A 71,844-nucleotide genomic window follows, 5' to 3' on the forward strand; every position below is an offset into this window, starting at 1 on the left:
ATGTTTTTAAAAAAATCAGTCCTTGGTGGGGGACCAGACAAAGAGCGATTCAAAAGACCTCTACGAGTGTACAATCAAGGGAACAGTTCACCCCTCCCAGGATAGGGTTACTGGGGCCCTGCCCAGGAGCCAGGCACAAGGAGGGGGCCCGAGGGCGAGCGTCTGGTGGCTGGGCCTTAGTTTATGGAGCCCAGCCGGGAACAGCCTGAAAAAGCGACATGGGCCCATCCACCTTTAGGATGATAGTGGCAGTTTACATGAGCTTCCTTCTGTAATCTCCATGCATGTTTTTAAAAAATAAGCCAGAATATTTGACCTTTTATGCCAGCAGGGAAAATCTAATTTTTCTGATCAATTTGCCTTCCAAAGTTTGTACAAATAGATGTCCATATATCAGGGGTGTCAAACTCAAATACACAGTGGGCCAAAATTCAAAACTGGAACAAAGTCGTGGGCTAACATTAATATTTATTGAAAAAAAAAATCTTCCTCCAGATATAAGAATTAATGTATTCTTATGGACTCAAACAAGTTTTTGCTGAAAAACTGAATATGGAACAAGCAAAGCTTAATACTAAACAATATATATATTAGCTGTATAATACCACAAGGCCAGCTCTAATAGTAATTTGGTATGGCTTCGCGGGCCAAATGTAATTAGGCTGCGGGCCAAATATGGCCCGCGGGCCAGAGTTTGACACCTATGCCATATATGATATACAGAATGCGTCATGTCATTTACTCGAAATGTAGTTGTGATGGAGCAGTCCCATTGTTAAATCTATATATTTTACACCATAGAGTAAATACTTTCTTTTACTAAAAACAAAGCTACTATAACTAAAAACAGCTAAATACAACTAAAACTGAAAAGGTAAATTAAATGGTATTAGGCCTGGTAGCACTTTTCTGCTCTACCTAAGCACAGTAGGCTCTGAGTAAAATGGTTTGCTTTTTTGTCAGAATAGATGGCGTTAGTGAATGGTGTTATTTTTTTCAGATGTCAGAGATATCACAGCAAAACAACAGTTGGGCCAAGTTTTAATTAGATGAGGTGTAAAGAAAATAAAAGTCACACATTTTTATTGCGCATGCGATTCTTTTGGTCCTGGTAGAGCTCACGCTGAGAGGTTTCCATGTTTTACACAATCCTTTTATTACCCATTTTTTTTTCTTATTTATTTATTTTTTTGTCTGTCCCATTTGGTTCTTTAGCTGTCAGAATTGTTGTCTGAAGACCAACAAGGATACCAAATGGATTTATTTTGCCAAATGGATCATCATGGCATTGCCGTATTGGTCCATTTGATCAACCTTTGTTGTTATTATTTATTTTATTTTCAGTTGTTACAGATGGGACAGACATGACTGGGGGAGGGGAAAGAAAGAGAGGAAGGAAAAGAAAAACAGAAGGGAAAAGGGACAGTGAGAAAGGGCACTTACAAAGACAAAGAGAAAAATCTCCTGGATCACCTGTTGAGAGAAAAAGAAGAGAAAACAAGCAAAAAAAAAACCAAAGCAACATACTAAACACAACACCATCACGTTAATCTAGCTAAGTGTAAACAGCAGTAAATACTAAATATTGAATGTTGTTGTGCAGCACGCAGGACAGACAGCGCACAATGTGCTTTGAAGTAGCAGCTAAGAAAGGTGTAGTTTATGTCTACGAACAGTGAACACCCGTGTGCACACCTGTGTGGATCAGCGCGCTTGTATACAAAAGGTTTCCCCATGTAACGGTCTGCTAGAGGGTGTGGAGGGCCATAGCCCCTTCCCCCAGGGCATGAAGCAGGCATGGAGGAGATCCAGGCTCCAGACATCCAGAGGCCCCAGAGTGCGAGAGCCCAAGGAGAACCACCGGAGGGGCATCCGTGCCACCCTCCTGGGAAGGGCTGAGGAGATCCCCAGACGAGGGGGTCACCCAGTAGCCACGGAGCAGAAGCCAGAGGGGGCTGCACTGGCATGCCCGCCGGCTCTGCCGGCAGCCAGCTGTACCAGAGTGAACCGAGCTGCAGGCCCCGAGGCCGGAGGCCCGAGGGCCCCCTTTGCCCCGGAAGAGGCCTGACCGAGCGACAGGCACCAGGCCCCGCCAAGTAGCCACCGGGAGTGAGCTGGTGCATACCTGAGCGCCCAGCCCCGGACACCAAGAACCACCAATGCACCAACCCCTGAGGGCATCAATTACCGGCAGGGAGTGTGGTGAGGGGAGATAGGCCTCCACACTTTGGAGGGCCTGGGTGTTCCCAGGGAGGTGGAGTCTCAGACCCGACCTGACATATAGACACAGACAAACAGGCACACAGACACAAACATGCATTCCCACCCTCATGCACACATATACAAACACTCAGCACTCACCCAACGTAGGGATAGACATACATGGACATGTACACACAATCACACTCCCCAAACATACACTATACCCCGGGTCCAGGTACCCTCGCCCCCAGAGGGGGAAATGGCACCCAGACGCAAGAGATGTGACCCTTTCCCCCGGGGTGGAGGCAAGCAGACCGCCCCAGGCTCCGCAGCAGCAGGGAGGCCAATCGGACAGCCAACACCTCCTCCCAGCCCCCAGCCCCGATGGCTAGTAGAGAACGGGGTGTGTGAAGACCCCATACCTCCCTCCTCCCGCTCATGTGTAGTGTTGCTGCGTGTTGTTCTAAAGTGCATTTAAAACAAGGGAGGGCATGGTGCTGCTGCCAGAGAGCAGCAGGTGTTAGCACGGCCCCTCCCGAGAACCCTCAATGTCTACATGGATTTAAAATTGAGAGGTGGGCACCGGCGCCAGAGGTAGGGTTGAATACACAGACCGTCCACTGGACGCCGTTAACGTGGTCACCCTCAAGGCCCTACATATATGTGTGTGTTATGAGAGTGTGAATAATGTGGATGTCTAAGTTGTGGAATAAAATTGAGGCACAGGTGGCCAGAAGGGGACAGGGGGGGGGGGGGGATGCCTCCCCTGCACCCTGGTGACACACCCGCACCCCAAGGCCCTACCTGTGTGGATGGGTGTGGTGGAGCGGGAAGAGGGAGGCAGCCGGGGATGGGGAGGAAAAGAAGGGAGGGGCAAGATGCCCCTCCTTAGGGCCAGCTCCCCCGCTGACCCCAGTAGGCACCCCCGTCCTCTGGTACCCACCAAGGCAAGGGAGCCCAGGCCCATCCAGACCGGGGCCTATGGCAGCAGCACCGCTAAGCCCCACAGGACCCGGGGAAGCCCACCCTACCCCACCGCAGAGGAAACTGTACCCACCCCAACATTCAATCATCTCCCAGACTACACAAGACAACAGACACCCAGGTTAGGAGAGGTAGAGAATAAACCTATGTATCTCCCCCACCTGCAGAGTGGACTTCTGCAAGGATGGAACAACCTCCCTGCCAGTTGAAGAGCCCCCCAGTTAGGCCGATGCACCAGAGGATCCACTCAGTGGCAGCCAGGCTACCAGGCCAGTAACCTACGTCCGCCAGCACAGACCATCCCCCAGCCCCGCTGCACGCAGCCACGAGGAGAACACCCTCTAAGAGCGACCAGAGCCACTAACCAGGTTATGACCACAACCCCCCGGGTTGAGCCCTCCAGGGATAACGTCTCTAATTACCTCTAATTATTCTTACAGATGCATCTGGAGATCAGCACACTGCATTCCTATGCAGTCCTATGCTAAAGGCTGATCTAAAGAATTCCACACAACAGTTACAGTTATAACCTCTGGTCTCCTCCCCCTGCAGTAAACACCCCCACAATGGAAATACACTAGTACAGTGGCCAAGGGTGCTGACACCCTGACCCCCATCTCCTTTTAAGGTAGTGTCCGTTTGCCCTTTGTCTGCCCCTCACTCTCAGTAACTCTTGCTTCCTGCCCTGGGGGTGGGGGGTGATTGTCCCCTTGCCCTGCACCCCCAGTTCTTTGTTCCCATTCCAGGCCCATTTTCTATTTTGTATTCTTACACCCATTAACCGCAATATTATAATGTTGCAAGCAATCCCAAACTAGAATCTCTTTAACTCTGATGTATATTAAGGAATCTATTCTATACAACACACAGGCTTTTTAAAGACTCTAAGATATTTTAATGAAATAAAGTAAAGAAAGCCAAACACAGATTAAATGGTACAACAGCCATAACTGAACTTAACCAAGGGAGCATAATGAGCCACAGACGGGAAGCTGAAGGTTCAATCAAAGTGACTTTATAATGCACTGGGACTGGCCTTCTCAGGTGTGCCGCGTCTATAATTGGGTCAGCTCCACCTACTGGACTGGCTGTCAGCACCTCTGCCGGATTGGTTTTGCATCACCGACATCAATATCACGCTCAAAGGTCTTTTGGATCTGAACAAAGATAAATAGATTTTAATTAATGCACACAATTCTGCATGTTTGTCAACAGGCAAGTCACCCAACAGCACATGGATTGCCATGATTTATACATTGCGAAGCCCAAACAACCTTTGATTAAGTGGCTGGCACAACACAGAAGAGCTAACTTGTCAGGCCAGGACTCTGCAGTCCATTCACACCTACAGGCCAGTGGACACTCTTTCAATAATACAATATAATATTAGACCATAACTCAGATTGGTTAGGTGGGTGGGCAGGGGTGGGCTGTGAGGGGATAGTGTTTGTTAACAGTCTCGATGGCCCAGGTGAATAAGCTATTTGAGGCGCCGACCAGAAGGATGCTGGTCAAAAGGTGGTGGATGGGGTGCAAGGGGTCACCTGTGGTGGCCCTGTCTTTCCTGAGACAAGAGGATCTGGCCATGGTCTCCAATAGTGGCAGAGGGCAGCCAATGATTTTTTGGGGGGTGTTAATTACCCTCTGTGCAGTCTAATCGTCCATCGGGAATCATCCAATCATTGGGCTTCTTTCTCTCTATTATAGTATATGCTGTTTTTACCTTATAATATTAAAAAATGCCTTGAGATGACTCTTGTGTGAACAGCTTTTATGACTTCAGCTGAACTGAATTTTAAACCGCAGGTTGCTTCAAATATTAAGTCTAAACATGTGACCTGTCTTTGGAGATCCATTGTGGTCATATTAAAAAAGAGATAGTAGCACTTCACAAAACTCCTTCTGTAATTTCCATTCATGTTTTTAAAAAAATCAGTCCTTGGTGGGGGACCAGACAAAGAGCGATTCAAAAGACCTCTACGAGTGTACAATCAAGGGAACAGTTCACCCCTCCCAGGATAGGGTTACTGGGGCCCTGCCCAGGAGCCAGGCACAAGGAGGGGGCCCGAGGGCGAGCGTCTGGTGGCTGGGCCTTAGTTTATGGAGCCCAGCCGGGAACAGCCTGAAAAAGCGACATGGGCCCATCCACCTTTAGGATGATAGTGGCAGTTTACATGAGCTTCCTTCTGTAATCTCCATGCATGTTTTAAAAAAATAAGCCAGAATATTTGACCTTTTATGCCAGCAGGCAAAATTTAATTTTTCTGATCAATTTGCCTTCCAAAGTTTGTATAAATAGATGTCCATATATGATATACAGAATGCGTTATGTCATTTACTCGAAATGTAGTTGTGATGGAGCAGTCCCATTGTTAAATCTATATATTTTACACCATAGAGTAAATACTTTCTTTTACTAAAAACAAAGCTACTATAACTAAAAACAGCTAAATACAACTAAAACTGAAAAGATAAATTAAATGGTACTAGGCCTGGTAGCACTTTTCTGCTCTACCTAAGCACAGTAGGCTCTGAGTAAAATGGTTTGCTTTTTTGTCAGAATAGATGGCGTTAGTGAATGGTGTTATTTTTTTCAGATGTCAGAGATATCACAGCAAAACAACAGTTGGGCCAAGTTTTAATTAGATGAGGTGTAAAGAAAATAAAAGTCACACATTTTTATTGCGCATGCGATTCTTTTGGTCCTGGTAGAGGACTGGCACAACACAGAAGAGCTAACTTGTCAGGCCAGGACTCTGCAGTCTATTCACACCTACAGGCCAGTAGACACTCTTTCAATAATATAATATAATATTAGACCATAACTCAGATTGGTTAGGTGGGTGGGCATTATATAATATAATATAATATAATATAATATAATATAATATAATATAATATAATATAATATAATATGTAGGTTTCTTGCCCTTTGGTTTTTGTCTGTCACAACAGTTATTGCGTTCTTCAGGGATTGGCAATTTTACATGTTGGCCAATAGGAAGGATGTAATCTCTGTGGATTGTTTTCAGACGACCACTCCTTCTTTAGTTGGTAGACAGAGAGATTGGGCATTTTTCCAACAACTTGGTAAGGTATTGGACTCCATCTTGTTTGTAACTTGTGCTTCCCTTTGAGACCCCAGTTCTTCAATAGGACTCTGTCTCCTATTTCTAGAGACTGGAAACCAACTCTCTTGTCATAGCCCTTTTTGTTCTTCTGATGGACTTTGTCTGCCGTCTCGGATGCTAGCTTGTAGGCTTGACGGAGATTTTCTTTAAGCTTTGACACATAGCGTGAGTGACTTTCCTCAGCTTTGTCAATTGTGGTCCCAAAGCACAAGTCCACTGGCAGTCTGGCTTCACAACCAAACATTAGGAAGTATGGTGAAAAACCAGTTGCATCACATTTTGTACTGTTATAAGCATGGACCAAATAAAAGACATGCTGGCTCCACTGATGTTTTTTCTCTGTGCTTAGAGTACCCAACATTGAAAGCAGCGTTCAATTGAACCGCTCTGGCTGAGGGTCTCCTTGCAGATGGTACGGAGTAGTCCGTGACTTCCTTATCCCCATGTTCTTCAACAAGTCTTTGATAAGACGACTCTCAAAGTCTCGCCCCTGGTCTGAATGGATACGAGCTGGAAGACCATAGTGGACGAAAAACTTATCCACTAAGGTTTTGGCCACTGGGCATAGCGTGTGAAGTGATCGGTGACCACTAAAACATTTCTCATGCCCTTGGAATCTGTCTCCATTGAGAGAAAGTCAATGCACACCAGATCCATAGGTCCACTGCTGGAGATCTGGTGAAGTGGTGCGGCTCTCTGGGCAGGAGTCTTGCGTGTGATGCATTCACCACAACTTTTGATATGTTGCTCAGTGTCTTGCAACATTCTTGGCCAGTAGAACCTTCGACGGAGTAAATCCAGAGTTCTCTCTATGCCGAGGTGTCCTGAGTCATTGTGTACTGATCTCAACACAATGTCATGATACACCTTTGGCAGGACTAGCTGATGGACCTCCTCCCCTGAGTGACATTTGGTGATGCGGTAGAGCAGACCGTCACTCAGCAGAGTCAGCTTATCCTTCTCTCTTTTTAGGAGCGACAGCTCCGGACTGTTGCCTGTCCATAAATTCTGTTGGACAGCTTTGACCGCTGGACCAATGACTGGATCCTCTTTCTGTGCCTTAGCGAGATCAGCTTTTGAGACGTGTTCCAGTTACTGTAACTCCATTGTAAGAGGAAATGCACAGATGTCAGGGATGCATTCCGGGGAAGCCCCGGTTTGGTCGACACATCTGGTGGGACACTCTGGGCTTTCTGACACTCGTATTCTTTTGCAGATGGATTTAACAGCTGCCTCCGGTATAGTCTTCCATTCAGTGTCAGTGTCAAAGTTTCTGGAGAGGATGTCTGTATCTATGTTATGCTTGCCTGGTCTGTAATGGACATCAAAGTCATATGTGGACAAAGCAGCTAACCATCTGTGTCCAATGGCATTGAGCTTTGCCGTAGACAGAACATAAGTCAAGCGGTTATTATCTGTACGCACTGTAAAGCGCGCTCTATACAGATAGTCATGAAAGCGATCCACCACAGCCCACTTTAATGACAGGAACTCCAGCTGATGTATGGGGTACCTCTTCTCAGCCTGACTTAACTTCCTGCTGGCAAATGCAACCGGCCATAGGTTCCCTTCTTGTAGCTGGTGTAGGACAGCCCCCAGTCCTTTGAAGCTTGCGTCCACGTGGAGCTCATCGGGCTTGGTAGGATCAGCGAAGGCTAATACCGGGCATGGGTTAAGCAGTGGATGATCTGCTGAAAGGCTTTGCTGCAGGAGTCATCCCACCGATCTCCAAAGGGTTCTGACTCTTTCAAGTAGGACTTGTTGAGGTCTGGACTCTTTTTCTTGGTCTTTTGTGTTGGAGCATAGCCTTTGGTCAGTTCAGTGAGAGGTCTCACAATGGCAGCATAGTTAGCAATGAATCGCCTATAGTATCCGCAGAAACCTAAGAACGATCTCAGAGACTTTAGGTCATGGGGCTGAGGCCAGACGGTAACAGCCTCAATCTTCTGCGGATCGGGAGAAACACCTTGGGCAGACACAATATGCCCGAGGTACTTCACCTGTGGCTGACAAAACTGGCATTTGTCCAGGGAGATCTTTAGTCCTGCTTCTCCAAGACGGTCTAGGACTTTAATGAGCCGCTCTTCGTGTTCCTCCAGCGACTTTCTGAAGACAATCAGGTCGTCCAAGTAAACCAGGACTTGGAGGAGGTTCATGTCTCCAACTGTTTTTTCCATTAGACGCTGGAAAGTTGCAGGCGCTCCTGTTATTCCCTGCGGCATTCTCTCAAATTGGAAGAAGCCTAGGGGGCAGATGAACGCCGTCTTCTCTTTATCTTCCTCTGCCATTGGAGTCTGGTAGTATCCACTACGCAGATCTAGCACTGTGAACCATTTGCTCCCAGACAAAGAATCCAGTGCTTCGTCAATGCAGGGGGTCGTGTGCTGGTCTGGCACGGTCCGGCTGTTAAGGAGCCTGTAGTCTATGCACATCCGTATGGTTCCATTTTTCTTTCTAACTATTACAATCGGTGAGGCATAGGGGCTACGGGACTCTTTAATAATGCCGGCACAGAGTAACTCTTGCAGATGTTTTCTTACATCCTCTATATCTGTAGGTGCCAGTCGACGTGATCTTTGCTGAAAAGGTCTTGTGTCAGCCAGGCGGATGGTGTGCTCCATCTCTTTTGCAAGGCCAACATCCCATTCATGGACTGAGAAGACGTGGGAGCGCTCCGCTAGTTTCTGTTTAAGCTGGTCCTTCCACTCTTCAGGCACAGGAGAGTCACCAAAGTCGATCTGGCTGCTGTCAAATGCTGTCGTCTCTGGTTTTTTGCTTGGCATGGAGATGACGCTTTCGGTGCGATAAAGGTGACCCATGACAGTTCCAACAGGGATAATGGTTTCCCTGGCGGACTGGTTCTGCACCAGGATCCTGAAGCTGTTAACTTGTACCGCATTGGCGGGCACAACCATGGGTTGTAGCAGGACATCACCCGGCAGAGGAGCTAAGGGAGAAGAGTCAAACATCAAGATCTCTTTGCCAACTGTCTGCTGAAAATGAACTTTGCAGGTTATTTGCAAGTCTTTTCCGGGAGGTAAGGACAAGGGACTTGAACCTTGCCAAGTTACACAGCCAACCTGGTCATCTTGAGAGCCTAGGGGAATGGAGTCCGTGAGTGTGGGTAGCGACACCCTGTGAATTTGGATGCCCAGACTTTTGGTTATGTCACGCCCCTCTTTCCTGCATTCCTGTACCAAATTGCAGACGTGGCTGGTGTTAGTGCCAACAATGACAGGAATCTGCTCTTCTTTTGGGCTTGGACAGATCAGGGCAAGGACTGGTACAGTGTGTTTGGTGCCAGTCACTTCAGCCGGGTACTCAACATCTACCACGACATAGCCAAGGTAGGGGTAACTGACAGTGGACTCACTTAAACCCCAAATGTTGAGACCAGTGACCGGATGCACTGGGATGGAAGGCACGTGGGCTTTGTACCAGGACTCGAATATTATGGTGACCTGTGATCCACTGTCAAATAAGGCATCACAGGGCTGTCCATTCACTTTAAGTGGCACAATACTTGGCGGCCCAATCAGTCCTTCTGGAATTCCAGCTGGGGTGGAAGAAGTCAGAAGACCCTGCTTGACATGGCAGTCGGTGTCAGTGGCATTACTTGTTGAAGTACCTGAACTTTCTTTCAGTGTCTTGACCGTTTAGATGAGCTTTCGTATAACTTTGCTCTGAATTTCAGGATTTTGACACTTTGCGACAAAATGTCCCTTTTCCCCACAACGGTAACAGAACTGCTCACCCAAAGGCGTTCTGTTCTGATAAAGGGTCCTTGTCTTTGAGGTAGCCTCTACTGCTGCCACAGTAGCCAGTTTTACCGAAGAGTCTGGAGCAGTATCTCGTTGGGCTACTTTCTGTTGCAGTCTTTTCACTTGTCTTTTCAAAGCAGCCAGTTCTCTGGTGTCACTGTGCTCACTTGACTGCACTGAGGACGAATCTTTATCTATGACATCAGGGGACTTAGTCATGCAGGTGGCTAACTTGGCCCTAAGCTCTTTAACCTCAGCTTTGAGACTTTGTATTTCTGTATTGCCAGTCCCTGAAGGTTTTGTCTGTACATGCTGGACTGAGGTATTTAGTTTTCTCCTGGATGCCTCATACTCTTTCTCTGTGCGAATCTCACTTAAGAGTTGGAGGAAAGTTGGGGGTTTGGACTTTCTCTCTCTCAGGCGCAGATTAATTAGCATGAGATTGGAAGCGACAGCCCCTCTCAGAAGTTGTTCTAGGCAAGCTTTGTCTTTGCTAGAAGCTGGAAATCCTCCTCTCTGGACAACTTTAGTAAGGGCCCTTTCCAGATGCCTCAGAAAATCAGACAGTTTTTCACTTGGTTGTTGCTGCATTAAGCAGAAAGCGAAATAGAGATCATCCCCAGACTCAGCACTGCCAAATGCGCTTTCCAACGCCTCCAAGTATTCAACAGGGCCTACCTCAGGGTCTGACTCATGGACCAATTTGGCAATCTCCAACGCTGGCCCTTTTAAACTTTCCATCAGCCTGCGCCTTTTCTCCTTGTCTGTACAGTCACTTTCCTCTACCATGAGCCATGCCTGCTCAAGCCAATGGTCAAAGGGGTCTTCACTAGGGGGAACTGGCAAGTTCCCTGAAAACAGCCTCAAACGCCGATAACCACCTTCAGCTTGTGGTTTACGTGCCTTCTCCAAAAAAATCACCAACCGCTTGCAAGACACACTCAGTGGAGTTTATGGAAGGATCAGAGCTGGACTGCGGAGGAGCAACGCTGAGAAATAAGCTTTGTATGTCTTCCATAGTCCTACCCTCAGTGTCTAAGACTCTTCAACTTCACAGCAAAATCGTCACGAGCTGCACATTCATTAAGAGTCACTATCGGCCATTTCTCACCACTGTGCTGGTCCAGCACTTCCTTGGGTGCATTATCTTTAGGTATACTTTGTTTGCACCCGCAGAGAACCATTAGGCAGCTCAAGGGTGTGTGGAACAAGCGCCCTCTAACCCGGACTCGCCCTAGACACTTAATAGTCTCCAAGGTTTCTTCTATCTGGGCTATTTCCACTTCTTCTGGAACCAGAACCAAGAGTGCTTTAGCTTCCTCCAAACCTTCACCCCGACACCACCTCTTCAGCTCTGCAGCAAGCCCGGTGTGGTCTGCCATACTCTTTGTAGCCAAATATACTAAGAAATGTAAACTAGCTACTGTAGGTTAACTTTTAACTTTTTTTTTTTAGTGTGTTGCCCCTTTAACGCTTCTATGAGACCCAAAAAGATCCCAGCGGTGCCTCCATTTTATGTAGCTCTTATTTACTCAATACCATTAAATAAATGGGCTTTGGGTTCTTTTTCTAGTGTACTCTCGTACGATATTCTTAAATTAACTTCTCTTTTGTTTTTGGGATCAGTGAAGCTTATCTCTTAAAAGTAGCACTACATGCGAAAATGAAAACTAGTGTCTACAGTGCAGTAAATCATGTCATACACATTGTAAAGTAGAGCAATGTAACCCTCCTTTAATTTACCAAAATAATGAAAATAATAAAATGGCAGGTTTCAGTATTCAGGCAAAGCAAAACACACAGAAATTTACCAGCTGTACACAGAATCTCCTCATATACAGTGTAAACCACCAGTGATAAAACAATTATAGTCCCAAACTAAACCTAAAGCCGGCAGAAATACACCCTATGTTGCAGGTCTGTATTGCTCCAGTATAAATCCAAAATGACCTCCAAACCGGAAGTTCTTCACTCAAAGAGCAAAATAAATAAATAAACTCAGTACCTTGTGAAACTGCAACTCCCACCAGATTAATAGAGGCAACAAGTTGTCTTCAGCTCCTTCAGAAACACTCCGCTCTGAATGCAGTAGCCCAAAGGTGAGGAAGGTCCGTGATCTCCACGTGCTCCACAAGCCACCTGTTTTAGCTTCCCACGTTGCCAGAGGTACTCAGAGTGACACGGGCACTCAGAGTGACTATCTGGGGTCTGTCCGTTGCTATCCAATTCGGTAACGATCCTCTGCAGCTTTTTACGTCCCACAACTTTAGCGAAACGGCAGTCTACAGGAGTCCTTATTAGCCAACGGCTGGGTTAGCCTCACTTTAACTCAATGCGTGCACGGCAGCAAGAAACAAAACACACAGTCCAGCAGACTCACGCTGAAACTTTACGTGTTATGTCACTAGCTTACCGACACTGTGACTTATCTTTCTGAAAAGCCAAAACACACTTACTAGTACAGTACTACATAAAACAAGCTAACTTCTCCGGATGCTCCGTGTAACTCACGCACCACCGCCCTCTCTTTTTTTTTCTTTTTTTCCCCCCTTCTCCACCCTGTGTTACCTTCACAGACCATATCCCTGTAGGAAATGACAGTTCTCACAAGCAATTCACAATAAAAGAAAGATGACTTAGTTTAAACAATGCATACATGTTTTTAATCATTTGACATGAACTTTGATCTTTTTAATACACAATAAAATTGAACAAATGAATTTAACTCTGGTATTTATATTCTCAGACTTATCTTTTACTATTTATGCATCTTTTTAACCCGGGTTACATAATATAATATAATATAATATAATACAATATAATATTAGACCATAACTCAGATTGGTTAGGTGGGTGGGCAGGGGTGGGCTGTGAGGGGATAGTGTTTGTTAACAGTCTCGATGGCCCAGGTGAATAAGCTATTTGAGGCGCCGACCAGAAGGATGCTGGTCAAAAAGGTGGTGGATGGGGTGCAAGGGGTCACCTGTGGTGGCCCTGTCTTTCCTGAGACAAGAGGATCTGGCCATGGTCTCCAATGGTGGCAGAGGGCAGCCAATGATTTTTTGGGGGGGTGTTAATTACCCTCTGTGCAGTCTTCCTGTTCTCAGTAGTGGCCCCTGAGTAGCAAACACCCAGACAGTAGGAGAACACGCTCTCCACTGAGGAGCAGCAGAAGGCCAGCAGCAGCTTCCAGTCCAGGTTATTCTTCCTCGGGACATGGAGGCATGTAGCCGCTGCTGGACCTTCTTTACCAGGGGATTGATGTTGTGGGTCTAGGTGAGATCAAAGGAGACGTGGATGCCCAGAAACCTGAAGATGGAGACAGATTCTGCCTGTTCGCCATTTATAATGAGAGGGCAATGTACCTGTCTGTGCCTCCTGAGCAGCAGTGGGACAAGTTCTCTACCTCAGCCCTGTACGCTGTCTCATCACCATCATGAGCCCAACCATGGTGGTGTCATTGGCATACTTGACGATGATGTTGGTTGGGTGGGTTGGTGTGCAGTCATATGTGTACAATGCATACAGTAGGGCAGGGGTAGGCAACTCTGGGCCTCGAGTGCCGGTGTCCTGCAGGTTTTAGATGCGTCCTTGATTCAACACAGCTGATTCAAATTACTAAATTACCTCCTCAACATGTCTTGAAGTTTTCCAGAGTTCTGATAATGAATTAATCATTTGATTAAGGTGTGTTGACCCAGGGTGATATGTAAAACCTGCAGGACACTGGCCCTCGAGGCCTGGAGTTGCCTAACCCTGCAATAGGGGGTTGAGAACACAGCCCTGCTGGGATCCGGTTCTGAATGACAGTTTGGGGGGGGGATCGGACTGATTGAGGCCATGAGGAAATCTTTGATCCAGAGGCAGGTGGCAGGGAGGGATTTGAAGGTGGCGAAGATGTCTGAGATCATGGTGTTGAATGCTGAGCTGTAGTCCACGAAGAGAATCGCCACATTGCTCTTCCTGTTCTCCAGATGGGTCAGTGCTCTGTGAAGGGTGACGGTGCTTGAAACACTTAATGACTACAGACATGAGGGCTATAGGTGAGTAGTCACTAAGGCTGTCTATACCAGTCTTTTGGGGGATGGGAATGATGGTGGAGGCCTTCAGACAGGTGGGAACGGTGGCACCAGTCACTCTCAGTCTCCTCCTCCTTGCTATAGACGTGGGCTTCAAGGGACTTCCACTGATTTATTACCATCAGTTTCTTCTGCAATCATCACTTTTTGCTCATAATGTGTGTGAATACTTCATTCATTAGCTTGTATCTAAACTTTGCCATAGTTTTGTGGGATTTTTTCCCATTTGGTATGGGTTTTGTTTTTTGTTTTTTTTTTAATTCTTTTTAAATTTCCAGCAGGGAAAATCTAATTTTGTTTATGCAGTTGGCAATCATCACTTTGTGTATTTAGCCTTGAAATATGGTTTTATGGAGCAGTCACATTATTAATTTTAAATATTTAACATTTTAAGAAAGAAATACCTTTTTGGTACTTTAACTGAAGACAGTTAAGAAAATTAATCATATAATTTTCAATTCGTTGACTCACCCTTGCAATGGATATCCCATAATTGAGAAACAAGATCAGCAAAGAGTCCAATTTATGTCTACAGCACCATCCACTGGGCATCCATTAAAATATGAAGATGATACTGTCTGTGTGTGAGGTAGGAAGGAGGTAAAATTCACACATTGTTATCTCGGATGTTCTTAAGTTAATATTTGGGAGATTAGCGATCAGGTCTCCACCCCTACATTAAAACTATAAAATAGGTCAGAAGCTGCTGATCAGAGCTTGCAGTCAACAGTGAAGGTAAGAATGCAAAGTCCTGCCTTGCATTATTTTTTAAGTTGGGCACATTCTCATTTTAGTGCACTTGTTCTGATTCTTTATTTGTGCTTGATTTGTCCTTGATGTTATTAATACTGATTTGGGATGCTCTCTTATTTGTTGTTTCTCCTGTTGCTGCCAGTGACTGATAATAAGGGTTGTGACACTTTTGTGACTTCTGTAATGCAAATGTGAACCTGTGAAATCTGACAATCATTACTTTAGTGTACTGATTAATCTTTGTTTATCTCCATCATTTTTTTCTTCTCTTATTGTTTGAATCTTTCATATAGATGGCAAAGCTTTGGCACGTCCTGCTGCTGTGTTGGGCATGGAGTCCCTTGTGCCTTCCTTCCAGTGTGAGCTTCACTGGTACACCACAGGAGTGTGAAAAAGCTCCCTTTGTCCCTGGTTACAACTTGGGTGGCGAAGGCTTTGACATTGTGACGATGGAGAGAAAAGGCGCCTATGTGATCGACAGTGAAACATGGGATACTGGAAATGGCACTTGTAAGATGTACCAGAACAGCTACATGAATGGAGAGAAGCAGAAGGTCCCCGCTGCTGTGGTGGACTGGAGAACCCTGCCCAAATGCAATCTGAAAGTCTCCAGTGTGATCTATGAGTCGGTTGAAAGTCTTGTCAATGATTCTACAGCATCGGTGTTAAACAACTGGAAAGCTGACCTTAATTTCCCTTCGACAAAGCCTGGGGTTGCATTAGCAGGTTCCCACGCCAAAGCATCTACCTTTGGCATCAATAAGTCAAAACAAGACCGTTACACCTTCTTTCACCATTTTGCCAACTGTCAATACTATGGGTGAGTGTTTGAATGAATATTTGTCTTCCTGTTTTATTTGTTTGATTCACTGAGATTTTTTTGTCTTTCTTTTAAATATTTAGTTTAGAGCACACGTGTGAAACTGATTTTAGTTAATGGGTCATGTACAGCCTAATTAAATATTAAGTGAGTCTGAATAGTAAACCACTGTTTAATATGTCACATAATCGTTCCCTTCTCTTTCACATAAAAAAAGTTTTTTTTGCACATAAAAACATTCTGAAAATGTTTAAATTAACAGTTTGGACAACCACTGTCATTATCTATATTTAAGATCTTGGAACACAATGATTGTTGTTTCTCTTACATTTAACACTTTGTAAATGTAAGCAGTCTGGCCTGACACTTTCTGCTATAGGAATCTTTGCATGGGGTCGTGTGATGCTGCATTTATTACTTCTAGGGTGGACTATTGTACGTAATTACTATTACACTGTCATAAAAACTCTCCAAAAAGCTTTTAGATGATCCAAAATCCTGCAACGAGAGTACTGACAGCGGCTAGAAAGAGTGCACATTTATCTTGTAGTGGCTTCTCTTCATTGTCTTCCTGATAAATCCAGAATAGAATTTAAAATCCTTCCCCTCACATAGTACACTTCATAGTACTGTATCGCCCCAGTAGAGCACTTCGCTCTCAGACTGCAGGGCTATTTCTGATTCCTAGGATATTTAAAAGTAGAATGGGATGCAAAGTCTTTAGCTTTCAGGCCCCTCTTTTGTGGAATCAGCTCCCAGCTTGGATTTGGGAGATAGACAGCCTCATTATGTTAAGATTAGGCTTAAAACTTCATTTTTGATAAAGCATATAATTAGGGCTGGACCAGGTGACCCTGAATCCTCCCTTAGTTATTCTGCAATAGACGTAGGCTGCTGGGGGATTCCCATCCCTTCACCACCAACCACTCATGGCAGATGGCTGCCCCTCCCTGAGCCTGGTTCTGCCGGAGATTTTTTCCTGTTAAAAGGGTTTTTTCCTTCCCCTGGTCACCAAAGTGCTTGCTCAAAGGGGTTTCTTTGATTGTTGGGGTTTTCTCTGATATGTTTTCTAGTGTTTTCTGGCAGTCAAAAGGTTTACTTAAAGAAAAATACCATCAATAAAGCACACTGTGATGAGTGTTCATTACTTATCCTGCTTTTTGTGTTCCACAGTTACAGACTGGCAACAAATCTTCAGTTGAGTCATGAATTCAGTTCCGCTGTGGATTCCCTTCCTCCTTACAACGTTGATAATGTGGAAGCATATAATAATGTGATTGACACTTATGGCACACATTACATCACACAAGTGTATCTTGGAGGGGATATGAAAGCAATCACTGCTGTCAGGACCTGCAAGGCAACCATGAATGACCTGTCAGCTACAGAAATCAATGATTGTTTGTCAGTCGAGGCTTTGAGTGGTGTCAAGCATCCCGACAATATTAACTCACTGATAACGCACTGTAACTTAAAAAAGAAGAAGCTATCTATCCCAAGTTTCAGTGGTGAATTTAGTGAGCGACACACAGAGGTCATTGGTGGAAGTAGTAACAGTACTGATATCCTCTTTCAAGCGAAAGACCCTTCTGTCTATAAAAGTTGGCTTAGTTCACTGCAAAGTACACCTGATGTGGTGCGTTACAGCTTAAAGCCCCTTCACACCTTACTGCCAACAAATCATCCAGCTAGGGTGGGACTGAAGAGAGGAATAGAGGACTACATTCAGAAAAATGCAATGTTGAAACAATGTTCAGAAACCTGTAAGATTGGGCACAGATTGAATGCTAGAGATCCCTGTGCTTGTGTCTGCAACAATAACAAGAATATTAAGGTAAATTGCTGTCCTGCTTGGAAAGGTCTTGCAACATTAAAGGTGTTCAGTCTTTATGCAACGGATCTGTATGGTGACTGGTGGCCAGATAAGACAGATGGTTCTGTGGAGGTGACATATGGTGACCAGATAATGCACACTGGTATCATACATGGTAATAACAATCCTAGATGGTCAGACACAATTGAATTTGGAACCATCACCATTGACATGAAAAACAAACTTAGATTTGTTGTTTATGACGAGGACAGTTACTTGAACAATGATCTGTTAGGCGAGTGTTCATTTGATCTGCGAGCAGGGAATGTGAGCGATAGCTGTATGCTGAATCATGGGACTTTCTACTTTTCCTATGAAGTGGAGTGTGCACCAAATCTTGGTGGGTACTCGTGTCAGGAGTACATCCCTTCTCCTATGAGCTCCTCTTTGGCTGACGTTTTCTACTCCAGAAACGGAGTCCTTCTTGGAACGTCAGGGGAGAAGTATGGCGAGTCAGTCAGTGTAAGAGCAGCTGTTGATGTGAAATGAGTTGATGACTAAATAACATCCTGATTTTGTGCTGAATATCTTTTGCTTGTACTGTGTAGCATTTTTCTTGCAAAATTAAAAAATTATGTGTTTTTGAGAAAGTAGAATTGGTCAAATTACAATCTGTAATTTCTAATCTTTATAGTATGTAATTTTTTTTTTTTCTTGGCTGTTCCAAATACTCGCAATAAAGCATCCGCAAAGACAACACATGTGTCTTACTTTGTAATATTCAGAATGTGTCACTTTATGGATCTGGTGAAACTTGGCAATCAACGCTTTTATCTTAACTTTTGATGTCTGTCATGTATGTGAACCAGGGCACCTCTAAATTCAACTCTTCCTAATTATTGAAGTACACGTGAATAATTGGACAACTTTAACAGCAACAATTGTATCATTAATGACATCTGAAGGAAAAGCATATTGAAGAGAGGTGTCACAAAGGAAATGAAGCCTGAAATAAACATATTTGACATATTTCCCCTTAAAGTACACATGAATTATATAAATAACTTATAAATAACATACTGTATCAAGATGACATTTAAACAAATGTACGTATCAAGCAGAGATGGGGGTGTGGGGTCTTTGAGGATGGAGGCAGCTCTCCTCTGGACTCTGCGATGGTAGATGGTCTGCAGAGAGGGCAGTGAGGTCCTGGTGATCTTCTCCGCAGTTGTTATCACTCTCTGCAGGCGTTTGCGGTCCATAGCAGTAGTGCTGCCGTACCATGCAGTGATGCAGCTGGTCAGTGTGCTCTTCACAACGCAGCTGTAGAACCTGCAGAGGATCTTGGCCGACATACTAAATTTCCTCAGCCTCCTCAGGAAATACAGCCGCTGCTGAGAAGTATAAACTTATTTCACTAAAACTATTATTTATTTACATAGTACCAACTTACAGATGAAGTCCCTGCAAGATTATAGAGAAAACACCTATGAGCAGCACTTGGTGATAGTGGAGAGTGAAGAAGTCCACTTCAGCATGGGGAGAGCTCCAGCAGAACAAGATTCAGGGACGTGTTCGAGTGAGGAAAAAGCTAAGAGAAAGAAAAGATGAAAAAAGAAAAATGACACACAGCAAATGTGACAAACCACAATCAATAGCTACAGAGATAAAGGCATGGCGAGAAAAGCCCCAGAGGGTTGCCAGTTTGGGTTCAAACCATCCTTTGTCATTCAGCTCACCCTCAAACATATCTTAGTCATGTTGCTATAGACTCGGGCTGCTGGAGGACTTCCATTGATCTATTAGCATTAAATTCTTCTGCATTCACCACTTTTTGTCCTGCTGTGTTTACATGCCACTACAGCACGCCATTAACTTGTATCTAAACTTTGCCATAGTTTGTGTTTTCCTTTCTTTTCCATTGGTTGTTTGTGCTTTCTATTCCCTGGCCTTCTGCACCATTCATAGCAGATCTTCCTGTTAAAAGGATGTAAACACCAGTAAAGCCCTGAGTGTTGCCAGCATTAAAATTTGTAACATCACTTAGCATTGCAAGTCATGTGGTTTATTTACAATTCTTGTTCCACTGCCCTGTGTTCTCCACCTGTTCTCCCACTCATCGAGGTCCTGGCATAACTGAAATAGAGAGACCACAATTACTGGTTTCCAGCTGCCCTGCCAGCCTTCTTGGCACGGTCCCTCAAGCTTGCAAACCACACCTCCGTCACAAAGGGATTTCTTCTTTCTTACTATCGCCAAGTGTTTGACTCATAGGGAATCATCTGATCACTGTGATTCTCTCTATCTAATATGGTATGTGTGTAATTTTTTTAACCTTATAATATAAAAAAACCCTTAAGATGACTCATGTCAATTAGTTGTATGGCTTCAGTCAAATTGATTCATATATTAAGTGCACATATTACTTGTGTTTGGTGACCCATTGTGGTCATATTATAAAAGAAAATGTGGCAGTTCAAATGAGCTCCTTCTATGATTTTAATAATGTTTTTAGAAAATGAACCAGAATATTTTACCATCACATGGCAGCAGGAAAAATAAATTATGGCAGATGCACTAGGCTTGTAATGCATCTGCCATAATTGAGAAATAAGATCAGCATAAAGTGCAAATTTATATCAACAGTGCCACCTGCTGGACACTCATTAAAGTAACAAGATGAGAAGATGATTTTCCCTTTACGTACACTGCATTGACAAAAATACTCACTCGTCTGCCTTCACACACATATGAACTTGGGTGACATCCTGTTCTTAATCCATAGGGTTTAATATGATGTCATCCTTTCCACCTCTAACAGATTCAACTTTTCTGGAGAGATTTAGGAGGAATTTATGTATTTATGGGAATTTTTTCACCATTCTAAACTAAAAATACTCCCGATAGAACTCAGGTCAGCTGATAAGTTGCTTCTAGTTGTCCCTAGAAGCAGGCTAAAAAACAGAGGAGATCGGGTCTTTGCGATTGCTGCGCCCAAACTTTGGAACAGTCTGCCTCTTGAAATTGGGATCTCTCCAACCCTTGACATTTTTCAAACCCGTTTGAAAACACATTTTTACTCTCTAGCTTTTAATTGTGACTGAGTTTTGTTTTGTTCTTTGTGTGTGTTTGATCTACTTTTTACTTGTTTACTATGTACAGCACTTTGGTCAACCTGCGTTGTTTTTAAATGTGCTTATAAAGAAATTGATTGATTGATTCTTCAAGAAGTGCATTTGTGAGGTCACACACTGATGTTACAGAAGGCCTGGCTTGCAGTCTCCACTCTAATTCCTCTCAAAGGTGTTCTGTTGGGTTGAGGTCAGGACTCTTTGCAGGTCAGTCAGTTTCTTCCAAACCAACCATCATCCATGTCTTTATGGACCTTGTTTGGTCCACTGGTGCTCAATCATGTTGGAACAGGAAAGGGCCAACCCCAAACTGTTCCCACAAAGTTGGGAGCATGAATTTGTCCAAAATGTCTTGGTATGCTGGAGCATTAAGAGTTTCTTTCACTGGAACCAATGAACTAAGCCAACCTGTAAATAAACACAATTTGGTCAAATTATTTTACATTTACTCATATTTGAAAAACAAAAACAAAACTCATAGGAGTCTTTAATCTCCTAAAACCTCAAGTCAAAACAAGATACAAAACAAGTACATCCTCACATAGTGACAGTGGGTTTTTTAACAGCATAACAAAATTTAGTCCCCATTGTTTAAAAGTATTAAACATTCTATTAAACAAAACAATATATAAGATTCAGAAAAGTAAAGTTGTAAATTTCCCAACATCAGGATACAGGATCTAAAAGGTTAAAACCTTTTAGTTGGTTATTTCCATTTACATATTCTTCATACTCATATCAGCCTGGAGCATGCAAGAGCCTTGTAAAGGAATTTCTTTCACTTATGTACTAATCACATTATTTTATTGTATAATGCCATGTCTGACACCCATACTGTAAGAGGAAGTTGGGGGGGAGCAGACCACTCCACAGGAAGAGTCTTTTGTCTCTTCAAGGACTCTGGGAGGTAGCAAGGGAGTGTGAACCTTAAGGTGTGAAACAGCTGTGTACTGCCTTTTGTTTCTGGAGAAGGTATTTAAACTGAGAGCCATGCTACTCTCAGGGAGACTCTGCTGACCTGCCCCGCGTCATGCAGGCTCTCCATCAAGCTTGGTTGTCTGTCTTTGTGTGTCTGGATTAAAGAATGTTAGCTACCGCTCACCGCTCGTCTGCAGGCTTTATTTAAGTGGAAAAACTTCCACAACAGCCTATAGCAATGAGTTTTTCTATTACAGCAGAGAAATATTGTAATAATACTAATATTATTGAAGTTTTCACAAAATGTTTGTAAAGACTTTACTTTTTAGACAATTCTTATTAAGTCACTAGTTACATAAGTTTCTTAATCTTATTTTCAAGAAGTAAAAAGCCAAAGAGCTGAAAAAAGACACGTACATGTAACTCAGTAAAGAGTATTTTTCCTTCTTATATTTTTTGATAAGTATGAAGTGGCTTGAAAGTAAAATACTCAAGTGTAATACCTTTGAACTGTTCTGGAGTAATTCTGCTTAGTGACGTTCCACCACTTCCCAGGACAACATGCTTAACATTTTTGAAACTTGGCATCATTTGACCTGCGATTTTATTTCATTGTTTTCAATTATATGCCCCTCGTTAATGCACATTCTAGAAGCATTGTTTCCTGTCTTGAAATTTTGCACATGGAAAAACAAGCAAACAAATAAACAAGTGTGTTCCTGATGTGGGACTCCTGTGAAGTCCACACTGTCTGATGAGTATCGAACACTGTCATTTTTGCATAAACAAGAAAACAGAGATGAAAACTTTTGCAAAAGACTTTAACTGTGCAACACATTTGCAAAGCATCGACTAAATGCAGGACTAATTTTCAACTGAACGGCGCTCTGTGAACATAAACAGCGTGTTTAAGAACTTGTAAGGGAGAGGTGTGAAGTGTTGGTGTGAATTCTTGCTCTTGCATCTGTTTATTTAATATTCAATGTTATAATAACATCTGCTCAGCCCAGTTACCTCTGGACAGAAGTCCTGAGTGTCTCTCCGTTCAAAGGGTCCGAGTCTCTGATTCGAGGGCTATTACTACAATACGTTAACAGAAACTTATTTAAGCCGATTACGGCACTAACTACCTCCATCTGAATGCCTAACCCACTGTGAGCTAGCTGACGCACCCCACAAAACACCAATGTTTCTTTTATCCGGGATATATAAAAATATGCTTTCCTATTGTACTTCATAAACATGACAAGCAGGTTTATATTTCAAAATATCCTGGTAGGCATGTTTGGAATTTCCTTGTGCCTGAATGCGTCTGTATTTTTTATCAAACATTTGGTACAGTAAGAAAAGGAATGATAACACTCATCTGTGTGTAAGCTATTAATATTCTTTCAAAATTACATTGTAAGAAATTGGATCAAATTGCAACAGAGTTCTGGCAGCTGGGCTTGCCAGCAATAAACTCTGTTTTCATGGTTTGCACAACAGCTTTGCAAGAGCAAAGCTTTTAACTGGGTTATGGTGCTGTGTTGTCAAGAAAATATAAGTTTTACAGTATAGTGCTGTTAGCCATTGAATTTCAATGAGTCTTTGCATTAACCAAAGGGGGAAAAACCCTTTACAATACAGCACTGTTCAGAATTCAAAATAGTACAATTACAATTAGATTTACAACTTAACATTCACTTTTGCTTCCAGGATGATAAATTGCTTGAATTCTTGTTTCTAGATATAAAGTAGATATAAAGAATTCATGTTATAAAACATTTAGGTTAAATGTAATAAATATTTTAAAGAATATATAACCAAAAAATATTGACAGCAACTTAAAAGGAGGAGGTCAAACATGAAGATCAAATACACAAAACATAATCATCAACATCATCATAATTCGCTTTACACTTTACGCTTGACACATAATGTTCCAACCTCTCATTCTGGTCTCTGTTTGACCCTCTGGCTATTTATTTATTTGTCTTTAACAAGTCGCCTTCTTTCTTCTTCTAGTTCTTAGCAGAAGTTTAATTAATTATCGTCAACGCCTAATGGAGGGTGTGGGGTGTGTAAAAATGTGTGAACAAAACCGATTCAATATAAAACTTGTTAGAAATTTGTTGGCACCTAGTTTTAAATACCCTTTTAAGACTCCACCTCCTGGACACCAATATCTTAAGCTTTCCATTTTGAGGCATCAAACAGAACTTCCTGTTAATGCTGATGGTAAGACACCCAAAACCTTCATTCTGTGAAACTCTGGAATTTTCCAGTTTTCATGGCTTTGAATTTCCCAAGATTTTAACTTGTATTGCCTTTTATTATATTTCCTTCTATTGTTCTTTATTTCCTTCATATAGATGGCAAGGCTGTGGCACCTCCTGCTCCTGTGTTGGGCATGGAGCCCTCTGTGCCTTTCATCAAGTGTGAGCTTCATTGGCACACCAGAGGAGTGTAAAAAGGCTCACTTTGTCTCTATGATTCTGTTGAAACTCTTGTCAATGACTCGACATCATCTGTATCCAACAACTGGAAAATTGGCCTTGACATCCCAGTAGATCCTTCAGTAACGGTTGGGGTTGGCTTTGGTGGTTCTCACTCAAGAGATTCTACCTTTGCCATGAAAAAGTCAAAACAAGACCACTACACCTTACGCCATTCTATGGGTGAGTATGTCGGTGGATATTTACCCCTTATTTGAGTAATTTGCTGATAACTTTTTATTTATTTATTTTTTAATGTATTTTCTTTTAGTTTAGCATCAAGCGTGATTCAAAATCAAATGGTTTCTGTGTCACTGAAGTATTTATTGCATTTACTGCAGTGACGTTAAACACTCCCCCTCCCGCTCTCTTACTTTTGCTGACAAAATCATACTTCCTGTACAGCTCTCTCTCTCTCTGTACTACTTCAAAAAACTGTTCTGTTCACTGTTGTCGGCCGCTGTTTTTTTTCTTCTCAAATATGACCTCAGACAAAAAAGCCTAATTTCTGCTTTTCAATACCGAAGAAATTTAAACTTATACAAATTCTGTCAAATTCTATTTTGTCAAAACTGATGTAAATTAAGCGTAACTGTAAACACAGGCGATTGTGGCTCAAGAGTTAGGAGTTCGCCTTGTAATCGGAAGGTTGCCTGTTTGAGGCCCGTCTCGGTCTGTGGCTACAATGTAGCTTGCCGTCACCAGTGTGTGTGGATGAGCTTTGGGGTCCTTAGGGACTAGTAAAGCGCTATATAAATACTGGCCATCTTCATAATTAAGTTAAACTTATTTATATGCTTTTCTGTTCCACATCTACAGACTGGCAACAAGTCCTCCTTTGAGTCAGGAATTAAAGTCGGCAGTGGATATTCCCCCTTATTCCTCTAAAACTGTGCCATTATATCACAATCTGATTGACACTTATGGAACACATTACATCACACAAGTGTCTCTTGGAGGTGAAATTAAAGCAACCACTGCTGTCAGGACCTGCATGGCTACAATGAATGGACTAACAGAAACTGATGTTAGTGACTGTTTGTCAGTTGAAGCTTCAGCTACTTTTGCAAATTCTGCCAGTATTAAAGCCGAGTATGAACACTGTCAGAGAAAGAAAAAGAAGTTAGGGTCTAATCAAAGTTTCAGTAGTTCATTCAATGAGCGACGCACAGAAGCCATTGGTGGAGATATTGATGGAGGTGATATCCTCTTTGTAGGCCAATCTGACCCCTCGGTCTATAAAAACTGGCTCATTTCTCTTAAAAGTATCCCTGATGTGGTCCAATACAACTTAAAACCCCTACACACCATACTGCCATTAAATCATCCTGCCAGGGCGGGACTGAAGCGAGAAGTGGAGCAGTACATTAAGAAAAATGCAGTGCTGAAGAAATGTTCAGAAACCTGTAAGATTGGGCACCGATCAAACGTAAGAGATCCTTCTGCTTGTGTCTGCAACAGTAACCAGAATGTCAAGTCAAACTGCTGTCCTGCTGGGAAAGGTCTGGCAACCTTAAAGGTGTTCAAACTTTATGCAAAGGGTCTGTATGGTGACAGGTGGACTCAGACAGATGGTTCAGTGGAGGTGACATATGGTGATCAGAAAAAGCGCACTGATATTATAAGTAATGATGACAACCCTAAATGGAGAGAAACATTTGAGTTTGGAACCATCACCATCAACATGAAAAACAAACTTAAATTTGCTGTGTATGATGAGGACACTTACTGGAACAGTGATCTGTTAGGCGAGTGTTCATTTGATCTGCAAGCAGGGAAGGTGAGCGACAGCTGCATGCTGAATCATGGGACTTTCTTCTTTTCCTACATTGTAGAGTGTGCACCAAGTCTTAGTGGGAACCAGTGTCAGGAGTATATCCCCTCGGCCATGAGTCCGTCTTTGGCCGAGGTTTTCCACACCAGAAATGGGGTTCTTCTTGGAAAGATGGGGAATAAGTATGACAGGCCAGTAAACGTGTGAGTTTAATGCTAGATGTCACTGATGTAAGATGAGTCAATGAGAGAATAAGGATTTGACCATATGCTGAATATCTATGTGCTTGTACTTCATGGCATTCTGTCTTTGACTTTTATATGCAAAAATATATATTTTTTAATTCAGCCATGCTTGTGGGCAATGTAATCCACTTTCTATGCTTCGTCTCCATATTAGTTCAAAAATCTAGCAATAAAGCATGAGCAAAGACAATGCGTGTGTTTTATTTGAGTAATTAAAAAAATTGTCATGGTCCAGGGTGTTTTTGACTGCCTGTTTTTGGACTTTTGGACCGTCATTTTTTATTATTGTGTAGTTCTTGGTTTCTTAGTCTTGAGCTTTGCTTCCTAATTTAATCTTTTATTCATTTAGTCTTTTACTTTTTGTGCTCTGTCTTCGTCACTGGCCTCCTGGTTGCTTTCCAGATCTCAATTGCCTGCACCGCCAGCATGAGGTGGTCCTGCAGAGCTCCTTCGTCTGCACGGCTGGCCACACTGTTGGCCTCCTGAACTACTCCGTCTCCTTTGGCCACTTGGCTGGCCTACTGAACTGCTAGTTTTTTGTTTTGGACTCTTATGCCCCTGTTTTTCTTTATGTTCCAAGTTTATTTTTGTAGTCCTTGTCTCACGTGTATTTTGTTCAGGTTTGCTTCCCCCGTTTTGTTATGTGTCCTTTGTTCCTCCTGTGTTCCTGCCTGTTACCCATCCCCTCATTTTCCTGTGTGTGTATATAAGTTACCTTTGCTTGTTGTTGCGTCATCCACGTTGCTGTGTGTTTCCTTGTGCTCCTCATTTCCCTTGTTACTCCTAGTTCCCAGTTCCTAGTGTTCGGTTTTGTTTTGTTTTATTTAGTGTTTAATTGTTCTTTGTACAGCTACCTTGTTTAGTTGACCTCATTGTGTTTGAGTCCCGCATTTGGGTACTACTTCTACAAATATACTGTGCTCTTTTTGTGTTGTTGGTGTATCACTTGCAATGAAGTTTTGATTAGAGAGTGCTAAAGCGTGTCATGTATATAAAAAGATTAGAATATTGAATTTAATCTAACACCAACAACTTAGGCATTTGATCAAAACAACCCATCATTAACTCCAATACTAGGAGACTCATAGATCACCTCATGGTCATTAAGAGGTTAAACAGTAACTTAAAATGAGATCTACAAGGGTTTCACCAGTTTGGAACTAATAAAGAACTAATAAGAGAGGACTATAAGCTACTGGCATACATGAAACCACTAACTGAAGTAATCGTATATTCAAAATATACAAAATTTCATAGTGATATTTAAACTAAATTTACATGATAAGTAGAATTATGTGTTGAGGAGTAAGCGAATTCCGATATAAAGACAAAGACATCTAAACAACCTCCCCGAGCAAGATCCTTTTTACATAAAAAAAATAAAAACTAATGCTCTTACAAACTTTTTATTGCAAGTTTATATTGGTAACTGTTTATTCAGTGCATCAAGAGGTTATCACAGACTACAGTGGCTCTATGTGTTTTATGTGTGAGGTGAAACTAACTAGTGCACATTGTTGCTGTGGGTGTTAGAGCAGTTAAAAATAAAATCTGTGAAAACAGCACAAGGAAGTCTCCACTTCTACATCAGTACTATAGCATACTTCAGACGATGGAAGGTACTGATCTGAGCTGGCTGCTAACTGTCAGGGTAAGACGACAGAGTTATTTCTTCTTTAAAAACATTCCTTGACTTGAGCATTTTTTGTACGTTAATAGTCTCACATGTATTTTCAGTAAGTAATGCCTGAAAAGGTTTAGGGCTGCAGTGTGAGATGTGTAAGAATGTTTAACTTTTGTTTTTTTTATCCATGTCATTTCATATCTTCTCATTCTTAAATGGTTCCATACAGATGGCAAAGCTGTGGCAGCTCCTGCTTCTGTGCAGGGCTGTCTGGTTAGAATGTAAACTGCATCTGTCATGTTCATATCATTTCATATCTCTTTAAGTTTCAGACATTGTATTTTATATTCAGACTATGCTGCTTCTTCTGTATTACACTTTCACGTACTGCAAATTTGTAACTGTGTAGCTCATATAAGTTACAACTGTCCACTTCATTTGTGTCTTGCAGAGTACGGTACATAAACTCAGGACATGGCTGATCAATACAAGCATCATTCCATACTTTCTGTGCTGGAGTTTACTGCAGACTAACCATACAGTTTGAGTTTGTATTGATATTTTGTATCTTTGTCTGTGTGTACTTATTCTCTATGTCAGAGTACAGTATCCTGCCATTTGCATTATGTGTAAACCTGGAGCTTTATAATGTATCTCTTTGCATACATTTACATGGCTGAGATGACAATAAAGTTCACTTTGACTTTTACTTCATGGGTGACATACAACCCGGTTTGAATTTAAGTGGGATCGAACAGTTGAATTATAACAAAAAACTATTTAAAAAGGTGTAAAAAAGTACTATTGCTGAAAACATTTAATAAATTATACTTTATAAAGTAAATGAATATATTTGAGTTCTTCCTGTTTCTTTTTGAATAATGTGTTTGTCAGTAAGAAGGATGTAAAGCTGATGATGAGATTCACTCATGATGTGATCTTATAATGACTTGCAAGATAATTCTTCCTGGTTTCAAGACACTGAGAAGCGAAAATTGTTGCCCTCCTTCTCTGAAACTGTCAACTTTACAAAGCCAGCAGTTGGCCTGTGGGTCAAATGTTTGAAACTTATTTTGGAAATATGAAATTAATCCATTCACAGGTGAACCGGTTGTGTTTGTGAGGTTTCAATTAGCCTTTGTAAAGGGGCCAAACATTAATACAGAGCACAACAGCAGTCTGCATGGCTTTATACGAAGGTAAATAACAATCATAAAATCATTTAGAAACACAATTTATCTACATGGTCACAGAATACAGTCAGAACATTCAGTGCAAAATGTAACTTATACATTTAAGTATATTTTGTGTTAAAAGGTTAGATGGATACAGAACATGATCCTACAGAGCTGTCTATTCAGCCAGGTCAGCCTGGCACAGAAAGGACTTCTGTGGCCTTTGTTGCTCAGCTTTAACAATATGAGTCCTTCCCATCAACTCAGTTGCACCACACTGTTATCTGTGTAGGCTAAACCTATTTGATGCAGAGGGCCTCACAATATGCGATTTTCACGGCACATCGAAACATTAGTAGTTGAAAGGTGAACTTACTGTAACATCAACAGAAAAAAGTAAATGAAAAATAATAACGATAAAAAAATGTTCCAAAAGCTATGTACATGTTAAACTAAGATTTAGTTTTTAAAAAAAATATATATTATATTTTAAAAATTGCGAGTGAATGCTCGTTTTCCCACTATGTTCATCTTGTAGGAAAGTTATCCAAATGACATAACACACACATCTGAGAATATCCAGCAAACCAATCTCTGGTTATCTGAATATTTTATGTTATATTATATAGTAGAGAAACAGGGAGATGTTTCATGACTTGCTGCAACCAGAGACGTGTTTAATGGTGGAGACACGGAGAGGTCCGTCAGTTTATTCCTGCTTGTTATATTATGGTTAACGTGACTCTCAGCCCGTTACGGACAGTCGGCTGCTGGCTGTTGAGTTTACCCTGGTTTATATTTTAGTGGTAGTAAAGTCTAAACGAGTTTATGTTTAAATACACGTATCATGTCAGAGGCTAAATAAAAAAAAAGAAGAAGACAAAAAAAGTGTGTGATAGATAATCAGACCATCTTAACGCAGTCAGGTTGCTATTTTAGCGCAGTCCTACGAACAAAGTACAGAAGACTATTTAAATAACAGTTTAAAACATGACGTAAATCTAATTTAAAAGCCTCTTGTCAGGCACTGTCCAACTTTAAAGACCCGCAAAGTTCAGACAGGAAACCTTGGTTGTACTTTACACTTACGTGAGGCGATGATTAATAATTATTTTTAAAAGATGAGACTTAGATCAGATGTTTTCTGTCTATATATTTTGGCTAAATGCTTTTTCACTAATCACTGTTAAAGAACTTGACTTTTGATTGTTCCCCACTATTGTTGCAGACCTAACCCTAGCTAATAATTACATAAATATGCAGTCACGTGCATGCAGTAATGTAATTCTTAATGGCTTTGAAAATGTTTTATTGCTTCTATATCCAAATATACAATAAAACACTCATGCAAATGTGCATGTCCAAGAGGCGCCGCGGACACACGCAGCGGCTGCTCCCCATCCTGACAAAACAGTGTTTCTGTCTTTGTTTTGCTCTTTTTCTTGTTTTTCACAACACTCATACAGTAGTGAGCTCCTCAAAATCAAGAGAAGCAAATCCACTAACTTTTTAATCACGGAAGAGCTATGAACCACACTGAGAAACTGTGGACTGCTTTGGAGGCATCTACCACCAGCAACCCCTGCTACTACACCTCGCCCACAGTGGAAAAGTCGGGGGCATCTACCATCAGCAACCCCTGTCACAAGATCTTGCCTACAGTGGAAATGTCTCAGGTGGTGCGAGAGGAGACAGAGCGGGGAGGCATCCGGAGCAGGCTAGCGGCTAATCCACACAAACCCGCTATTCCCACCATCGTACTGTCCAACGTGCACTCCCTGGACAACAAGCTGGATCATGTACGCTTACTTCAGTCCACCTTGAAGTCAGTGAGAGAGTGTTGTGTCACCGTCTTTGTGGAAACTTGGCTTAATAATAACATCACCGACACCGCCATTCAACTTGACCGGCTAACATGCTTTCGAGCAGACAGAGCTCACTCTGTGTTTACATCAACGATGGCTGGTGCCCTGATTCTGTTGTGGCTTGCAAACACTGTTCACCTCTGCTGGAGCTTATGATCATCAAATGCAGACCGTTCTACCTACTGAGGGAAATTTCAGCCATAGTGTTTGTTGCTGACTCTATCCCTCCCTGCTTCAATAACAACAACAGGAGTGAGGCACTGAATAAACTGTATCAGCATGTCAGGGAGCAGCAGATGGCCCACCCAGATGCTTTTCTTGTCCTAGCGGGTGATTTCAATCATGCAGATCCAAAGACTGTGCTTCCCAAACTGCACAAACACTGAATTTCCCACACGAGGAAACAACATTTTGGACAATGTTTTCACCACCCTGAGAGGAGATTACAAAGCCCTCCCCCTCCCCGACCTTGGTGCCTCTGATCACATCACTGTTATGCTAATGCAAGCATACAGACCCCTGGTCAAAGTCACCAAACCAGTTTGTAAGCAGGTACGTGTGTGGCCAGAAGTGTTCTCAAAGGCACTGCAAGACTGCTTTTCCACCACAGATGGGGAGATCTTTAAACAGGCCGCCACACACAGCAACACCACAGGCCTGCAGGAAACTGTCATTGGCTACATCTCAAAATGCATCGATGACATCACAGAGACCAGGAACATCACTGTCCGGGCCAACCCGCTCCTGAGGGTGAGAAACGCAGCCTTCAGAGCTGGGGGGGAGGTGAGCCTAAGAACAGCAAGGGCAAAACTGTCATGTGGCATAAGAGAGGCAAAAAGGCAGTACTCCAGGAGGATTTCTCAAAGCTTCAGTGACAGCAGAGACACTCGGAGGCTGTGGCAAGGGATACAGACCATCAAAGGCTACAAGCCCACTCCGCAGACTGTGGACAGAAGACTCCACCCTCCCCCCAACGATCGGGTGGTGACACTATCCCATGACAGTGTGTACCGAAGAAGTCATCTCCCTCCTACTTTAATGACGACTGTCCGGTCGCACTCACCTCCATCATTATGAAGTGCTTTGAAAGGTTAGTCATGCTTCAAATAAAGACATCTCTTCCCCCAACCTGGATCCATTTCAGTTCGCATACCTGTCAAACCACTCAACCGACTCAACTGCCCTTCACTCAGCCCTCACACATCTGGACACTAGAGACTCATACGTTAGAATGCTGTTCATAGACTTCAGTTCAGCATTCAACACCATCATTCCCCAGCAACTTATTCACGAACTGGATCTGCTGGGGATCAGCACCTCGCTGTGTAACTGGCTGCTGGATTTCCTGACAGGAAGACACCTCCAGCACAAGAACACTGAATACAGGGGCTCCCCAAGGATGTGTCTTGAGCCCCCTGCTCTTCACTCTGCTGACCCACGACTGCACACCATCACACAACTCCAACCTTTTCATCAAGTATGCAGATGACACAACTGTGGTAGGTCACATCAGCAACAACAATGAGACCTGCTACAGGAGTGAAGTTAACCATCTGGCAGCAACAACAACCTGTCCCTGAATGTGGAGAAGACTAAGGAGATCCTCATAGACTTCGGGAGAACTCACACCCTGCACACCCCACTAACCATCAATGGTGCTGCTGTGGAGAGGGTAAGCAGCACCACGTTCCTGGGTGCGCACATCTCAGAAGATCTCTCCTGGTCAAAAAATACTGCATCACTGGTCAGTAAAGTCCAACAGCAACTCTACTTCCTCCACAAACTGATGAGAGCAAGAGCCTCAACCCCTACAACCTTCTACAGAGGCACCATTGAGAGCATCCTAACCAGCTGCATCACTGTGTGGTGTGGCTCCTGCACTGGGTCCTGCTGAAAAAAGATACAACGGGTAGTGAGAGCAGCGGAGAGGATCGTGGGTACTTCTCTTCCCTCCCTCCAGGAGATCTACTGCACCCGCCTCATCCGTAAAGCCCTCTGCATCACAGGTGACTCCACTCATACGTCCAACAGCTTCTTCAGTTTGCTGCCATTAGGAAGGAGACTGAAGAGCCTCCGGGCCAGAACAAGCAGACTGAAAGACAGCTTCGTCCATCAGTCAGGATGCTGAATGGAGATCATGTGTGCTCTCGCACAGACCTGCATTCACCTCTTTCCTCTGAAGCCCCCCCACCCCCCTAAACATACAAACTCTGACCCACCACCATTGCCCTTTCACTGACTGCCCCACTCCCACTGCACACGAACTTGCCCACAATCACTATGATTGCGCTGGACACTGCTGTTTAAATAATTGTTAAGTATTGTATTGTGCATAAGACTTTTATTTTATTTTATTTTATTTTTTTACTTTTTTATCTTTATATTTTTAGTGTACACTCAGGGCCATGGGAGCATTGCAATTTCAAATTCCTGTGTATGACTATACATATGGTCTTTGACAATAAAGCTGACTTTGACTTTGACTATATGTGTGTGTGGGTATATACATGATAAAAAAATCATCAAGGCTCCAGTGTGAGTTAGAATTCTTTCAAAATGATGTGAAGGACCTTTAAAGCCATATATGAAACAATTACTGCAAGAATTTGCTGCTAAATGTGGTTTTACAAGGGGTGTACATATTTTTTTTTTCCACAGGATTTTGTACACTCCTCACCACATTTTCATTCTCAAATGACTGTATGTATATTTTTACTTCACTTACTATAATGTATTAACAAGCCATAAAAAGACAGCTTCCCCATGTGTGAAATAGGTGTGAAAGAAGTAAAACACATCATTGTGGGATTGTGGGTGTTAAAATCGTAAGGTACAAAAGAAAAAAAAAGGTATAAAAGAGCGTGGTGCAACTAAAACTTCACTCTTTTATCTTCACTACACTCTAGGTAAGGATAATAGAAGGTACTGACCAAAGCTTTCTGCCAGCTGTCAAGGTAAGACCATCAAGTCCTTTGTTCCATATGATTTTCTTTTTGTCCTTTGGTTAATACTTTAGTGTAGTGGCTCTGAAAATATTGGTCATGCTCCAGTGGAGGTGCATGAAATCACTGCATGACCAGTGGAAACTAGATAAGATGGTTAATGTAACAAAACTATGCAAAACACGAGTTATTTCAAAATTCAACTGCTTACAGTTTATTTTGTAATCGTGAAATATTATATGTTCTTAGTTGTTTAAAAGTAGAGTAACATGTTTAGCCAAATATTCTAATTAAATTGCTGGCTGTCTGAGTGATGTTCAAAAAATGATGTGGGCTTTAAAGATAAATGAAAAACGTTTTAAGTTTTGTTATTAGAGACAGCATCCATCCCATTTGGAGGGAGCAACTCTTATTTCTAGAAATGTGGCTTATCCGGGGGAACACCAAAGTGTTCCGAGGCCAGCCGAGAGATATAATCTCTCCAGCATGTCCTAGGTTTGTCCTCTTCTAAGTCCCTGTCAGTAAATTATTTACTAGTTAATCATCATATTTATTTACTCTGCCTTTCACCCTCCATTTTCTTCGGTGCCATGTGCCAAAACAGTGCAGAGAAACTACTTAAACTCTACTCCCACGGAGGTCAATTATATTGTTAATATTGTTGCATCCTCACTGTGTATCACTCTGGATACTGTAGCTCCTCAGAATTTGAAAGCCTTGAATCAGAAGTACTTGACTTGCTGGTGTAATTCTCGTATTTGCACCTTAAAGCAGATAACCCATAAGATGGAGAGGACATAGTGTTTGACTAATTTAGAAGATCTACATTTACGCTTTATAAAATAAAACCCTCTGTAAATCTAGAACACCTTACTATTCATCACTGGTTAAAGAAAATAAGAACAATCCCAGGTTTCTCCTCAGCACTGTAGCCAGGCTGACAAACAGTAAATGCTCTATCAAGCCACATAAATTTCTTCACACATAAAGTTTTAGCTATTAGAGAAAAAATGATCTTGCTGACAGAAATTATACCACTTGTTGAGCAACTCTGGAGAGTAATGGCAGGAACTAGAAAGAGAAAGTAGATTTTTATCATATTAGCTTCTCTTCATTGACTTCTTGTTAAAACCAGAATCAAATTCAAAATTATTTTCTTCACGTACGAGATGTTGAATAGTCTGACCCGATCTAATCATAAAGACCTTACAGTGCCATATCAATGCAATAGAGCACTTTGCTCAGCTTTCAGGCCCCTGTTCTGTGGAACCAGGTCCCAGTTTGGATTTGGAAGACACCCTCATAATGTTATGATTAGGCCTAATTCTTTCCCTTTTTATAAACCTTATAGTGAGGGCTGAATGCTCCCTTAGTTACGCTACAATAGGCCTAGGTTGCTAGGGGCTTCCTATGATCCATTGTGTGTTTCTTCTTCACTCACTTTTTTCACTTATTATGTGTTTATACAACACTCATTAGTTATTAATCTCTGGCTCTTTTCCGTATTGAGTCTTTTGTCTTGCCTTCTGCTTGGTTTTCCTGAGGAAGCTGCCTGGATAGAGTGAGGAGGAGGTGGGAAACATGTTGACAGCTCGCTAGCTATAAATTCACCAAAGTGTTACCTGCACATACTTCACATAAGCAAATCAAATGCAATCAGAAATGATAAGAACTTTGTGTGAGGTATATTGGATATTTTGGGTATTTAAGTTTACACTGGGGGGCAACATGATAACATGGTGGTTAACACTGTTGCTTTACAGCAATAAGGTCCCGAGTTTAATTCCACCGTTAGTCCAGGGTCTTTCTGTGTAGAGTTTGCATGTTCTCCCCATGTTTGCGTGGGTTCTCTCTGGGTACTCTGGCTTCCTCCCATAGTCCAAAGACATGCAGTTAGTGGGGATAAGTTAATTGGTAGCTCTAAATTACTTATGGGTTTGAATATGAGTGTGAATGGTTGTCTGTGTCTATGTGTTAGCCCTGTGACAGACTGGCGACCTGTCCAGGGTGTACCCTGCCTCTCACCCTAAGAAAGCTGGAATGGAATTTAGCACTGTTTAACTTCCCTTTTGTTCATGTAATTTAATCTCCTCTCATTGTTAAATGGTTCCATTCAGATGGCAAAGCTGTGGCACCTCCTGCTCCTGTGTTGGGCATGGAGTCCCCTGTGTCTTCCATCCAGTTTGAGCTTCACTGGTACACCACAGGAGTGTGAAAAGGCTCACTTTGTTCCTGGTTACAACTTGGGTGGTGAAGGCTTTGACATTGTGACGATGGAGAGAAAAGGTGCCTATGTGATCGACACTGAAACATGGAAGATTGGAAATGGTACCTGTAGGATGTACCGTAATGACTACATGAATAGAGAGAAGCAGAAGGTCCCTGTTGCTGTGGTGGACTGGAGAACCCTGCCCAAGTGCAGTTTGAAGGTCTCCAGTGTGGTCTATGATTCTGTTGAAACTCTTGTTAATGACTCGACATCATCTGTATCCAACAACTGGAAAATTGGCCTTGACATCCCGGTAGATCCTTCAGTAACGGTTGGGGTTGGCTTTGGAGGTTCTCACTCAAGAGATTCTACCTTTGCCATGAAAAAGTCAAAACAAGACCGCTACACCTTCTTACGCCATTCGATCAACTGTCATTACTATGGGTGAGTATGTCAGTGGATATTTTTCTTATTTGATTAATTTGCTGATAATCTTTTATTTTTTTTATTTTTTTATGTATTTGTTTTTTTTAATTTAGCATCAATCGTAATTCAAAATCAAATGGTTTCTTTGTCACTGAAGTATTTATTGCATTTACTGCAGTGATGCTAAACACTTTTCCCCCCATAGGGTCACCCAGAACACATACATACAGATCTGGAGTGTGCTGGAATATCATATCATTTTATAAGTTGTGTATTAACATGCTGTATGATGTGAAAAGAGTGCGTTTAAAAAAATCGATTTTCCCGATTCAAGATTTTAGTTTGAATAATGCAATATTGATTCATTAAATCCTGAATTTTGCCAGAGATGCAAGAATCTCAGATTAATGCTCACAATACTATTTCAGCAACCACCAAACAGCTAAAACAGAAAATGAGAGCAGGTAAACAGATTCCCCCCAAAAATGTAAACACAAAGCGCAGCTCATTCACATATGCGGACATGCCTTTGGGTGCTGAAAGTCAACATCTCATAGACTCTGAAGCTGCAGGTTTCATCACTCTCTGACCAAAAATTCACTGAACCAGCGGCAAAAGATGATCAAAACTAAGCTTCATGCTTGATAAACATCGTCATAAATTCCCTCTTACTTTTGTTGATAAAATCATACTTCCTGTGCAGCTCTCTCTCTCTCTGTACTACTTCAAAAACTGTTCTGTTCACTGTTGTCGGCCGCTGTTTTTTTTCTTTTCAAATATGACCTCAGACAAGAAAGCCTAATTTCTGCTTTTCAATACCGAAGAAATTTAAACTTTTACAAATTCTGCCAAATTGCAAAATGCTTAGCTCTGTAACTTTGCTCTGCTTCACTTGAGCAGCATCAGGTAATATTCATATGCTGATTCATGATTTTCTTCCATTTTTGATCTACTGCAGAATATTTGTAAGGTTATCTGCTCTAAAAAGCCAAGCCAGGAAAAACTCTTTGTTTTATCCTTACTTACTTTGACACAAAGGCATCTGCTGTCTCACAAGTGCCAGCTTTGTTTTTATACATAGATATAAAAATATGGATAATTACTGATAAATGAATCAGAATATTCTGGAATGTCTGAGTCAAAATTGAATTGAATTGAACTGGAATCGAATCAGTTATACAGATCGAAATTAATAACCAGCCCTAGTGAAAAGCATTCAACATGTTACAAAACAGCTGATAATGTTTCAGTTTTTCATTCAATGGCTTAACCGTTATTATTTGGTATAAAAGGTCATGAGTAATGTGTTTGTCAACAGGATTTAAAATTGATGAGGAGGAGTTTCTTGTTCAGCTAAAATTATTATTTTCATCACTTGCAAGACAGTGCTTCCTGGTGCAAAATAATGTGAAAAGTCTAAAGCTTATTCTTAGCAGTTTTCCATTTTGAAAACCGTGGACCGTGAGTAAAATGTTTGACATCTCTCTGTTGCTGATAGTTGGAATCAGTTTGAATTAAAGAAAACAACATAAAAAATAATGTAAATTACGTGGAACTGGACACACAATTAAGTTAAACTTATTTATATGCTTTTCTGTTCCACAGCTACAGACTGGCAACAAGTCCTCCATTGAGTCAGGAATTCCAGTCGACTGTGGACTCCATTCCCCCTTATTCCTCTAAAACTGCATCATTATATCACAATCTGATTGACACTTATGGAACACATTACATCACACAAGTGTCTCTTGGAGGTGAAATTAAAGCAACCACTGCTGTCAGGACCTGCATGGCTACAATGAATGGACTAACAGATACTGATGTTAGTGACTGTTTGTCAGTTGAAGCTTCAGCTACTTTTGCAAATTCTGCCAGTATTAAAGCAGAGTATGAACACTGTCAGAGAAAGAAAAAGAAGTTAGGGTCTAATCAAAGTTTCAGTAGTTCATTCAATGAGCGACGCACAGAAGGCATTGGTGGAGATATTGATGGAGGTGATATCCTCTTTGTAGGCCAATCTGACCCCTCGGTCTATAAAAACTGGCTCATTTCTCTTAAAACTACCCCTGATGTGGTCCAATACAACTTAAAACCCCTACACACCATACTGCCATTAAATCATCCTGCCAGGGCGGGACTGAAGCGAGAAGTGGAGCAGTACATTAAGAAAAATGCAGTGCTGAAGAAATGTTCAGAAAGCTGTAAGATTGGGCACCGATCAAACGTAAGAGATCCTTGTGCTTGTGTCTGCAACAGTAACCAGAATGTCAAGTCAAACTGCTGTCCTGCTGGGAAAGGTCTGGCAACCTTAAAGGTGTTCAAACTTTATGCAAAGGGTCTGTATGGTGACAGGTGGACTCAGACAGATGGTTCAGTGGAGGTGACATATGGTGATCAGAAAAAGCGCACTGATATTATAAGTAATGATGACAACCCTAAATGGAGAGAAACATTTGAATTTGCCACCATCACCATCAACATGAAAGACAAACTTACATTTGCTGTGTATGATGAGGACACTTACTGGAACAGTGATCTGTTAGGCAAGTGTTCATTTGATCTGCAAGCAGGGAAGGTGAGCGACAGCTGCATGCTGAATCATGGGACTTTCTTCTTTTCCTACATCGTAGAGTGTGCACCAAGTCTTGGTGGGAACCAGTGCCAGGAGTATATCCCCTCGCCCATGAGTCCGTCTTTGGCTGAGGTTTTCCACACCAGAAATGGGGTTCTTCTTGGAGAGATTGGGAATAAGTATGAGAAGCCAGTCAATGAGTGACTTTAAAGCCACATGTCATTGTTAGGTAATGAGTCGGTATGGATTTGACGACATACTGAATATCTATGTGCTTGTACTTCAAGGCATTCTGTCTTTAACTTTTACGTGAAAACATATTTTTTTTTAACTCAAAACTGTAATGCACTTCCTATGCTTCTTTTTCCATATTCTTTCAACTATGTAGCAATAAACCATGAGCAAAGACAACGCCTGTGTTTCTTTTAAGTTTTCAAAAAAATACTGTGTTATTTTTTTTGTTTTGATATAACATGGCAATGAAGGGTGTTCTATCCAGTTTTGCATAGAGAGTGCAAAAGTGTGTCATCTATATAAAAAGATTAGAATATTGAATTGAATCTAACATTCACCTTAAACACAAGTAAATGTTTCTGCCAGAAGCAGAAACATCCAATTTAGCATCTAATCAAAACAGCCCATTATAAACTCTAATACTAGGAGACTCATAGATAACCTCGTGGCAATCAGGAGGTTAAACAGAAACAGTAATGAGCCTACCAGGGTTTCACCAGTTTGGAATTATTAAAGTTTAAAAGGAAAGGACTATGAAGTATTTTTTCTTATACTTTATTCATCTGCTGTGGGAAATTACTCTCGGCATTTAACCCATACACTCAGGGAAGCAGTGGGCAGCCACCAATTCAGCACCCGAGGAGAAGTGTGTCGGGAGGGTACCTTGCTCAGTGGTACCTCAGGTTAGCCGTTCGGTGGATTTGAACTCCCAATCTTCTAATCATGGGGCAAAAATTATCAATGATCATGATCAAAAATGTATCACAGAGTTAGTGAATTCCAATATAAAGACAAACAAAGACATCAAAACAAGCCCCCTGAATAAGATCCTTTTTATATAAAAATAAAACTAATGGACTTACAAACTTTTTATTGCAAGTTTATGTTTGTAACTGTTTATTCAGTTTAATACTGTTTATTCAGTTTCTGTAATGCATCAAGAGGTTACCACAAGCTACAGTTGTCACAGTTGTGTTTTAGGTGTGAGGGAAATTAACTAGTGCACATTGTTGCTGTGGGTGTTAGAGCAGTTAAAAATAAAACCTGTGGAAAGAGCACAATGGAGTCTTTACTTTTACATCAGTACTATAGCATACTTCAGATTATAGAATATACTGATCTGAGCTGGCTGCTACCTGTCAGGGTAAGATTACAGAATTATTTCTTTTTTAAAGACATTCCTTGACTTGAGCATTTTTCTTTTTTTTACTTGAATGAACTTACGAATCATGGACTTTAAAGTCTTATTTAGCTGTTCCACCAGACAGTCAATCTCAGGGTGGTAGATGCTGGTCAAAACAAACTTAATTTAGCTTGTGAGAAATAAACAATTTGTCCTGGTCTTTGCAGAAATAGCGTGCAGCAGCACTGCTTTGGAATATTGTGTTGCGTAATCCACTAGAACTAATCCAAAGCAATATCCATGTACAGTCCGGTAAAATGGCGTGATGAGGTCCAAGCCAATGCGCTCAAATGGGACCTCCATTAAGTGAAGTGGGCCCAAAGGCACTTTAGGAAAGGCCAACTTGTTCATCAGCTGACACTCCGGGTAGGACACTCATCATCGGCACACATCTGCCCCGCAAATGAAATTGGGCCATTACTCGCTCCAGATTATTATTATTATTATTATTATTATTATTTTTTGGATAAGATTTTTTTGTTTACAAGATTTTAATTTCCAAATTACATAAAATCACACAGGACAAAGGAAAAAATAATATAAAAAACAACATCCGTGCACAGAGAAAGAATAAATCAAACAAACATAAAAACAAACACCACTTAGTCAGTCCAAATCAAAAGTTCAAGAGAGTCCGAAGAAAATGATCTTTTGTGTGAAGTTAGACAGGGCAACTGAGAGTTCACAGAGTTCAAAGGATGTGGGGAACAAGTTCAGCAAGGAATCAGGGTCCGGCAGAGGTGTAGTTTCACATAAACACAAAGTCCAGTCAAATGGGTTACAGATTAGGCTGAATCCCTGTTTATATGATGGAGAAAAGCGCCCCAGATTTCAACCAATTTAAAGTGAGACAGACGATAGCTAACCTCTTCAATATACAAACATGCAATCATCTCACATAGCTGAGTAAATGAAGCAAAACAGTTGTCGATATAGAGGTCCTTCATAGTGTGAAGACCTAAATCTGACCAATGCTTATACACAGGGTCTGCCAAGCCAGGTGAAAAAGAAAGGTTGTGAGTTATGGGGGAAAATGGATAGGTCTAGAAGGCACAAAGCACCCCTAACTTGCTTTAAGATCCTAACTGCATGACCTAGGACAAAATCTTTACTAAGAAGTTTGGTGGGTATGTTAAGTGTAGAAAACAGAAGAGTGTCAAGTGAGGTACCAAAAATGGATTTAGCATTGTGCAACTCCATAAAAGACCAGGAAGGACCGCTTCCCTTCTGAACAGGAAGAACAGCTGAAACATTATTCCAGAAAACCCTTGTTCTGATGTTGCAAACCCAACAATAGTTCCTGAAAATTGGGAGGCCTAATCCGTCCTCAGAGGTGTGTTTCTGCAAATGTGCCTCCACAATTGTATAGGGTTTATTTGCGCAGATGAAAGGCGTAATGATAGAGTCAATAGTTTTAAAAAATGATGACATGAGAAAGATGGGTGTGTTTTGGAAAAGATAAATAAACTTAGGAAGTACCACGATTTTAATTATATTGACATGTCCAGTTAAAGAAAGTGGAAGAAGTTTCCATTTACCTATCTTACCTAATCGTGCGATCGTGGCTCAAGAGTTGGCAGTTTGTCTTGTAATCGGAAGGTTGCCGGTTCGAGCCCCGGCTCGGATAGTCTTGGTCGTTGTGTCCTTGGGCAAGACACGTCGCCCACTGGTGGTGGGCGGACGCCCTCAGACATCGGTGCGTTGGTGGTTCTTTGTGTCCGGGGATGGGCGCCCAGGTACACACCGGCTCACTCCTTGGCGGCTGCTTATCGGGGCCTGGAGCCTGGGGCTTGTTCGGGCCACTTCGGAGGTGGGTTGCCCTCGGCCTCTCGGCCTGGGGCTCGGTCACTCAGGCACAGCTGGCTGCCGGCGGAGCTCACGAGCACGTCACTACAACCCCCCCTGGCTTCTGCTCCGCGGCTGCTGAGTGACCCCTCATCTGGGACTCTCCTCAGCTCTTTCTGGGACAGTGGCGCGGCTGCCCCTCTGTTGGTCTTCCTTGGTCTCTTGTGTTCTGGGCGCCTCTGGATGTCTGGAGTCTGGATCTCCTCCATACCTGCTTCATGCCCTGGAGGACGGGGCAGTGGCCCCCCACACCCTCTAGCAGATGATTACATGAAGGAACCTTTTAAAAAAACAAGCGCGTCCATGCTCACAGGTGTACACACAGGTGCTCACACACACAAACTACACCCTTTTTGGCTCCTACCTCAAAGCACACTGTGCGCTGTCAATCTTACGTGCTGCACAATAATGTTTAATATTTAGTATTTACTGTTACATTCCCATATATCATTGTGATGTTGTTTATTCTATTACTCTTGTTTTCTTCTGCTTGTTTTCTTTTTTCTTTCTCAACAGGTGATCCAGGTGATCGATATATGTATTTTTTTGTCTGCTTATTCTGTTGGTTTTTGTTTTTTGCCCTTTTTCCCCATCCCTCTTCTCAGCTGTTTTTCTTTCCCTCTTTCTTTCTCCCCTTTCCTTCCCCCAGTCAAGTCTGTCCCGTATTCAGCAAGTGAAAATAAAATAAACAATAAAAGGTGAATCAAATGGACCATTACGGCAAGGCTGGGATGGTCCATTTGGTAAAGTAAATCCGTTGGGCATCTTTCTTCGCCTTTAGACGATAAAGGCGGGGTGGCTGTGGCTCAGGTGGTAGAGCAGATCAGCTACTGATCGGAAGGTTGGTGGTTCGATCCTAGGCTTCCCCAGTCTGCATGTCAAGTGTCCTTGGGCAAGATACTAACCCCAAATTGCCCTCCGATGCATTCATCGGAGTGTGAATGTGTGTGAATGTAGTTATAGTTTGCACTTGCGTTTAGAAGTGCTTGCATGAATGGGTGAATGAGGCATGTTGTATGCAGCGCTTTGAGTACTCCGGGAGAGTAGAAAAGCGCTATATAAGAATCAGTCCATTTACCATTTAATTCTGATGGCAAAAAAGCCAAACGGGACAGGTTAAAAAAAAAAAAAAAAAAAAAGGAAACCCGAGGGACACGATCAAATACTTTCTCCTGTACACCGTACACTGGTTGGGCAAAACTCCCATGCAAACTCAATTATCTTTGAGAGGATAAAGAGCTGATAAAGTTTTGACTCAACAGTTTCAGTATTGACAGAGAAGATAGGGCGTTCCCTTAAGATGACTGTCATGGGCCTTTTTACTTTTAACTCTGAATGCTATTAGCACTTCATTGCAATAATGTAATGTATACTTTATTAATCCCCATAGGGAAATTAGTCATCTGCATTTAACCCATTCACTCAGTGAAGCAGTGGGCATCCACCAGTCCAGCTCCTGGGGAGCAGTGTGTAGGGACGGTACCTTGCTCAGGTGTAACTCAGGGTAGTTCAGTGGATTTGAACCCCTGACCTTCCGATCATTGGGCGACCGCTGCCCTGGATGATAAACTGTGAATGACTACATACTTACTGCTAAATAGTGTCATATGCAAGTCATCAATGCTGGAGAATCTAATGCTCAAAGCACTGATAGATGTAAATTTGAAAAGTACTTTTTCTATTATCAAGACTCAAACCAGTGCGGTGTTTTCCAATAAACCTGCACCGAAACCAGTGCAGTGTTAACAGTAGAAAAGAAAGCAGACTTCATTCACTTTTATTGCCTACTGAATAGAAATAACAATGGTTCTGTACACTTGACAGCAAAAATGTATGCAAAGAATATTGTGAAGTGAAATAAATTTACAGAGGAAGTGGTACGAACCTTTAAAAGAGTGACACATTTATTTATATGTGAGCTGTTTTATATAGTGCACAGCTTAAATTCAGTTCAATTTAATTTTATTTATATAGTGCCAAATCATAACAGCTGCCTCAAAACAAAACACACGCACAACGGCCTTACGGACGAAAGAACGCATTAGTCTGGAATCAGAATCAGAAAGAATGTCAATTCACTGAATGTTTCTTCCTTATCAGGAAATGGGTTTGAGACATGGAACTGGTTTCAGCAGTTTTATTGTAGAAGGACATATAGTTAAAACCTTAATATGCAACATAAAGAATAAATGTAAATAAAATGATGTTTTATCGTCACACATAAATGCATTTTATTAGAAAATTGATAAGATCTCCTGCAAAATGAAACTTCCTCATTCAAGTAAATGAGTCAGGCATGAGTCTCAGTGTGAAGTATTTAAATATGTGAGAGATAAACTAAAACAGACAGTTTGGTTAATGTGGTGTGGGAACAAGGCGTCGTCTGTGGTCACTGAATCATGTTACAAGTATGTGTGCTAAGCTTTCTAGATGCCACAATCAGATAGCTACTTCTGCTTTTTTTTTAAAAAAATTTACTGTTCAGTTACCTTTCAGTGTTTACTGGTTTCGGTATTAGTTTTAGTTTTTATTGTTTTTATTTAGTTTTATAATATAGTGAACATTTGTCTGGTGCAAAACAGTTATTACCGGCAACACATTGCGATATCTACAAGATGACAGCCTTTACAATCATAATTTGCACCAAACTGACCACAATTAAAACTAAGAACATTTCTTGTGTGTTTTATTCCGGTTATTTATATAGTTATCAAGTTTAATGAGTAAATTTAATGAGAAACACACAGAGGTCATTAGTGGAGACAATAATGGAGCTGATATCCAATTAGAATCATCTCTATTCAAAAATGGGCTCAGCTCATTTAAACCCACAACTGGTGTGGTCTGATACATCTCAAAGTCCCCACACACTACAGCACGTTAAGAAATATGTAAGATTGGATGTAGATCAAATTTAAGAGATCTTTGTGCTTGTGTCCGCAACAGAAGGTGCAGGTGACATATGGTGATCAGAAAAAAACAAACTAAACCAAAACACTGATAATATAAATGACAATGGTCCTTCAGGCCCAGTCAGCTTTAAGACACACTTGTATTTAGTATTTATGATGATGATGATAAGTACTGGCACAATGATCAGGAAATAGTGAGTGTAGTGTAGTCTGCAGCTCTGCTGTAGAGGAGAGGTGGTGCATTGGGATCAGGGGGCAGTGCGAGTATGGCTGGCAAGAGAACTGGATCCAATACGGTAATCATGCTCTCCCTGTATCAGTGATGCTGGGACCTGGAGACACAGGTGTGCTGAGCTGCGAAAAGCAACGGTGAAGAAACAATATGATTGTAGAGGAGCTGAACCAGCAGGAATCTGACATAAGACATGCTTGACTAAAATACCCTAACTTTAAATTGTCAATTAAATATACATTTTAACAATAAATGTAATATGGACATGTTAATAATGACTGCCCATATAGTAACCACAGAAAATGCTCTTCAGCTGCATGTTTGATTGGGAGTTTTATTCCGTTTGCCATTCCTGATGCAACCCACAATAAATTTGTGTGTCCTCCGAGGATCAAATGAAGGAGGTTGCTTAGTTACAATCTATAGTTATAATCTATTATCTATCTATAATTATCTAATTTTGTCTCCTTTCTTTTAATTATTATTAGTTGTATTGTTAGTATTGTAATGAGAGTTACTTATTTTTATGCTTTTGGTTGTCCACAGTCTGAATTCCCAACTCCTCCACTGAGTCAGGAATTCGAATAAGCTGTGAAATGCCTTCCTTCTTTCACCGTTGATAACGTGGAAGCATATCATAATTTCTTTGATACTATGGTACACATTACAAGTGTTTCTTCGAGGGGATATAAAAGCAACCACTGCAGTCGGGACCTGCAAGCCAACCATGAATGGCGTGTCAGCTACAGAAATCAATGATTGCTTGTCAGTCAAGGCTTTGAGTAGTGTCAGGCATCCTAGCTGTACTGACTCAATAATAAAGCACTGTAACAAAGAAGAAGAAGCTTTCTATCCCAAGTTTCAGGGATGAATTTAGTGAGCGGTATACAGAGGTCGTTGGTGGAACTAGTAATGTCTATAAATGTCGGTTTAGCTCATTGGAAACAAAAAAAAAAAAAGCCTAATGTGGTCAGCACAGCTTAAAACTCCGGCGCACCTAACTGCCATTAGATCATTGTGCCAGGGATGGACTGACGCAAGAAATTTCATGCTTTGCCTCTCCAAAGTGTGTCATAAAGTTCATCCTTATGCATATCTTAGTCATGTTGCTATAGACTCGGACTTCTCGGGGACTTTCATTGATGTATTGACATCAGTTTCTTCTGCATTCACCACTTTTTGCCATATGCCACTACTTCATCTCATTAACTTGTATCTAAAGTCTGCCATAGGTTGTGTTGTTTTTTTTCTCCTTTTGTTTTCTGTTTGTTGTTCATGGTCTCTATTTTCTGGCCTTCCCTCATCCCTCAAACCTGGCTAACCCTTGTAACAGTTGCTGTTGTAATGCAGTGTATCACCACATGGCGGCGCCTCCTGTCTCATGACTCGTGTGTCACCCACTTTTTGTTCTTCTTCGCACTCTCCCTGTAATGGATTGTCCCGTGTGCACGTGGACTAGTGTGCTCTCGAGTAATGTGGTAGAGGTGGCACTTTTTATTTTGATATTTTAAATAAATGAGTACTTCGAAGTAGTTCAAAGCTGTTGCTCATTGGCTATCCACCTGCACACCTAGCTCTCTTCCTGTTAAAAGGGTTTCTTCTTTCCGTCTATCATCAAGTGTCATCGGGAATCATCCAATCATTGGGCTTCTTTCTCTCTATTATAGTATATGCTGTTTTTACCTTATAATATTAAAAAATGCCTTGAGATGACTCTTGTGTGAACAGCTTTTATGACTTCAGCTGAACTGAATTTTAAACCGCAGGTTGCTTCATATATTAAGTCTAAACATGTGACCTGTCTTTGGAGATCCATTGTGGTCATATTAAAAAAGAGATAGTAGCACTTCACAAAACTCCTTCTGTAATTTCCATTCATGTTTTTTAAAAAATCAGTCCTTGGTGGGGGACCAGACAAAGAGCGATTCAAAAGACCTCTACGAGTGTACAATCAAGGGAACAGTTCACCCCTCCCAGGATAGGGTTACTGGGGCCCTGCCCAGGAGCCAGGCACAAGGAGGGGGCCTGAGGGCGAGCGTCTGGTGGCTGGGCCTTAGTTTATGGAGCCCAGCCGGGAACAGCCTGACAAAGCGACATGGGCCCATCCACCTTTAGGATGATAGTGGCAGTTTACATGAGCTTCCTTCTGTAATCTCCATGCATGTTTTTAAAAAATAAGCCAGAATATTTGACCTTTTATGCCAGCAGGGAAAATCTAATTTTTCTGATCAATTTGCCTTCCAAAGTTTGTACAAATAGATGTCCATATATGATATACAGAATGCGTCATGTCATTTACTCGAAATGTAGTTGTGATGGAGCAGTCCCATTGTTAAATCTATATATTTTACACCATAGAGTAAATACTTTCTTTTACTAAAAACAAAGCTACTATAACTAAAAACAGCTAAATACAACTAAAACTGGTTGTATATAGCACTTTTTTGCTCTAGCTAAGCACAGTAGGCTCTGAGTAAAACAGATGCTTTTTTGTCAGAATAGATAGCGTTAATGAATAGTGAATGGTGTTATTTTTTTCAGATGTCAGAGATATCACAGTAAAACAACAGTTGGCCCAAGTTTTAATTAGATGAGGTGTAAAGAAAATAAAATTCACACATTTTTATTTCTCATGTTCTGAAGTGTAGAATTTGGGAGATTAGCAAGCAGGTCAACACCTCTACTACTGTTAAATAGGTCAGATAAAAGAAGCTGTAATGTCACAACCCAGCTCAAAGGATGTGACAAGTAAGTGGAAGACCACACTGTTGAGACAACGCTGGTGTCTGCGATTCTTTTGGTCCTGGTAGAGCTCACGCTGAGATGTTTCCATGTTTTACACAATCCTTTTATTACCCATTATTCTTACAGATGCATCTGGAGATCAGCACACTGCATTCCTATGCAGTCCTATGCTAAAGGCTGATCTAAAGAATTCCACACAATAGTTACAGTTATAACCTCTGGTCTCCTCCCCCCTACAGTAAACACCCCCACAATGGAAATACACTAGTACAGTGGCCAAGAGTGCTGACACCCTGACCCCCATCTCCTTTTAAGGTAGTGTCCGTTTGCCCTTTGTCTGCCCCTCACTCTCAGTAACTCTTGCTTCCTGCCCTGGGGGTGGGGGGTGATTGTCCTCCTGCCCTGCACCCCAGTTCTTTGTTCCCATTCCAGGCCTATTTTCTATTTTGTATTCTTACACCCATTAACCGCAATATTATAATGTTGCAAGCAATCCCAAACTAGAATCTCTTTAACTCTGATGTATATTAAGGAATCTATTCTATACAACACACAGGCTTTTAAAGGCTCTAAGATATTTTAATGAAATAAAGTAAAGAAAGCCAAACACAGATTAAATGGTACAACAGCCATAACTGAACTTAACCAAGGGAGCATAATGAGCCACAGGCGGGAAGCTGGAGGTTCAGTCAAAGTGGCTTTATAATGCACTGGGACTGGCCTTCTCAGGTGTGCCGCGTCTATAATTGGGTCAGCTCCACCTACTGGACTGGCTGTCAGCACCTCTGCCGGATTGGTTTTGCATCACCGACATCAATATCACGCTCAAAGTTCTTTTGGATCTGAACAAAGATAAATAGATTTTAATTAACGCACACAATTCTGCATGTTTGTCAACAGGCAAGTCACCCAACAGCACATGGATTGCCATGATTTATACATTGCGAAGCCCCATCGCATCTGATGAAGACCCTTGAGAGGTTGGTTCTAAACCATCTGCGCCCCCTGGTGAGGTCTTCATTGGATCCGCTGCAGTTTGCTTACCAGCCTGGCATCGGGGTGGAGGACGCCATCATCTACCTCCTGCACCGAGCTCTGACTCACCTGGAGAAGCCTGGAAGCACTGTGAGGATCATGTTCTTTGATTTCTCCAGTGCTTTCAACACCATCCAGCCACGACTTCTGAGAGACAAGCTGGAGCTATCGGGAGTGGACCACCACATGTCCCAGTGGATACTGGACTACCTCACAGAACGCCCACAGTATGTGAGGTCACAGGGCTGTGTCTCTGACACGCTGGTCTGCAGTACGGGGGCCCCACAGGGAACTGTGCTGGCACCGTTCCTCTTCACCCTCTACACTGCAGACTTCTCCATCAACTCCCCACGCTGCCACCTACAGAAGTTCTCTGACGACTCTGCCATAGTCGGCCTCATCACAGGTGAGGACGACTCAGAGTACAGACAGTGGACTCTGGACTTTGTTGACTGGTGTCAGCAGAACCACCTGCTGATCAATGCCGGGAAAACCAAGGAGTTGGTGGAGGATTTCCGGAAACGCAGACCCACCACACTGACACCGGTGAACATCCAGGGAGTGGACATTGAGATAGTGGACTCTTATAGGTACCTGGGTGTTCACCTGAATAATAGACTGGACTGGAGCCACAACACTGATGCTCTTTACAGGAAGGGTCAGAGCAGACTCTACCTGCTGAGGCGGCTGAGGTCATTTGGAGTACAGGGGGCGCTTTTAAAGACCTTCTATGACTCTGTGGTGGCATCTGTCATTTTTTACAGTGTGGTATGTTGGAGCAGCAGTTTATCGGCAGCTGAGAGGAAGAGGTTGGATAAACTCATCAGGAAGGCCAGCTCTGTTCTGGGATTCACCCTGGACCCAGTGCAGGTGGTGGGAGACAGAAGGACTCTGGCCAAAATAACATCTCTGATGGACAGAGTCTCCCACCCCATGCATGTAAATGTTGCTGAACTGCAGAGCTCCTTCAGTGACAGACTGCTGCATCCTAGATGCATGAAGGAGCGTTTCCGCAGGTCCTTCCTCCCTGCAGCTGTCAGACTGTACAATCAGAACTGCTCCCAACAAACATAGATGTTTACATCAGCACTGTAACTGCAATAAGTTAATTAACCGAGTCGCACTACAACCTGGTTTGCCTCTTATCTGTAGTTATTTTTATTTAATTTAATAACTGTACAATACTCTGTATATAGTAATTTTGTCCTTAATGTAAATATGTAAGAAAAAATTGTGTATGTTTCTGTTCTGTGTCCTGTGTACTGTTTGTTTGTATATGTGTCTTTTTGGCTGCTGTTACAACCAAATTTCCCCTTGTGGGACAATTATAGGATTATTCTATTCTATTCTATTCTAAACAACCTTTGATTAAGTGGCTGGCACAACACAGAAGAGCTAACTTGTCAGGCCAGGACTCTGCAGTCTATTCACACCTACAGGCCAGTGGACACTCTTTCAATAATATAATATAATATAATATAATATAATATAATATAATATAATATAATATAATATAATATAATATAATATAATATAATATAATATAATATAATATAATATAATATAATATAATAATAGACCATGGTTGAGATTGGTTAGGTGGGTGGGCAGGGGTGGGCTGTGAGGGGATAGTGTTTGTTAACAGTCTCGATGGCCCAGGGGAATAAGCTATTTGAGGCGCCGACCAGAAGGATGCTGGTCAAAAAGGTGGTGGATGGGGTGCAAGGGGTCACCTGTGGTGGCCCTGTTTTTCCTGAGACAAGAGGATTTGGCCATGGTCTCCAAGGGTGGCAGAGGGCAGCCAATGGCCTACCCTCTGTGCAGTCTTCCTGTTCTCAGTAGTGGCCCCTGCGTAGCAAACACCCAGACAGTAGGAGAACACGCTCTCCACTGAGGAGCAGCAGAAGGCCAGCAGCAGCTTCCAGTCCAGGTTATTCTTCCTCGGGACATGGAGGCATGTACGGACTGATTGAGGCCGCGAGGAAATCTTTGATCCAGAGGCAGGTGGCAGGGAGGGATTTGAAGGTGGCGAAGATGTCTGAGATCATGGTGTTGAATGCTGAGCTGTAGTCCACGAAGAGAATCGCCACATTGCTCTTCCTGTTCTCCAGATGGGTCAGTGCTCTGTGAAGGGTGACGGTGCTTGAAACACTTAATGACTACAGACATGAGGACTATAGGTGAGTAGTCACTGAGGCTGTCTATACCAGTCTTTTGGGGGATGGAAATGATGGTGGAGGCCTTCAGACAGGTGGGAACGGTGGCACCAGTCACTCTCAGTCTCGTCCTCCTTGCTATAGACGTGGGCTTCAAGGGGACTTCCACTGATTTATTAGCATCAGTTTCTTCTGCAATCACCACTTTTTGCTCATAATGTGTGTATATGAGACTACTTCATGTCATTAGCTTGCATCTAAACTTTGCAATAGTTTGTGGGATTTTTTCCCCATTTGGTATGGGATTTTTTTTTTTTTATTCTTTTTAAATTTCCAGCAGGAAAAATCTAATTTTGTTTATGCAGTTGGCAATCATCACTTTGTCTTGCAAAGTTTGCACAAACAGTATTTAGCCTTGAAATATGGTTTTATGGAGCAGTCACATTATTAATTTTATATATTTAACATTTTAAGAAAGAAATACCTTTTTGGTACTTTAACTGAAGACAGTTAAGAAAATTTATCAAATTATTTTCAATTCGTTGAATCAGCCTTGCAATGGATATCCCATAATTGAGAAACAAGATCTGCAGAAAGTCCAATTTATGTCTACAGCACCATCCACTGGGCATCCATTAAAATATGAAGATGATACTGTCTGTGTGTGAGGTAGGAAGGAAGTAAAATTCACACATTGTTATCTTGGATGTTCTCAAGTTAATATTTGGGAGATTAGCGATCAGGTCTCCACCCCTACATTAAAACTATAAAATAGGTCAGAAGCTGCTGATCAGAGCTTGCAGTCAACAGTGAAGGTAAGAATGCTTTGCATTATTTTTTAAGTTGTGCACATTCTTATTTTAGTGCACTTGTTCTGATTCTTTATTTGTGCTTGATTTGTCCTTGATGTTATTAATATTGATTTGGGATGCTCTCTTATTCGTTGTTTCTCTTGTCGCTGCCAGTGACTGATAATAAGGGTTGTGACACTTTTGTGACTTCTGTAATGCGAATGTGAACCTGTGAAGTCTGACAATCATTACTTTAGTGTACTGATTAATCTTTGTTTATCTCCATCATTTTTTTCTTCTCTTATTGTTTGAATCTTTCATATAGATGGCAAAGCTGTGGCACGTCCTGCTCCTGTGTTGGACATGGAGTCCCCTGTGCCTTCCATCCAGTGTGAGCTTCACTGGTACACAAGAGGAGTGTAAAATAGCTCCCTTTGTCCCTGGTTACAACTTGGGTGGCGAAGGCTTTGACATTGTGACGATGGAGAGAAAAGGTGCCTATGTGATCGACAGTGAAACATGGGATATCGGAAATGGCACTTGTAAGATGTACCAAAACAGCTACATGAATGGAGAGAAGCAGAAGGTTCCTGCTGCTGTGGTGGACTGGAGAACCCTGCCCAAATGCAATCTGAAAGTCTCCAGTGTGATCTATGACTCGGTTGAAAGTCTTGTCAATGATTCTACAGCATCGGTGTTCAACAACTGGAAAGCTGACCTTAATTTCTCTTCGATAAAGCCTGGGGTTGCATTAGGAGGTTCCCACGCCAAAGCATCTACCTTTGGCATCACTAAGTCAAAACAAGACCGTTACACCTTTTTTCACCATTTTGCCAACTGTCAATACTATGGGTGAGTGTTTGAATGAATATTTGTCTTCCTGTTTTATTTGTTTGATTCACTGAGATTTTTTTGTCTTTCTTTTAAATATTTAGTTTAGAGCACACGTGTGAAACTGATTTTAGTTAATGGGTCATGTACAGCCTAATTAAATATTAAGTGAGTCTGAATAGTAAACCACTGTTTAATATGTCACATAATCGTTCCCTTCTCTTTCACATAAAAAAAGGTTTTTTTCCACATAAAAACATTCTGAAAATGCTTAAATTAACAGTTTGGACAACCACTGCCATTATCTATATTTAGGATCTTGGAACACAATGATTGTTGTTTGTCTTACATTTAACACTTTGTAAATGTAAGCAGTCTGGTCTGACACTTTCTGCTATATGAATCTTTGCATGGGGTCGTGTGATGCTGCATTTATTACTTCTAGGACTATTGCATGTATTATTATCACACTGTCCTAAAAACTCTCCAAAAAGCTTTTAGATGATCCAAAATGCTGCAATAAGAGTACTGACAGCGGCTAGAAAGAGTGCACATTTCTCTTGTAGTGGCTTCTCTTCATTGTCTTCCTGATAAATCCAGAATAGAATTTAAAATCCTTCCCCTTACATAGTACACTTCATAGTACCATATCACTCCAATAGAGCACTTTGCTCTCAGACTGCAGGGTTATTTCTGATTCCTAGGATATTTAAAAGTAGAATGGGATGCAAAGTCTTCAGCTTTCAGGACCCTCTTTTGTGGAATCAGCTCCCAGCTTGGATTCAGGAGATAGACAGCCTCATTATGTTAAGATTAGGCTTAAAACTTCATTTTTGATAAAGCATATAATTAGGGCTGGATTGGGTGACACGAATTCTCCCTTACTTACACTGCAAATAGTCTAGACTGCTTGGGGATTCCCATGATGCAGTGAGTGTTTCTTCTTCACTCACTGTGTTTATACATCTCACTGCATTTTATCATTTATTATTATTCGTCTCTGGCTCTCTTCCACAGCATGTCTTTTGTCCTGTCTTTCTCCCTTCACCACCAACCACTCATGGCAGATGGCTGCCCCTCCCTGAGCCTGGTTCTGCCGGAGATTTTTTCCTGTTAAAAGGGTTTTTTCCTTCCCATGGTCACCAAAGTGCTTGCTCAAAGGGGTTTCTTTGATTGTTGGGGTTTTCTCTGACATGTTTTCTGGCAGTCAAAAGGTTTACTTAAAGAAAAATACCATCAGTAAAGCACACTGTTTATTACTTTTCTGCTTTTGTGTTCCACAGTTACAGACTGGCAACAAATCTTCAGTTGAGTCATGAATTCAGTTCCGCTGTGGATTCCCTTCCTCCTTACAACGTTGATAATGTGGAAGCATATAATAATGTGATTGACACTTATGGCACACATTACATCACACAAGTGTATCTTGGAGGGGATATAAAAGCAATCACTGCTGTCAGGACCTGCAAGGCAACCATGAATGACCTGTCAGCTACAGAAATCAATGATTGTTTGTCAGTCGAGGCTTTAAATGGTTTCAAGCATCCTGACATTATTGACTCAATGATAAAGCACTGTAACTCAAAGAAGAAGAAGCTATCTATCCCAAGTTTCAGTGGTGAATTTAGTGAGCGACACACAGAGGTCATTGGTGGAAGTAGTAACACAGCTGATATCCTTTTTCAAGCGAAAGACCCTTCTGTCTATAAAAGTTGGCTTAGCTCACTGCAAAGTACACCTGATGTGGTGCGTTACAGCTTAAAGCCCCTTCACACCTTACTGCCATTAAATCATCCAGCTAGGGTGGGACTGAAGAGAGGAATAGAGGACTACATTCAGAAAAATGCAATGTTGAAACAATGTTCAGAAACCTGTAAGATTGGGCACAGATTGAATGCTAGAGATCCCTGTGCTTGTGTCTGCAACAAAAACAAGAATATTAAGGTAAACTGCTGTCCTGCTTGGAAAGGTCTTGCAACATTAAAGGTGTTCAGTCTTTATGCAAAGGGTCTGTATGGTGACAGGTGGACTCAGACAGATGGTTCTGTGGAGGTGACATATGGTGATCAGAAAATGCGCACTGGTATCATACGTGATAATGACAATCCTACATGGACAGAAACATTTGAATTTGGAACCATCACCATTGACATGAAAAACAAACTTAGATTTGTTGTTTATGACGAGGACAGTTACTGGAACAGTGATCTGTTAGGCGAGTGTTCATTTGATCTGCGAGCAGGGAATGTGAGCGACAGGTGCAAGCTGAATCATGGGACTTTCTACTTTTCCTATGAAGTGGAGTGTGCACCAAGTCTTGGTGGGTACTCGTGTCAGGAGTACATCCCTTCTCCTATGAGCTCCTCTTTGGCTGACGTTTTCTACTCCAGAAACGGAGTCCTTCTTGGAACGTCAGGGGAGAAGTATGGCGAGTCAGTCAGTGTAAGAGCAGCTGTTGGTGTGAAATGAGTTGATGACTAAATAACATCCTGATTTTATGCTGAATATCTTTTGCTTGTACTGTGTAGCATTTTTCTTGCAAAATTAAAAAATTATGTGTTTTCGAGAAAGTAGAATTGGTCAAATTACAATCTGTAATTTCTAATCTTTATAGTATGTAATTTTTTTTTTCTTGGCTGTTCCAAATACTCGCAATAAAGCATCCGCAAAGACAACACATGTGTCTTACTTCATAATATTCAGAATGTATCATTTTATGGATCTGGTGAAACTTGGCAATCAACGCTTTTATCTTAACTTTTGATGTCTGTCATGTATGTGAACCAGGGCACCTCTAAATTCAACTCATCCTAATTATTGAAGTACACGTGAATAATTGGACAGCTTTAACAGCAACAATTGTATCATTAATGACATCTGAAGGAAAAGCATATTGAAGAGAGGTGTCACAAAGGAAATGAAGCCTGAAATAAACATATTGGACATATTTCCCCTTAACTACTATTTATTTACATAATACTTACTTGCAGGAAAAGTCCCTGCAAGAGTTTAGACAAAAACCCAACACTCTTCTATGCGCAGTACTTGGTGACAATGAAGAGTGAATAAGTCCATTTCAGCATGGAGAGAAACACTAACTTCTATTGTGCACCCCTGAAATGAACCCCAAGGGGATTTTGCCTCTTCCTAATTATTAAAGTACACATGAATTATATAAATAACTTATAAATAACATACTGTATCAAGATGACATTTAAACAAATGTACGTATCAAGCAGAGATGTCAGAGAGTAAATTTAACCTGAAGTAAAGAGAACACATTTGGATCCAAGAGGGTGGGCAATGTTTTAAAAGGAAATAAAAGGTTAAAAGAAATAGATTCAAAGTGTTTCTTGTCATGTGTACAAAATAAAGCATTTCTCTGTGCAATGAAATTCTTTCTCTGCTGTCCACACACAGATGCTGGTCAATATCTACAATCGAACTAGAACAGATAAAATACAAATAGTATAAATAAATAAATAAATGAACAGAGACAAAAAATTGAACTTTTAAATAGATTTGTGAGCAAAAAGAGCTATGAGATGAATATGCTGGTTTGATATGTAAGATGACCTGATGTGCAAAAATTATTATTACTTTTAAAATAGGTCAGCTGTTCAAGAGTCTGATAGCAGTGGGGAAGAAGGAGTTGTTGAGTCGAGATGTTCTAGATTTCAAACTTCTAAACCTTCGTCCCGAGGGCAGAAGTGTGAATAGTCCGTGTTGGGGGTGTGGGGTCTTTGAGGATGGAGGCAGCTCTCCTCTGGACTCTGCGATGGTAGATGCTCTGCAGAGAGGGCAGTGAGGTCCTGGTGATCTTCTCTGCAGTTGTTATCACTCTCTGCAGGCATTTGCGGTCCATAGCAGGACCTGGAGAAGGACCTCGGCTGGTCCCTCAACACCAGCTCCCTGCACAAGAAAGCCCAACAGCGTCTCTTCTTTCTGAGAAGACTGAGAAAGGCCCAGCTTCCACCACCGATCCTGACCACCTTCTATAGAGGAACTATCGAGAGCATCCTGAGCGGCTGCATCACTGTCTGGTTTGGGAACTGTGCCATATCGGACCGCAAGACCCTACAGCGGATAGTGGGAACAGCAGAGAAGATCATCGGAGTCTCTCTCCCCTCTATTGAGGACATCTACACCACACGCTGCATTCGCAAAGCCACCAGCATTGTGGCTGATCGGACACACCCCTCTCACACACTCTTCACACTCCTGCCATCTGGAAAAAGGTACCGAAGCATTCGGGCACACACATCCAGACTGTGCAACAGCTTTTTTCCACAAGCCATCCGTCTCCTCAACAAAAAGGGACTGGACTGATAAACACACGCGCGCGCACACACACACACACACACACACACACACACACACACACACACACACACACACACAAACAGTATCACTCAGCTTAACTCAACTACCTCAAAGCATTGAGACTGGACTAACTAATCAACACAAGCGCAAACACACTGACCTACACCACCAATCTATCGTACACACCAACCTGTAAATGCTCTTTTGCACAATATGATTACTGGATTTTTTTGCACTAACTTCTTTACTTCCTAATTTTTGCTGCTACATTAAGGAATGTTTACTGTTCCTGCACTACCTACCTACCAAGTTTTTTTCCTTAGATAGTTAGATAGTTAGTTTTTGTTAATTTATGTTCTAATTTATGTTAGGTCAGTCTGTCTTGTCTCTGCTAGCCAGCTAACTAGGCCTCTTAGTTAGCTAGTTTAGTGTTTTTCTGTTAATTTATGTTGTAAATTTATGTTGCATGTAGCACCTTGGTCCTGGAGTAGGGTTGCCAACTTCCTGAAAAATAAATAAGGGACACCTCGTGGCCAGGGCCGGGCGACCCAATTGTCTTCACCCTTCCCTGTGTGGTGAATTTTTTTTAGCTCTTTTTTTGTGTGTGAAATTATTTTTTTAACCATTTGACTTGAAGTTGATTTAAGTAGATGCATGTTCTTTGTGATATGAACACATGGGAAACAAATGATCATTTAGCCATTTATTTTTAACGCAAAATGACAACATTAACACAATAAAATAGGTCTCTTTCTTAAACGAAAGACTGGTACGCTTCACTTTTTGTGCAAAATGACAAAATTAACACAAAGAACTCTGTCCTGCTTAACCTAAAATTATATAAATTAATAGAAAACAATAGAAAGAAAAACATTCTTGTAACAGTGCACATTTAGTGCAATTAGAAAAGTGCAAACAAAGTCTGTGGAACACCTGTAAACACAACATTTGTGCCTCAAAGGCCTTGACTGTAGCTGAAAGTTGAAGTAAAAAACCCCAACAAACTCATGAACTCAAAAGCTCAATGCTACATTATGTGGAAAGAGACTACTTTTTCCATTTGTATTTTTATTAAAACATGGTTTATCATTTCACTGGCATGTGTTTTGTTCTTACCTGCCAGACAGGTGAAGCCGTTCAATGATCTTCTCCATGTCATCAAAGGAAATCTTCCCAGATGCTAGAGAGAGGGGCTGCAGGTGGAAAAGCCAGTTTTCTTCTGAAAAGTCAAACCACTGCCGGACATAACTGATGGCAGTGTCTAGGAAGGCTGTAAACTCCTGCCTGGCACCATCAGCATCAGATGGCGAGAGATGCTGGAGCTTTTGTCTTGTTAGGTACCCGTAGAACCCATCATCTCTTCTCTGAATAAGTCTTTTCAGGAAGCACTCCATGATGGAATAAAGGTCAACAGACGTGGTTACATTCTTCTCCAGTTTTTTCACCACTTCTTCAAACAGACACATGACATTATTACAGAAGAGCAGGTAGACTTCCACAATGTCTGCCTCTCCCTCAACTCCAGCAGCATCTTCTGTCAACTTCAGCAATTCCTTCAGGCGCCTTGGACATTCCTCACCAATGCTGATGAGATATGACTTCAGCGGGTCCCAGTTCTGCAGCAGGCGGGTGATTGCAGGGTTGAGTGACAGCCATCTTGTCACAACATGGCGCAGGATATCATGGAATTCAACGTCACAAAATTCACAGAACTCTTTCAGGGACTCCCTCCTTTTGGCAGAGGTGGAAAAGAAGCTGTATATCTTCAGGACAATATCTTCAACATCAACTGAGAGCTTGTCCAGGGCTTTTTTCACAGTGTTATGAACAATATGTGCATGGCAGTTGCCACGAAGGATCTCACTGTTGGTCTCTTTCAATTTTGTGAAGACTGAGTTGTGAATGCCATAATTTACATTTGCATTGTCAGCACTGAATGCAGAAACCTGATCTAAGGATAGCCCCACGTTTTCAAGAGAGCTTTGTATTATTTTTACTATTCCCTCTGCAGACTCATCTGGATTTTCAACAAAATCCAATATCTTGTTGACAACTCCAGCCTCTGGTGTAAAAAACTGCAAGGCCAAGGGAAACATCTTCCGATTTCCCTTATTTGAAGCATCAGTGTGAAGAGAGAATGGGAGTGGAGTTGCACCACTTTTCAATTTTTTGATCACCTCTTCTATTGCCTTTGGAGACAGGACATCTGTGACAACTGCTTCAGCTTTGGTCCTCCCACAGGACATCTTCTTGGCAATACTGGAGTCATTCAGCATTCGTACAGTCAGTTTGAGTGCACAGTCAGCCGAGTTATAACTTAAACCGTGCTTTACAGTGTGGTAGATATGGGTCACCTCTGCAGCAGTCACCTATAAAATAGAAATATATATATATATTACAGTATATCTGTATAGTTTGTGTAGTTTATCAACTGACTTTAAAGTATAAATTATGCATGCAACTTGTGAGAAATGGGTATGGTCATATATATGTATGTTTTCAATATAATGTGTATTCTTTATATATATTCAATTCAATAATACTTTATTAATCCCAGAGGGAAATTAGGTGTTATTGCAGCTCAGACTAATCAAGTCTTCAAAGAGTTGTTAAAGACCACAATCACTGTGGGAAGGAAGGATCTCTGCCTTGCCTTGAAACTGAAGTCTCTTCTGTGTCAACTTATTCGGGCTTTGTGGCTTCAGTTGAGGTATTATTTCAACTTTTCTAATCCTAATCAGCTGCGCCCGTTTGTAAACCCGCTTGTTTCCATGATTACGCATCATAACTCATCATCATTATTTATCTATGTATTACTTTTATGTATTAGTCATCTATTCGTTGTAATCATCTATCCTTGCAGTTGTTTATTACACAAAACAAATTATATTATCAAACTTCTGGCCACATAGCGCTGATATTCACTGCACATGCCCATATTAACCTTAACCAGAGGGTTTAAAAAAAACAACAACAATCTTTACATACCATATCTGCTTCTGCCGTGGCCTGGTGGACAACAAATTGGTCAAGGGTTCCCCTTTCTTTTACGCCCCTCATATTCATCATGTGCCCACCAGTAGAAGCATGCTGCTTAACGTCAGTCAGTCCACCATGGCAAATGGAAAAAGTGCGCCGGCACACAGTGCAGTGCGCTTTATACGTGTTATCGCGCACTTTTCCCAGCCAGGTGTTTTCATTTTTCCATTCCTCCCTGTATTTTTGCAGCCTTTTTTTTTCTTTCTAGGAGGGGAACAAGCACTGTTGGTCAAAGGTGTACTGTCGTCCCAGACTTGCGCCGCAGTGTCAGTGTTGCTCTGTGAGCAGAGTGAAGCTGACCCCCCACCCACTTGAAACGTAAAGGCAAATAGGTGGAGCGGTTAGTGCTACGTTTGTGCAGATTTGTGCAGTTAAAATGAGCGTTTGTGCTGCTACGGTTTCCGAGATATTAAACATTATTTTATAGGTCATTCAAAGGTCACCATCCCCCCAGACTGCTCCAAAATGGGCCAAAGTGGTCTACTTTTTTAGTGCTACGTTTGTGCTGATTTGTGCAGGTAAAATGAGCGTTTGTGCTGCTACGGTTTCCGAGATATTAAAAGTTATAATTTTTGCTGATGACGTCACCATCCCCCCAGACTGCTCCAAAACAAACCAAAGTGGTCTACTTTTTTAGTGCTACGTTTGTGCTGATTTGTGCAGGTAAAATGAGCGTTTGTGCTGCTACGGTTTCCGAGATATTAAACATTATTTTATAGGTCATTCAAAGGTCACCATCCCCCCAGACTGCTCCAAAACAAACCAAAGTGGTCTACTTTTTTAGTGCTACGTTTGTGCTGATTTGTGCAGGTAAAATGAGCGTTTGTGCTGCTACGGTTTCCGAGATATTAAACTTTATTTTATAGGTCATTCAAAGGTCACCATCCCCCCAGACTGCTCCAAAACAAACCAAAGTGGTCTACTTTTTTAGTGCTACATTTGTGCAGATTTGTGCAGTTAAAATGAGCGTTTGTGCTGCTACGGTTTCCGAGATATTAAACTTTATTTTATAGGTCATTCAAAGGTCACCATCCCCCCAGACTGCTCCAAAACAAACCAAAGTGGTCTACTTTTTTAGTGCTACATTTGTGCAGATTTGTGCAGTAAAAATGAGCGTTTGTGCTGCTACGGTTTCCGAGATATTAAACATTATTTTATAGGTCATTCAAAGGTCACCATCCCCCCAGACTGCTCCAAAACAAACCAAAGTGGTCTACTTTTTTAGTGCTACATTTGTGCAGATTTGTGCAGTAAAAATGAGCGTTTGTGCTGCTACGGTTTCCGAGATATTAAACATTATTTTATAGGTCATTCAAAGGTCACCATCCCCCCAGACTGCTCCAAAACGGGCCAAAGTGGTCTACTTTTTTAGTGCTACATTTGTGCTGATTTGTGCAGGTAAAATGAGCGTTTGTGCCGCTATGATATGACATATCCTGTTATGGTGTTACTGCTGAAAAATGTCTTTTTCAAATGACCTTTTGCTTTGTGTGTTCACTTGTTCAATAAAGTCCTGTTAAAAAACCCTCTTATTGTATTTAATCAGCTAAATTTGTAATGAGTCTATTTTTTTTTTTACTTCAATTTCTTTACTTCAATCACTTTTCGTTCATAAAACTACGATGCAAATGCTTGAGTATTTAATTTTTTTTAGAGTGGATTAAAAAAACTTTATTGAAAACTACATTTGAACATTTTACACTCCCATGAACACTTTTTGAGAAACGAACAAGCTAGCAGTCTTTTGCATCAAATACACATTTTCTGGCAGAAAAAACTATTATTTGGCATTACTGTGTCTGAAGGATTCTTAGAACAGCGTGTTACATCTGATTTCTGAACAAGGTAAGCTTACATTTAAAATACTGAGGTTTTAGTTACTGAGTTAATACATGATATAGCTTACTGTCTGGATCAAAGGGATTTTTTTTTTGAATGTTAAACATTTTCAAAAATACAGCAATTGCAAATTTGCAAATCCAAGAAAAAAAGTTTCTAAAGCACTTTAAAAACATGTAGTACACGGGACTAAAGTGCTGTACAGTACATGTTAATGGGTTAAACACTCAGACTCAATTTAATAAACTCACAAATTCAATAGCTCAATCTTAACAATAATTCCACAAAATATGAAAGTGTAGATTGGTGGAGAACTTTGGGAGGGGTTGCTCCTGGCTGTATATATAGGTCAGAAATCATGTTTTGCTCCATCATAATCATAGTGTGTGTTTTTTTTTTTTTTAATTTAGATGCCTCGAAAGCCATCTGTAGACAAGGTTTCCATTTTTGCAATTCTTTGCAATTCAAAAGAGGCCATAGTCCAAAATGGCAAAATAGCCACTCCAGCTGCATCAGTCTGGAAAGAGCTGAGTCAGCAGCTAGAAGACAAGATGTCAGCAAAGGCCCTGTACACTTTTGTGAAGCTAAATAGACACAACATCTGGTCAGCTTTGGAAATCAGTGATCAGGAAAGTAATAGTGAAGGAGAGTTAGAGTCACGTTGCATTTCTCCTGGACAAGAAAACTGTCAAGCTTTTGAACTAGAAGTCCCTTTTGAGGACTGGGTTAAATTTATTCCTGAAAAGGTTGAATACAATGACAAGTTTTCTCCTACCCAAAAAAGACAATACACAATTTTGAAACCTGGCACTTGGACTCATATCATCAACGATCTTATATGGAAGAAGATCAAAAATACATGTAAACTTGTGTTCCGAAGAGCAAAGGTCCATCCAACTGTGAACAATAATTATCTGGACATCAGAGGCGACTGTAAGGAGTGTCATGGCCAGTTAGAAATGTCATGTGACAGACAGCCAGCAATTAATACTCCAATGGTGCTCCAGTGTTTCATGAGAAATACAGATCTCTCCCTGCACACTGGCCACTCCAAGCGGTTCATGTCTGGAAACCTGCGTGAACTGGTCGCTAAATAGCTGTGTGAGGGCAGAATGGAACCGGCTGTATGGAGGTCAGCGAAGGCAGCAGATCTGATGGATGTTGGAGATCCTGAGCCAAGCCACCTTTCAAATTTGGCCACTCTGCGAAAAGCCAAACAAGAGAGAAAAGACTTGGAATTAGGAGATAAGGACCCCATTGCATCTCTGCAATTGTTAAAATATAGTGTTCCTTACAGTGGTAGCATCCAAGATATTGGACTGGACAGGTTTTTCTGTCACTACTGGAGTCAAACACAGATGCATGTTTATAAGACATTGTCCAAAAAATCTCCCCCAACTGTGTGTTTTGATGCAACCGGTTCAGTTGTGAAAAAACTGCTGAGACCAAATGGCAAATCTGGCCATATCTTCCTTTACAATCAGAACTGCTCCTACAATCAGAACTGCTCCTACAATCAGAACTGCTCCCAACAAACATAGATGTTTACATCAGCACTGTAACTGCAATAAGTTAATTAACCGAGTTGCACTACAACCTGGTTTGCCTCTTATCTGTAGTTATTTTTATTTAATTTAATAACTGTACAATACTCTGTATATAGTAACCATTGTCCTTAATGTAAATATTTAAGAAAAATTGTGTATGTTTCTGTTCTGTGTCCTGTGTACTGTTTGTTTGTATATGTGTCTTTTTGCTGCTGTTACAACCAAATTTCCCCTTGTGGGACAATTAAAGGATTATTCTATTCTATTCTATTCTATTCTATTCTATTCTATTCTTTATCAAGGTATTCTGAAAGAAAACAATTGTCCCAGTGTCCCAGTGGTGCAAATGCTGTCAGAGAAACATGATGTTAATGCCATCGCAAACTGGTTGACAGAATGGATTCGTGCAGGTGCACCTGTGCCAAAGGAAGCTGTGAGTGACTTTTCTCTGGCAATTCTGGGAGCTCTGGTCAAGGCTTTCACTCCTCATCCTGATCTGAAGTCCTACCTTAATGAATGCTTTCATGTCCTTCTTGGAACCCAGTCTGCCAAACTCCCGCCTTGTTTTATCAGGGTTGATGTTGCGCACTGCATCAAGATGATATGCCAGTGGGACTGCCTGAAGAAGAAAACACACCGTGTTAAAGATTTCTTTGTCAGGTCATTAGCAAAACTTCTTCAGTCTCAATGCTTGGACCATGCAAAACAGCTCCTACGTGCTATCACTGTTGTGGCCCTCAGTGAGGCAGAAGGTGATGACAGTTCTGGATCCCCTCTTCCTTCAGAAAGGTGCAAGAAATACCTGAAAGCCCAAATTGCTCAAGACTCCATCATCATTCCAGATGAACAGACAGAGGAAAGTGAGAGAGTGGATTCAGTGGATGAGATCCAGACTGACTTACGACAGTGGGTAACAGAAATATGTGAGGAGAGCAGGTCACTTGCTGCAGCAAACGGGGATAGAGATAATATTCACTTTCTCCCTGAGATTATTCCTCATATAATAAGACTGGCAAGTTACTTGCCACTCTGGACAGGAATAATGGTCCCTCTGTTTCAAAGCACCAGCATCACAGCAAGTTCAGCCACTGTTGAAGCTGAGTTCAAAAACATAAAACATGGCCTTTTCAAACATGAAAACTTGCCTGTTCGAGTCGATCGCTTCATTGCTCGTCATCTTTCCTTCATCGAGGGAAATATGCGGATTTGTTCTGCAAAAGAAAAGGTCAAAGATGAGGCAACAGTGGGATCACTGAAAGTCACAGATGCCAATTCTGGATCCATGATGACTCACAGTGCAGAAGACAAAATGAAAATGGATGCTCACCCGTTTGTGGGATCTGATGCTGCCACAAACATTCCTCTGGCTGATGGGGATGCAGTTGAGAACTGGAGGGGCCTAGCTGTTCCACCCAAAAAAAGGAAGAGGACTTCCTACCTCTCTTCATGTACCGAATGGCTCCATGCAGATGAAACTTTCGAGGCCAAAAGAGTGAAGGTGGGATTATTAAAAAATGGAAACCTCCATCAGCCTATTAGATTAGGGGAATCAACAATCTCTGTGCTCAATACCTGTGCATTTGATGCTTTTTTTCAGTGCTTATGTTGTGCCTTCTGTGACAGCTCAACATTTCAAAATGCTGTTCTGAAGGACAGTGAAAACCCAGTCCTGCAGCTGGTGAAAGCCATTGCCACAGATGGTGTGACCCAACAAACCTACAGAAGGAGAGCAGAGCTGCTTAGTGTAATGTTTGAAGCTGTCTCGTTGAGGTCTGGTGCGATCCAAATCGATGCTCAGTGCAATATCTCCGCTGTAATTGCTAAGACAATGAGGAACATCTCAAGTGTTTATTTTACCAAGCACTGCTCTTCACAGCACTGCTACCTCAGCAAAGGGATGACAAGGGAAGTGCCATTTGTTTCTCCTGCTATCTCTGTCCTCAGAGAGTCTGGTATGGCTCATCTTGGCACAGCTGTGGAAGCAGGACTCGGCCTACCTGAGTCTACCTGCCTCAGGCCACTCTCCAATCCATCTCTGTGTCCATCAGAATTCAAAACAGAAGATAGCACCACAGGAAATGAGCTCTGTGCAGGGACAGTTACTCACAGCTACAACATTGGAGATATTGTGTGGATTGATACTGACCTTGCAAACCAAACAGAATTTCCACTGAATGAATTTCCCTCCAACCTGGTTCTCCAAGGAAAGTCATTCACTTTGAGGGCATTAATTGCTTTCCATGGGAAGATGACCACTGGTGGTTTGGGCCATTACACTGCATACTGCAGGAGAGCTCCATGTGTGTGGGAGTGCTATGATGACCTGGGAAATGGAGTGACAGGAGCATCTGAAAAGAAAAAAATACAACCCCATGCTGTGTTATACACAGTATAATGAGTGCTGCCTGCATTTTTCTGTTTTATTTGGTTCATTACAGTTACATGTGTTCAATTGGCTACTGTGTGTGTTATCAGTAAGTTCAGTTTTGCACATAAAGTTAAAGTTCTAAATTAAAAATCTTTTAACACTCTTTTCTTTGTCAGTCTGATGCATATTTGCTTTTACACACCCCTTCACCTGTAGCCTTGAAAGTAACCGTTCCATTTTTCTTTCAATAATTTTTCTGTATGTTTTGTGTTGACCTTGTGGCTTAAGTCAGGGGTCAGCATCCTTTTCAGTTCAAAGGGCCCCTTTTTCCCCTGCTGCTACAAAACCTGTCTAGAGCCTAAAAAAAGAAAGAGCTTATAAATATCTAGAAAATGAGTTGTTGTATCGTGTAAGCTATGGAAATGTAAATAAAAATGTTTATTTTTAGATTTTATAAGAAAACTAATCATCAAAGATTTATAACGGAAAAAAGTATTTGTTAAAATGATGCCAGCTAAGTGAGTCCTTTCCATAATAATTGAAAATTAGGAAACATGGGCAACCAACTTGAAAATTACAGTAAACAGATTTGAAGCTAAGAAACATTAAATCACTTTTAAAAGCCTTGTACATTCAGTGAATAGTCAATGCAGATATTTCATTAAAAAAAACTGTTAACAGAACCCTTTCTTGTTGTCTTTATAATAAAAAATGACTTACTTGGTCTTATAAGAGCCACAGTGGAGGGGCCGGAGAGCCACATGTGGCTTTAGAGCCGCAGGTTGAACATCCCTGGCCTAGGTGCTGTGGAATATTCAGTTTTCTACACGTAGGAAACAACCTATCAAAGCAAACACTTAATTTTTTCTGAGATAGCTACATTAATAATAATGAACATATATAATTCAAAAAAAATCATAGAGGCCAACTGGGTATGTAAAAAATAATAATAATTTAGGTATACGTGAATCACTTCAAATGAAACTCAGTTTTGCCACAGAAAAAATAAAAACTTTAGCCTACCTTGTGTACGTTTCTGCACTGGTAACAAAAGAAATATCGACCTTTCCGCTGAATAAATTGTGTTACTAAAGTGTAAACTAATTATAGTTAATATGCAGCAAGCCTAGAAAAAGTGGACAGTCTTCTATAAAAGTGCAAAACTCCACAGCTGCTGAAACTCACTGCCACAGACACTGGTGTTATACAGCGTAGGCCGCAATAATTAAAATCATTATATCTCGGAAACCGTAGCAGCACAAACGCTCATTTTACCTGCACAAATCAGCACAAACGTAGCACTAAAAAAGTAGACCACTTTGGTTTGTTTTGGAGCAGTCTGGGGGGATGGTGACGTCATCAGCAAAAAATATAACTTTTAATATCTCGGAAACCGTAGCAGCACAAACGCTAATTTTACCTGCACAAATCAGCACAAATGTAGCACTAAAAAAGTAGACCACTTTGGCCCATTTTGGAGCAGTCTGGGGGGATGGTGACCTTTGAATGACCTATAAAATAATGTTTAATATCTCAAAAACCGTAGCAGCACAAACGCTCATTTTAACTGCACAAATCTGCACAAACGTAGCACTAACCGCTCCACCTATTTGCCTTTACGTTTCAAGTGGGTGGGGGGTCAGCTTCACTCTGCTACTCGAGCGCCGTTTCTCAATTCTCAAGTACGCGAGCACGGACTCGTGATTTGTACAGTCGGAACACCAGCGTACGTGATGATGTCACAGGTCCGGAGTTTTTACTGCCGTCCCCTCTTAATTTAACTGTAAGTAACATGTTATGAAGCTTAACTTTAATCACAGCCAAACCAGTTTACTCAGGAACAAATAAAACACTGAAATAAACCAAACATTAACATTTAGAAGTGATCTAAGTGACTTATATATCATTGTTAACCTCAGTAGTGAAACCTCTATTAATAAAAATAATGTACATACGTGTACATACCTTAATAAAAACAAGCAGGTGAGATGTTAGAACGCTTTTATTTCTATTCTAGTGGACACTCAATACTATAGACAGCTGCTGGGGTTTCTTTAACCTGAGTAGTGAGAAGTCCGCGAGCGGTTTGGGGGGGGGGGTTGGAAACGATGTGCCGGGAGTCTGCTGTTGAGTTTTGGACGAAATGCATTCTGGGATATTCAGCTGTCCCAAGTCTACACCGATGCATGCTCGATAAAACGGGCGGATCGAGAACACATCCGGGACTTTTTCGCGTTCTCGGCGTGATGCGTACTTCGAATTGGAACAGTACTTGGTCTCCGACTGATGACGTATCACGAGTACACGAGAACGCAAGTACGCACAAGTACGCATATTGAGAAACGCCCTTTGTCTCCCTGTTGGCCATGCTGGTCATCTGTTGTCTTCCGGTATCTTCTCCGCACGCGACCTTTCCTCGACCAATGAGATAAGCGGTAATCTGAATTGTTATACTCGTGCTAAGTGTGCTGTCAGCTCATTGATCACAGAGCAGGAGAGGGGCTGGGAATTATGTTTTCCAACAAAGCATTAAATCCATTAACATTTATAGACTTTTTGTGATTCTCACTGTATTACGGGACAAAGTGCGTCCCTTATTAGCTCAATACGGGACGTGTACTTTTGTTTCTAAATACGGGATGATTCCGTATTTTAAGGGACGGTTGGCAACCCTAACCTGGAGGAACGTTGTTTCGTTTCACTGTGTACTAACTGTATATGGTTGAAGTGACAATAAAACCAACTTGACTTGACTTGACTTGTAACAGTAGTGCTTATAATATTAAAAAAAAACCGTAAGATGACTCATGTCAATTAGTTGTATGGCTTCAGTCAAATTGATTCATATATTAAGTCTGCACATATTACTTGTGTTTGGTGACCCATTGTGGTCATATTATAAAAGAAAATGTGGCAGTTCAAATGAGCTCCTTCTATGATTTTAATAATGTTTTTAGAAAATGAACCAGAATATTTTACCCTCACATGGCAGCAGGAAAAATCCAATTTTGTTGATGCAGTTGGCAGTCATCACTTTGTCTTGCAAAGTTTGCACAAACAGATATATAAAATATACAGTATGTGTCATATCATTTAGTTAACATATGGTTGTGATCAAATACTCACATATATTTTATATTTGTTTTACATTTGAAAAAAATAATAACTTTATTTAACTAAAAACAAAGGTACTATTCTTAAAAAGCCAGGAAAAGTTGTTAAATATTTGTCAATTCTTTGCACTAGGCTTGTAATGCATCTGCCATAATTGAGAAATAAGATCAGCATAAAGTGCAAATTTATATCAACAGTGCCACCTGCTGGACACTCATTAAAGTAACAAGATGAGAAGATGATTTTCCCTTTACGTACACTGCATTGACAAAAATACTCACTCGTCTGCCTTCACACACATATGAACTTGGGTGACATCCTGTTCTTAATCCATAGGGTTTAATATGATGTCATCCTTTCCACCTGTAACAGATTCAACTTTTCTGGAGATATTTAGGAGGAATTTATGTATTTATGGGAATTTTTCACCATTCTAAACTAAAAATACTCTCGATAGAACTCAGGTCAGCTGATAAGTTGCTTCTAGTTGTCCCTAGAAGCAGGCTAAAAACAGAGGAGATCGGGTCTTTGCGATTGCTGTGCCCAAACTTTGGAACAGTCTGCCTCTTGAAATTGGGATCTCTCCAACCCTTGACATTTTTCAAACCCGTTTGAAAACACATTTTTACTCTCTAGCTTTTAATTGTGACTGAGTTTTGTTTTGTTCTTTGTGTGTGTTTGATCTACTTTTTACTTGTTTACTATGTACAGCACTTTGGTCAACCTGCGTTGTTTTTAAATGTGCTTATAAATAAATTGATTGATTGATTCTTCAAGAAGTGCATTTGTGAGGTCACACACTGATGTTACAGAAGGCCTGGCTTGCAGTCTCCACTCTAATTCCTCTCAAAGGTGTTCTGTTGGGTTGAGGTCAGGACTCTTTGCAGGTCAGTCAGTTTCTTCCAAACCAACCATCATCCATGTCTTTATGGACCTTGTTTGGTCCACTGGTGCTCAATCATGTTGGAACAGGAAAGGGCCAACCCCAAACTGTTCCCACAAAGTTGGGAGCATGAATTTGTCCAAAATGTCTTGGTATGCTGGAGCATTAAGAGTTTCTTTCACTGGAACCAATGAACTAAGCCAACCTGTAAATAAACACAATTTGGTCAAATTATTTTACATTTACTCATATTTGAAAAACAAAAACAGAACTCATAGGAGTCTTTAATCTCCTAAAACCTCAAGTCAAAACAAGATACAAAACAAGTACATCCTCACATAGTGACAGTGGGTTTTTTAACAGCATAACAAAATTTAGTCCCCATTGTTTAAAAGTATTAAACATTCTATTAAACAAAACAATATATAAGATTCAGAAAAGCAAAGTTGTAAATTTCCCAACATCAGGATACAGGATCTAAAAGGTTAAAACCTTTTAGTTGGTTATTTCCATTTACATATTCTTCATACTCATATCAGCCTGGAGCATGCAAGAGCCTATAGCAATGAGTTTTTCTATTACAGCAGAGAAATATTGTAATAATACTAATATTATTGAAGTTTTCACAAAATGTTTGTAAAGACTTTACTTTTTAGACAATTCTTATTAAGTCACTAGTTATATAAGTTTCTTAATCTTATTTTCAAGAAGTAAAAAGCCAAAGAGCTGAAAAAAGACACGTACATGTAACTCAGTAAAGAGTATTTTTCCTTCTTATATTTTTTGATAAGTAAGTATGAAGTGGCTTGAAAGTAAAATACTCAAGTGTAATACCTTTGAACTGTTCTGGAGTAATTCTGCTTAGTGACGTTCCACCACTTCCCAGGACAACATGCTTAACATTTTTGAAACTTGGCATCATTTGACCTGCGATTTTATTTCATTGTTTTCAATTATATGCCCCTCGTTAATGCACATTCCAGAAGCATTGTTTCCTGTCTTGAAATTTTGCACATGGAAAAACAAACAAACAAATAAACAAATGTGTTCCTGATGTGGGACTCCTGTGAAGTCCACACTGTCTGATGAGTATCGAACACTGTCATTTCTGCATAAACAAGAAAACACAGATGAAAACTTTTGCAAAAGACTTTAACTGTGCAACACATTTGCAAAGCATCGACTAAATGCAGGACTAATTTTCAACTGAACGGCGCTCTGTGAACATAAACAGCGTGTTTAAGAACTTGTAAGGGAGAGGTGTGAAGTGTTGGTGTGAATTCTTGCGCTTGCATCTGTTTATTTAATATTCAATGTTATAATAACATCTGCTCAGCCCAGTTACCTCTGGACAGAAGTCCTGAGTGTCTCTCCGTTCAAAGGGTCCGAGTCTCTGATTCGAGGGCTATTACTACAATACGTTAACAGAAACTTATTTAAGCCGATTACGGCACTAACTACCTCCATCTGAATGCCTAACCCACTGTGAGCTAGCTGACGCACCCCACAAAACACCAATGTTTCTTTTATCCGGGATATATAAAAATATGCTTTCCTATTGTACTTCATAAACATGACAAGCAGGTTTATATTTCAAAATTCTTTGTACATATCCTGGTAGGCATGTTGGAATTTCCTTGTGCCTGAATGCATCTGTATTTATTATCAAACATTTGGTACAGTAAGAAAAGGAATGATAACACTCATCTGTGTGTAAGCTATTAATATTCTTTCAAAATTACATTGTAAGAAATTGGATCAAATTGCAACAGAGTTCTGGCAGCTGGGCTTGCCAGCAATAAACTCTGTTTTCATGGTTTGCGCAACAGGTTTGCAAGAGCAAAGCTTTTAACTGGGTTATGGTGC

At 41.3% G+C, this 71,844-nt stretch overlaps 4 protein-coding genes, 1 long non-coding RNA gene and 1 pseudogene across 10 annotated transcripts in view; 5 read left to right on the forward strand and 1 right to left on the reverse strand.

The window, feature by feature from the left end:
• Positions 1–15,203: 15,203 nt before the first annotated feature.
• On the forward strand, positions 15,204–18,092 carry LOC134629823 (perforin-1-like). The gene is made up of 2 exons (XM_063477335.1): positions 15,204–15,730; positions 16,904–18,092. The coding sequence occupies exons 1-2, from the start codon at positions 15,204–15,206 to the stop codon at positions 18,090–18,092; spliced, it is 1,716 nt and encodes a 571-aa protein (XP_063333405.1).
• Positions 18,093–18,998: 906 nt separating this feature from the next.
• On the forward strand, positions 18,999–26,161 carry LOC134629824 (perforin-1-like; annotated as a pseudogene).
• A 9,650-nt stretch (positions 26,162–35,811) lies between these two features.
• LOC134629825 (perforin-1-like) lies at positions 35,812–39,105 on the forward strand. The gene is made up of 2 exons (XM_063477337.1): positions 35,812–36,347; positions 37,935–39,105. Exons 1-2 carry the CDS (start codon positions 35,812–35,814, stop codon positions 39,103–39,105), a joined length of 1,707 nt encoding a protein of 568 aa, XP_063333407.1.
• Positions 39,106–52,359: 13,254 nt separating this feature from the next.
• LOC134629826 (perforin-1-like) lies at positions 52,360–57,194 on the forward strand. Its single transcript, XM_063477338.1, has 3 exons — positions 52,360–52,886; positions 54,149–55,307; positions 56,733–57,194. The coding sequence occupies exons 1-3, from the start codon at positions 52,360–52,362 to the stop codon at positions 57,192–57,194; spliced, it is 2,148 nt and encodes a 715-aa protein (XP_063333408.1).
• Positions 57,195–61,888: 4,694 nt separating this feature from the next.
• Positions 61,889–68,210, reverse strand: LOC134628756 (uncharacterized). Of its 6 annotated transcripts, none has more exons than XR_010094012.2 (8): positions 67,947–68,210; positions 66,702–66,785; positions 65,760–65,961; positions 65,186–65,648; positions 64,941–65,088; positions 64,330–64,824; positions 64,122–64,232; positions 61,889–63,268 (listed from the first exon to the last, which is right to left on the reverse strand). It is a non-coding gene; the product is annotated as an uncharacterized LOC134628756 (long non-coding RNA). The 6 variants fall into 6 exon arrangements; XR_010094011.1 differs by lacking the exon at positions 67,947–68,210 and having other exon boundaries at positions 65,186–65,329; positions 65,499–65,648; positions 66,702–66,805; XR_010094010.1 differs by lacking the exon at positions 67,947–68,210 and having other exon boundaries at positions 65,186–65,329; positions 65,471–65,648; positions 66,702–66,805.
• Positions 68,211–68,213: 3 nt separating this feature from the next.
• Positions 68,214–71,844, forward strand: part of LOC134628755 (perforin-1-like) — a 6,466-nt gene continuing 2,835 nt past the window's right edge. Inside the window, exon 1 of the mRNA XM_063475510.2 lies at positions 68,214–68,416. The gene's annotated coding sequence lies outside the window, so the exon portion shown is untranslated. The remainder of the gene's footprint in view (positions 68,417–71,844) is intronic.

Source organism: Pelmatolapia mariae, linkage group LG6 (assembly GCF_036321145.2).
Source record: "Pelmatolapia mariae isolate MD_Pm_ZW linkage group LG6, Pm_UMD_F_2, whole genome shotgun sequence".
In the NCBI taxonomy this organism is placed as follows: domain Eukaryota; kingdom Metazoa; phylum Chordata; class Actinopteri; order Cichliformes; family Cichlidae; genus Pelmatolapia; species Pelmatolapia mariae.

Excerpts from the sequence above, each read along its gene's own strand:
- LOC134629823 (XM_063477335.1), top strand. The coding sequence starts at position 15,204 with ATGGCAAAGCTTTGGCACGTCCTGCTGCTGTGTTGGGCATGGAGTCCC. Across the intron at positions 15,731-16,903 it reads GCCAACTGTCAATACTATGG|TTACAGACTGGCAACAAATC; the intron begins GTGAGTGTTTGA and ends TGTGTTCCACAG.
- LOC134629825 (XM_063477337.1), top strand. The coding sequence starts at position 35,812 with ATGGCAAAGCTGTGGCACCTCCTGCTCCTGTGTTGGGCATGGAGTCCC. Across the intron at positions 36,348-37,934 it reads ATCAACTGTCATTACTATGG|CTACAGACTGGCAACAAGTC; the intron begins GTGAGTATGTCA and ends TCTGTTCCACAG.
- LOC134629826 (XM_063477338.1), top strand. The coding sequence starts at position 52,360 with ATGGCAAAGCTGTGGCACGTCCTGCTCCTGTGTTGGACATGGAGTCCC. Across the intron at positions 52,887-54,148 it reads GCCAACTGTCAATACTATGG|TTACAGACTGGCAACAAATC; the intron begins GTGAGTGTTTGA and ends TGTGTTCCACAG. Across the intron at positions 55,308-56,732 it reads AGTATGGCGAGTCAGTCAGT|CAGGACCTGGAGAAGGACCT; the intron begins GTAAGAGCAGCT and ends TGCGGTCCATAG.